The 72,089-nt window shown below is 39.6% G+C and overlaps 2 protein-coding genes across 2 annotated transcripts; both read left to right on the top strand.

Annotated features, from left to right (window-relative positions):
• The first annotated feature begins 34,952 nt into the window (after positions 1–34,952).
• On the top strand, positions 34,953–35,417 carry LOC127135737 (eukaryotic translation initiation factor 4 gamma-like). The gene has a single exon (XM_051062377.1). The coding sequence runs from the start codon at positions 34,953–34,955 to the stop codon at positions 35,415–35,417; it is 465 nt and encodes a 154-aa protein (XP_050918334.1).
• Positions 35,418–46,175: 10,758 nt separating this feature from the next.
• LOC127138370 (uncharacterized) lies at positions 46,176–47,302 on the top strand. The gene has a single exon (XM_051064804.1). The coding sequence runs from the start codon at positions 46,429–46,431 to the stop codon at positions 47,011–47,013; it is 585 nt and encodes a 194-aa protein (XP_050920761.1). The 5' UTR covers positions 46,176–46,428; the 3' UTR covers positions 47,014–47,302.
• The last annotated feature ends 24,787 nt before the right edge of the window (positions 47,303–72,089 follow it).

The raw sequence follows: 72,089 nt of genomic DNA, 5'->3' as shown, positions 1-72,089 counted from the left end.
TTCTTTAATTTTCAAAATCTTCTCTCTTTTTTCAAAACCTTCTTGTTTTCTAACTTGAACCACTTTCTCAATAAACCTTGACTTTTGTCAAGTGATTTTAAAAACCTTTTTCCTAACAAATGTCAATCCACCTTAAGCATACTTAGACCAATTTTTAAAAGACTAAAAAGACCTAACTTGTTCAAGCCATTTTATTCCCTTTGTGCATTTTTTCTTTTTTTTTAAACTTTTTCTCAAGGCATTAGACATGAATCATTTCCATAGTTGAGTTATAATTCTCATATCTCTATAGTATTGATGATAATTCTTTTCCATTTATAGGAGCTAGTGGCATACTTGTTGATGTTATCCAAGTTGGAGTCCTTCTCATGATGATGCAAAGTTCTCATACTTGTGGGTGACTAGCTGAGTATTCTCCTCAAAATGACAAAATGTCTTCTCTCATAAAAATGAATCAAAACAAACTCCTTTTTTCATTTTTACCATGAACTATGAGGTTTTGATCCTCCATTGCACTTTGTTGGTACGTAGGCATGAGACTTCAAAAGTCTTGGCAAACACTAAATCATAATAAAAATGCTTCTTTTCCCATCCCTCCAATATTTCAACAAGCAACACCTTTTTCAAGCTAAAATGCACGCATTTTCAAAGAGGTTACCATGGAGTACCATGGATGTTTAGGGTGTTAATACCTTCCCTTTGCATAACTAACGCCCAGACCCCTTGTTCTCTTTTTATTAGTTTTGTTTTAAAACTTCTTTGGGTTTTTTCGTACCTTTTCCCTTTTCCTCTGGAAACAATAAAAGCATGGTGGAGACTCTTGATTTGCAAGTTAAGTTAATCAATAGCTTAATCTCAATTTTTTTACTGCTACAGTATCTATTGACACAATTAGTACTAGAAGCTTCTGAGATTATTTCCTCCTCTAGTTTTGAAATTTTTCTTTTCAAAGCAGAGTTGTTACTTTCTAAAGAAAATACTTTTTCATTTAGAGAGGAAATATCTTTCTCAAACTCACTCCAAGTTTCAAAGGCAATTACTTGGACTTGTTTAAGGTCCTTGTATTTACTCTTAAGACTTTGGTACTTTTCCATCATTTCAGAGATACATGATTCAATATCAGAACGAGATAGGTGTCGCAACCTGAAAAATGGAATGCGAAAAAAAACAACCGGCGAAGAAAGACAGGAGAGTCGCCACCGTGCGTTATTTATCCCAAAGGAGGGAAAGGAAACGCTCGAAGTAAACCTGGAAAAAGGAAAGGACAAGACAGGGTCTCGCAACCAAATCTTGGGTTCGGGAGTCGATTATGCGAAGGGAAGGTATTAGCACCCCTACGCATCTGTAGTACTCTACGGGATCCACTTTTGTAGTTCTTGTCTAAAGGGTGTGGGTTTATCTAATGTGTTATTTACTAAAAAAAAAGGGGTCAAAAGAAAATGACTCGCACGGATGTCGCATCCACTGCATACGTATCTCATCTGAATATGAGAATCAGAGTCTTCGTAGCTCGGCTACCTAGGGGTTAAGGGTAATTGTGCTCGCTAAGACATTGCGTCTTATGCCTACGTATCTCATCTGGAATGAGAATCAGAGCAAGCCGTAGTTCGGCTAACTACAGGGTTATGGATTGGGTTTTGGACGAACGACGTTACTACGCAATCTACCGGATGCTCGACCTTTGGAGACTTACTCGCCTGTAGTAGAAGGAGTTAACGTGTTCTTAGGAGAAGAAAAATCAATCAATTTGTTTACGTTTTGGGAACGCTCAGGCAAAAGGGAAATCCTAGACGAAGGAACCTGCATAAAGTAAACACACAAAACATTGCCTCCTATCGAGGTCTTCCAGCTAAGAAAGCGGTAAAAATACGGGAAAATGTAAAAGTACCACACGGATAAAGATCCGAAGTAACAGTAATTAACAGAACAAGGAAACCCTGAGATCCTCCCAAGCTAACACCATCAAAGAAAGTGAGTCAATACAGGTAATCGGAATGAAACCTTCAGGCGGTATCCCACAAATAAAGTGAAACACCAGGCAAACCATCTCTGCAAGAGTCATATGAGCCCTCACAAAACAAAACTCAACAAACAGGTTAGAGAAACAAAATAGGGTAACCAAGAGTTGCCCCCAAATCAAAATGTAACCACATGAATCATGCCATTAAAATTCACAAAAAGCAACCAAGGGTAGGAGGCCTAAACCTCTTGTCAAACACATGCATCAAAAGGGTATCAAATTCACCCATAATACCTCATACATTTAGAGCATTCAAATTAAAGCACAAAGGTAATGGGAATAAGGGCAAACCTGATTGGAGAGATCGGTTGAAATCAAATGGCACAGCTGGATTTGCAAACCAATGTTAGGGTTTGCTTGAGCTGAAAGTGTGTGAGTCAGAATGAACCTTTCAGAGTTGCCTGGAGGTTGCTGCAGATTAATTCTCACTCTCTCTGTCTAGGTTTCTCTCCAGGTTTTGTCTAGGGTTTTGTTCCAAGGAAACCTCAGAGTGTTTTGCTTCTCTTCCTTTTTCTGTCTGTTCTCCCTCTTTTATAACCTGATTTTCATGGCTTTGTGGGCTCAAATGAGAGAGGTCCAAGTCCATGATTTTTCTATTATATTTTATTTATTTATTTTTTTATTTAAATTTATTTTTTTGCATAACACGTGGGCTTCGCCTAGCGAGCATGACAGCTCATGAACAAACCTTTGCTCCTTCAAGATTAACGTTTTGCCTGACGAATAGACCCCTGTTGGAAGTAACTCAAGTCTTTCCCTTATGTTGACTGATCATCTAAATAGAACCCACAAAGTGTCCTGGATGATTTTCAAGCTTCTTGGAGCTAATCCCGATTGACATGATGAAATGCAATGTATCTAATGTTAAATGACCTAAAATGAATGCGTGAATAAGGAGGGCAAATTTTGGGGTGCTACAGCTGCCCCTATTCAGTCATCACCTAACCCAGGCAGGATGAAAGCGAACAGCTTACCAGACAAACAGGGTGAGCTGTGATTGAATACCAAAGACAGACCGAAAATTTGCGCTCCGAGAACACCGCAAAAATGCTGAAATACACCGCGCTGTTTATTTCTCTTCCGATCCTCTGGCTGAATCTGAATCAGTCTTCTGACTTAATCTGGAGTTTCGATCCTCTGGCTGAATCTATACTCAATTTAGTCCTCTGGTTGGATGTTAATTTTGATCCTCGGGCTGGGTACGGTTTCAATCTTCTGGATAGATATTCTTCGATCTTCTGGCTAGATCTCCTTTGTTTCGATTCTCTGGCTGAATCTATTTCCGGTCTTCGGGCTAGACTTGACTTCGATCTTCTGGCTAGATTTGAATTGTTTCGATTCTCTGGCTGAATCTATTTCGATCTTCTGGCTAGATCTGAATTGTTTCGATTCTCTGGCTGAATTTATTTCAATCTTCTCGCTAGATCTGAATTGTTTCGATTCTCTGGCTGAATCTATTTTCTTTGATTCTCTGGCTGAATCTATCTATTTTTCGGTCTTCGGGCTAGACCTGACATTGATCTTCTGGCTAGATCTGGATTGTTTTGATGATAAATTCCCATCATCAGGATCTCGCATCTGGGGCATGCGCTGGTTGACCCTCTTTCGAAATCTACAGTCTTCATTTTAGATATGCAGCTTCGAGAATATCCCACTTTCGGGCTTCGTACATATTCTTCAGGCTAGAACATGTTATAACGACTCTTCGATTAGACTTTGTTTTTTTAATGCGATCCGCGGGCTGGATCCTCTTTTAGGTTGATTTTCTGTTGAGCTGTCAATCTATTCCTCCAGCTGGCTTCCTGGGGAAATAATGCTCGTAGTCGACTCTCTGGCTGAATCTTCGAAATGACCCTCAGGCTGGATCTCTGGAAAACGATTCTCAAGATGAATCTTCGAAATGACCCTCATGCTGGGTCACACACACACTTGATCCTCTGGCCGAATCTCATGACTTTGGTTGTAAAGTAATTTTTCAGTCTGCTTTGAAGAACCTGTTTATCAGCTTATGTGTATGTTTGATATGCATGCAAATGCAAATGCAAATGTTATGCATGGTGCAAAAGAAAAAAGAAATTTGCTTGGGGAAGCAACTCTGACAGGGAGCGGATCGCTGTATCAATCCTTGAATGCTCTGTGGGGAACGATCCGTCTGCCGGGACCGGGGAGCCACCGAAAATAAATCGGCCTTTTTTGAAAAGTTGACCTTGTTTGGGAAGTATCAACTATGGAAACTTTGCTTGGCGAGGCTTTGCAAGGAGAGTCTGTGAGGAAAGCACTTCCTGGGGAAATGTCGTAGGAATCGACCTTTGCTGGGGATATGAACTTGCTAATCATCCTCAGGCTGGGGATTAAAACAAATTTGTTAAAAAAATAATCTGCTGGGGACGAGATGAACACTGGGAACACCACCCTCTTGTCTGTTGGATATGCGACTACTCCGTTGTTGCTGGGAAGATACAGTCTGGCACTGTCGACTCCGCTGGGGATATACAGTCTGGATACTGTCAACTCTACTAGGGAACCTGCTCTGCAGAGGAGAGGCTTTGTCAACCGCTTGGGGGTGAGGATTCATGACTTGGCATCCGGTTCCTGTGACCTGTAACCAAAAAATACACGTATGCCCCGAGGAATTACTCGGTTTGAATTCACCGTCCGGGATTAAGCACATTCAAAGCAATTTTGACTGTTTTCCTGCGCAAGTCATCTGCAAAAGCCACCATTACATTCAGATGCAATATGTTTCCTCAAGAATTCAGACATCTTTTGCAAACAAACTGATAAATGAAAAGTAAAGAGGCTTTTTAACTGAATTATTCGAATTTTGTTGGTTGAAAAATTTGTGCCAGGAATAGGCGAGTACATCAGGAAGCTGATCCCTGGAAAGAGGCGATCGTTATAAATTGAATAAGAGAAACTATCCTAATGGCAATGTGGAAACGGGGTCCACCCGAGTTTCGACTCTGCTATGGCTCGCATATCCTCAAGACGCTCTGCTCATCTTGCTTTCTGAAGTGGATGATTAGTCGATCTTTTACCTTCGAAGATTGTCGGATTGAATGAAACGGTGATATAACACGGATGAACTCAGATCGCAGTTATTTGCTTATTCCCTAACTTTTGCGTGGACCGCCCTTTTGGGTTTTCAATCCACCAGGATACCCTTTTTTGCCTAAGCCGCCCTTTCGGGTTTTCGACTCACCGGGTGTACATTTTTTTTGATTTTTACATCCCTAATTTTTGCCCGAACCTCTTCATTCTTTTTTTTGGTTCGTCGGGATGCCCCTTTTTTGCCTGGACTATTCTTTTTACTGTCCAACGGGTCTATTTTATGCGAAGCATTTTTTAACTGCGTCTGAGTTGACAGGGGACGGGAAGTCTTCGCCATCCATGGTTGTTAGCATCATAGCTCCGCCAGAGAAAACTTTTTTAACCACGTATGGACCCTCGTTGTTCGGTGTCCATTTGCCCCTGTGATCTGTGTTGGGAGGAAGAATTCTTTTGAGTACCAATTCACCGACTCGATACTCCCGAGGGCGCACTTTCTGATCAAACGCTCTCTTCGTTTGTCTCTGATATAGCTGTCCATGGCATATAGCTGCTAGTCTCTTTTCCTCAACTAGGCTTAGCTGATTGTATCGAGAACGGACCCATTCTGCTTCGTCCGGTTTCATTGTTGGTGCAGGGAAAAGTTATTCTGGCACAAAATGGCATACGAACCCCCTCCGGTGTGATCAACACTGCACCAACTCCGCGACCATTGACGTTGACCGCCCCATCGAACATCATAATCCATTTGGATTCAGGGTTAGGCCCCTTCTCCGGGAGTGGTTCCTCGCAATCTTTCGATTTGAGAAACATGATGTCCTCATCAGGAAAGTCGAACCTCATAGGTTGGTAATCATCAATCGGTTGCGCGACAAGATAGTCTGACAAGACACTTCCTTTGATGGCTTTTTGTGAAGTGTATTGGATGTCATACTCTGTCAGCATCATTTGCCACCTAGCAACCCTGCTGGCTTTTCAAAAATATACTTGACTTGATCCATCTTTGATATCAATAGAGTCGTGTGAGTCAACATATACTGTCTTAGTCGGCGAGCAACCCATGCCAAAGCGCGGCAAGTTTTCTCGAGCAGTGAGTATCTTTGTTCACAGTCGGTAACCGTTTTGCTAAGGTAGTATATTGCATGCTCTTTTCGACCTGACTCGTCATGCTGACCGAGCACACAACCCATTGACCTTTCTAACACAGTCAAGTACATGATCAACGGTCTTTTCCTCTCGGCCTGTAGACTGGCCCCGATCTTGATCTCCTTCTTGTCGTCTTCGGTACCAATGTTGATGGTCTCAACCACCTCCTGATAAGGTGTGATAGCTCGGTCCTCCTGTTTCAACAACCTGGCTAACTCCTCAGGCAATTCACAATCTTCCTCAACCCCTTCTTCGGCTTGATAGATAGGATTGTCGAAGTTATACTTGGCCATAGCTTTGTCGTTAGTAGTGAGATCCGGGTGATCAGTTTTACGAGGTGTTTTTTGGAAAGAAAAACGAAAAAGAAACATTTCCGTTTTTGTAAAAGTAAAAATAATTGAAAGAAAGAGAACACAAAATTGTTTGCAAAAGCTGTCCTTTATTGATGATGAAAATAATTGCGAAATGTAACTAAATGGATGGCCCTACAGATGAGTCATTACACCTTGGTCAAAGTGTAAGACTTTGTTATGCATGTGATAAAAGGAAAACAATAAAAATTAGTCCTTCAGTAGAGTAAACCGGACGACTTTTTCAGACGACCAATTGTCGAGCTTTTCTCCTGGGACACACGGGCGAATCCAGCTATCTAAGTCACAGTCACTGTCAGCCTTGTCTTCATCTGCAGCATTGACGGTGTGGGGAGAAACCAAACCCCCGCTGGAGAAAGTACCGGCTTCATTCTTCTGAGACCCCGGAGTATACCCCAATCCAAACTTGTCTTCTTTTATGATTGGCTCCATAAATTTTCCCCAGCCTTGGGCATTACCAGCCTTAATCACTTCAACAGCTTACTTGTATGAAGAGATAGAAGTCCCGACCTTCTCAGTCTTAGGTGAAAAAACAGCTTCGGGCGCGACCTCACTGATGTTTATGGCTTCGAATCCATGACATAGCATCTCATGCATCTCGCCATCCATCTCCACATACTTAAATGTAGACAGGTGGCTAACAAAAATATCCTCTTCACCACAGACGGTGACGATCTGACCTTCTAGTCCATATTTGAGCTTCTGGTGGATAGTAGAAGTAACAGCACCGCAGCATGAATCCAGGGTCGACCTAGCAGACAGCTATAGGCAGGCTGGATATCCATCACATAAAAGGTACTCTTGAATACCTGCAGTCCAATCTTAACTGGCAACTCAACTTTGCCACAAACAGCTCGCTTAGAGCCATCAAAAGCCCTTACAACTAAATTACTCGGCCTCAGGGTGGCGTCATCGCAATCCAACTTCGTTAAGGCTTTCTTTGGGAGAACATTCAGAGAAGAACCTGTATCAACCAAAACATGGGAAAGCACCGTCCCTTTGCATTCCATTGTGATATGCAAGGCTTTGTTGTGATTCCTTCCCTCAGATGTTAGGTCATAATCGGTGAAACCTAGCGCATGGCTAGTGTGTACATTCGAAACTACCAACTCCAGCTGGTCAACAGTTATCTCTGGGGGAACATAAGCCATATTCAGTACTCTCAACAAGGCTGCTCTGTGTGCCTCAGAGCACATCAATAGTGAGAGAATGGAGATCTTTGAGGATGTCTGATTTAGCTGGTCGACTACCTTGTAGTCACTTTTCTTGATAATCCTCATAAACTCATCCACTTCCTTCTCGAATGCGGTCTTAGGAGGAGCTTCCTCGGTAGTAACCTCTTCGGTGGATACCTGTTTTCCTTTAGCCTTGGCAGTTGCCTCAGCTTCAGCATTCGTGCGCAATGTTGATGGTGCAAATAGGCGTCCACTGCGAGTGAAGCCACCAATCCCTCCAACATTGTCTACACCGGAGCTACCAATGTCAATGTCTTCTTCGTTAACTTTCTGCCCCTGGCAGTAGATATCAGCCCCATAGTGCCATGGGATAGCACTATCTTTCTCATACGGAACAGTCCTGGTACCGTGATGGTGACCGGACTAACCAAAGTCGGTTGAGGGTTGTCAGAGTAAATTGGTGCTGGATTTTCTGGGAAATATATTGTTGTCGGAGCGGGTCTCTCGGGAACATATATTTCTTCAGGAGTGAAATGAAACGTTACTGTCGACACATCATTCTTCACTGGACGGGTCTGGTCGAACTGAAGACAACCTTCATCTATCAGTTGTTGAATACCCCTTCTCAAACTATCACATCCGTTCTCGGCGTCTTGACAATTTCCGCACTCTTCCCCACAGGCCGGGAAAATCTGTCCTTTCAAAAGTTGGTCTTTAACTACCGATAGCAAAGTCTTCACTTTAGCCACATCAGAAACCAAATTCAAAGTTTCCCCACTATTAACAACATTAATCCTCTGCCCGCCGTGAGCTGGCATCGGGTTTTGGATAACATTAGGCACCGGAGAAAAATTGATGGCCTGGGCATCTCTCAAATATTGTACCTTTAGCTGGAGAACCTTGCAATTATCTGTAGTATGCCCAGGTGCGTTGGAGTGAAAAGCACATATGGTGTTGACATCATAACCTCTAGGCAGATTGTTGGGATCGACCGGTGGGGCCAGAGTTCTCAACGTAACCAGATTCATGTCAATCAGCTTGGGAAGTAATACATAATAAGGCATTGGTATTGGCTCAATGACCCGGTCCGCCTGCCTTGGACGTTGTTGATAGGGTCTCTGCTGACACGGATTACCTCCTTGTTGTTGATTATTGTACCTGGGTTGCTGTTGCGGATGATACTGCGGTTGAGGAACAGGTGTTGGAATAGTGACTGCGGTCACTTGATCTTGATAATAATTAGGGCGTCCTCTGCCCTTGCCTCTGCCGGCATATACAACGCTCGTCTCACCTTCTCTTTTTTGCTGACCGTTACCAGCAAACGGTTTCTTGGGAACTGATGAGTTGGAAGCATTGTTGTCTTGAATTCGGCCCATCTTCAACAGACTCTCGATCCTTTCTCCAACAATCACTATTGTAAGACCCCAATTTTGACCCTAAGATCCCTCATGGCATCATAACATTGCATTTGCATAGCCTCAAGGATCATGAGCATCTTGGTTCCCTTTGTCTTTGGGTGGTGTAAGACCCTAATTTTGTCCCTAAGATCCCTCATGGCATCATAGCATTTCATTGCATAGCCTCAAGGATCTTTGAGCATCTTGGCTTCCTTTCCCCTTTGGGTAGGGATCTCTTTTGAGTGGTTTTGATCACCAGGCGTACTTGCATTGTATATCATTGCTTTTATCATTTCATTTACTAACCAAAAGTACAAAAATATGTCATTAATCTTTGTTACTTATAGCTTAAGCAAACACAGGTCAAACACTTCCTGAGCATCCTTTGTGCAAGAGATGATGGTCATCTGAGGACCAAGACAGTCAACTGAGGATTTTGAGGATGAGGAGATAATTGAAATACCTCATTCATGTTCAAACAAGGTTCATTTGACATTTCAAACATCCATATTGAAGATTTTGAGGTCAAGTCAAAAGTTTCCCAAAAATGGAAAGTGACCTATAATTTCAAGTTTCCAAAAATGGCAAGTTTTTGGACCACATTCAACTTAACTTTCCAACATCAAGGAAGCTTCAAATGAAATTTTGTTGAACATGAAAGTTGAAGATCTTTCTCTCCCATTTCCAAAAAGTCCAAGATCATGAGCATCTGATGAATGGTTGAAGAATTATGATCAAATGATTGCCAAGGGTGCATAGAAGTTCAACATGCCATAACTTTTGATCCAAAACTCCAAATTGGTCCACTCTTTTTGCAACATGCTCCTTATGACCAATATTTTCCAAATAAAACATTGCATTGCATGAAATTATCTCACATGATCATTTGTCCATGCATGAACATTTTTGAGGGAAAATCAAGAAGTTAAATTTTGTTGATCATACATGCAAAATACCAATTCCATGTTGATTATTGGCTGATTTTAAGTGATTTCAAGGCCCAGCATGGCACTGTTCACGTGTAGCATGTACATGCTAAGCTCACTTGCATTTTTTTCACTACACCTCCTATTTCACTAATCATGTTTAGCTTTGGCTTAATTTTTGTTTCAGCATCATTAACACACCATATAAAAGCAAAACCCTAATTTCATTTGAGGAGAACAGAATTCAGATCTCAAAATTTCCAAATTCCTTCCAAATTTTCTCTCTTCGAAAATCCAAATTTCTTGACACAAACCTTCAATCTCTTTGCATATTCGTGACCCCTGTGTAATTCTGAGCAAGAATCATCATCTGGATTGTTCGTTTGAGCTGGATTTCGAGCCACACAAAGCTTGAACATGAAGATGGATTTTGAAAATTGAGCTTCAATTTGGTGGATTTAAGTATCAATTCGTGCATAAAGCTTCAATACACAAGTTGAGGAGAATATCTGGAGCTGGAGGAAGCTTGAATCAAAGAAATCAACTTATTGCTCTCCAAAAAGGTACATTAGTAGCTTGCTAGCTTTGCTTTTGCATAAGCCTTGGATTGTGGTTGATACACCACTGAGGTAGTTTAGCCCCCTTCTCCATGTAGTCTGGAAGTCCTGCCACCTTTTTGGTAGGCATTTGGCTGAAGTCCTCCTTATGAGGCCATGTTTGTGATTGTTTACTTTTGTGCCAAAGACCTCTAAATGAGGCATTGTTACTTGATAAGTCCTCCTAAGTGAAGAGGCAATTGACAGATAAAAGGGATTTGCAATCAATCCCCTGTTATTCAGTGAGTCTTTCATTATGCTCGCACTACGTGCTGATGCTCTTGAATAAACACCCAAGATCTTTGTATAGAGTCAGTCAAGTGGAATAGGGTCCCTCATTCTGGATCCCCACACTTTCATTGTCTTAAGCTCACCCAGGCCAGGGTTAAGAGCATGAGGTTTAATCCTCATTTCCTATTCATCAGCTTCACCCTAACTCTCAATGTTAGTGGTTAAGAGCTCAAAAGCACCCATCCAGTTTTGGCTTGTTTGTCGAGGTTGATATGACCCCTTGACTAAAGCCTAACCAATTTGTCTGAGCCTCTTGTTTGTGTATAGAGTGTGATACTTGATTGCTTGTTTGCTCATTTGTGAATCATTCATATGTTTGCTTTTCATGCATATTTTGTTTCTTTTGTGGAGTCAGATGTAAGACCATTGATTGGCTATCTGTTTCCCATCTTGTTTCTTTTTGTGGAGTTAGATGTAAGACCATTGATTGGCTATCTGTTTCCAGCTTGTTTTTGGAGTTGGATGTAAGACCATTGATTGGCACTCCGTTTCCAGTTTTTATTGTTCTCTTATGAGACCCTGCTTATTTGCTTTTGCCATGTGCTTGACTATTCCAAAGGAACTTACTTGGATCATTTCTATGATCTTGAGAAAGAAACCCTGCTTGTGGCTTTGTCCATTAACCCTCACCTTTTGCATGCTTAACCTTGATCCATATTTTCATCCTTAACCCAAAACCAGAAAACTTTTGTGCAAACATTTGACTTGTTTTCAACATTAGAAACCTAGGCCTTATGCCTTTGATTTTCGAACTTCTTTTCATAATACTCATTTTGAATTGAACTTTAAATCAACTTTGACCATCTTTGTGAATACTCTAATTGGTTAATTCAACCCACTCAATTGCTTTTGTGGCCCTTGTCCACTTCTTAATCAAAATTTTCATGCATTAGCCATAGATCTGAATTATCTTAGTGGTTGATGTAAATCTCACCGCATCCTTAGTGATCGAATTGTAAGCCTTCCATGCTTATTATAGGGTTAACCCCTCACTAGCATGTCGAAGTTATTCTCACATGGTGGATTGTTGGTTCAGGTCGAGTTTTCTCCCTTTCATAATGAAAGACCTTAAGGCTTTTGTTTAAAATTAATTCATTCATCTGTTTTGAAATTTGTTAGCCGAACTACGAGGTTTTGATCCTATCTTTTTTAAGATGGTACGTAGGCAATGGGTTTCATCCATCCAAACACAAAAATATAAATAAACTTGTATATTCTTTTCTCATATCTTCAATCATGTTTGCACAAAATATATTTCATAAACAATAACCTTTGCAACAAGTTGTGAAAAGGGCTCCCTAGGAGTACCTAGGATGTTGTGGGTGCCTAACACCTTCCCATGACATAACCAACCCCCTTACCCAGATCTCTGACCCTCTTTTACTAGTTTTGTTTGTAAAACTTTATAGGTTTTTGTTCGCTTTCTAACCTTTCCTTTGGATAAATAGAAGTGCGGTGGCGACTCGACTTTGTATGATTTACCTTGGATCTAATTAATATTTCCAATGGTGACGAATACACCGCTACAGGTGGGACTCCTTGTGATTGGTTTGAGATCACCAAGCATGCTTGAATTATACATCATTGTTTCTCTTACTTTTGTTTACCAAAAAAAAAACGAAAAAAAATAATAATAAATAAATAAATAAATAAAATATAACAAAAAAAAAATTTGGACTTGGGCCTCTCTCATTTGAGCCCACAGGTCTACAAAAACCAGGTTATAAATTCAGAGTTTCAGTGAAACAAAAGGACATGCCATTCCTACTACCCTGGCAGGAAAAAGAAAGTGAGAGAAGAGCTAACAGAGTTCAGAGCAACCTCCAGAGGCTGAAGGGAACTCATCAACAAAGAACCAATTCCCTCTCATATAAACCCTCAGATTGCTCTGCAAACCTCACGGGTGCAACTCAATTTCAATCGATCCTCCCCAATCAGGTATGCCCTATTTCCACTACTTTATACTTTCAACCTGAAATTTTTTTATACCCTTTTAATGTATGTGTTTGACAAGAGGTTTAGGCCTCCTGCCCTTGGTTGCTTTTTGTGAGCTTTTTTGTGAATTTTAATGGCATGATTCATGTGGTTACATTTTGATTTGGGGGCAACTCTTGATTACCCTATCTTGTTTCTCTAACCTGTTTGTTGAGTTTTTTTGTGAGGGATCACATGACTCTTGCAGAGATGGCCTGGTGTTCCACTTTATTTGTGGGATACCCCCTGGAGGTTTATTCCGATTACCTGTGCTTAATGGCTTGAGATATTTGTTTGTGACTGCTTATTCCAAAGGATGGGAGCTACTTGGATCATCAATATGATCTCAAGAGGGGAACTCCCAATGTGGTTTTATTTTCTTTTCCCTTATCTCTTGTATGTTTAGGAATTTAACCCTTTTTTTCCCCATTCTAACCCAAGCCAAAACTTTTTGTGCAAACAATAACTTTTGTTTTCAACATTAGAAACCTAAGCCTTATGCTTTTGATTTTCAAACTTATTTTTCATAACACTTATTTTGAATTGAACCTTTTAATCCACTTTAACCCTATTTTTGTAAATACTTTTAATTGGTAAATATAACCCATTCAAATACTTTTTGTGGTTTCAATGGCCACCTTCTTAATCAAACCTTTTTTTACAACCATTAGCTATTAGGTTTGAGTTATCCTTGAGGTAGATATAATACTCACCTTTATCCTTAGTGATGGACAATGAGTCTTCCATGCTTATTATAGGGTTAACCCCTTACTAGCATGTTGAAGCTATCCTCACATGGTGGACTTGTGGTTTTAGGTCGAGTTTTCTCCCTTTGATAACAAAAGACCTTAAGGTTTTTGGACCAATCAATTCACCAACTTTTTTTGAATTTTTTTACCCCGAACTGCGAGGTTTTGATCCTAATCTTTTTTTAAGATGGTACGTAGGCAATGGGTTCATCCATTCAAACAAAAAATATAAATAAATTTGTATATTCTTTTCTCATCCCTTCAATCATGTTTGCACAAATAAATTTTCACAAAAAAAAGAAAAAAAACAACAACCTTACAACAAATGTGAAAAGGGCTCCCTAGGAGTACCTAGGATGCTTTGGGTGCCTAACACCTTCCCATTGCATAACCAACCCCCTTACCCAAATCTCTGACATTTTTACTAGTTTTTGATTCGATAAAACTTTTAGGTTTTTGTTCGCTTTCTAACCATTCCTTTGGATAATTAGAAGTGCGGTGGCGACTCGACTTGTATGATTTACCTTGGATTTAGTCAATATCTCTAATGGTAACGAATACCCCGCTACAAAAAAATGGCGACTTTGCTGGGGACAAATAATTTGCCTAGTGGGTTTTGCCTACTTTTTATATTTGTTGTATTGTATTGTATATTTTTTTGTGACATATTTTTGTGCAATTTGGGATTACTGTATTGTATGTAATGATTGAATTGTTTGAATATTAATTCCTTGTATGCTTGGTGATCTTCGTGAGATGAGTTCTATACCCGAACTCAAGTGCACTTAGGATAGGAGAATGGCATAGTCTTGTCGACTTGTGTGGAGTTATTCCTTAGCAAGTTGACTTGCAAGTCCATTCACTTGGTGGAGGTTATGTTGGGATCAATAATGTCACACAAGTAAGTTATGGTTAGACATTACTTTTCCAATATAGACCTTAGAAGCCAAGGACCTTAGTTTACCAAACCCATCTTGACCTAAGCTTAGGATGTAGTGCGAAAGTCGTTCAAGTGTAAGATTTGATACGATTGTTACGCAATTGCCAAACCCATCTTGATCAAGAAATTATTTTGTGCATCAAAATTTCATTTTTGAATGGAAATCTGCCTATAGGTTGACACATATGCTTTACAGGTCTACCTATTGTAAGATCCCAATTTTGACCCTAAGATCCCTCATGGCATCATAACATTGCATTTGCATTGCCTCAAGGATCTTTAGCATCTTGGTTCCCTTTGCCTTTGGGTGGGACTCCTTGTGATTGGTTTGAGATCACCAAGCATGCTTGAATTATACATTATTGTTTCTCTTACTTTTGTTTACTAACCAAAAGCACAAAAATGTGTCACTAACATCTTTTGTTTGAAGCTTGAGTATGATCCAAGACACTTTGTGGGTTCTATTTAGATGATCAGTCAACACAAGGGAATGGCTTGAGATACTTCCAACAGGTTCAAATGGGGTCTATTCGTCTGTCAAAACATTAATCTTGAAGGAGAAAAAGTTTGTTCATGAGCTGTCATGCTCGCTAAGCGAACCATTTCTTCGCTAGGCAAAGGTCTGAGTTGTCATGCTCGCTAGGCGAGCAAACCATTCGCTAGGCGAAGACCACACGTTTTGAAAACATAACAGAATTTTGGGCCTGAATTGCATTCATTTGTGCCCATAGGTCCACAAAAATCAGGTTATAAATTCAGAGTTTCAGTGAAACAAAATTTCATTCTATTCCTATTACCCTGGCAGGGAAAAAGATAGTGAGAGAAGAGCTAACAGAGTTCAGAGCAACCTCCAGAGACTGAAGGGAACTCATCGGCAAAGAACCAATTCCCTCTCATATAAACCCTAAGAGTGCTTTGCAAACCCAACCGTGCCATTCAATTTCATTCGATCTCTCCAGTCAGGTTTGCCTTATTCCCATTACTTTATGCTTTTAATTTGAATGCTCTGAATGTATGAGGTATTATGGGTGAATTTGATACCCTTTTGATGCATGTGTTTGACAAGAGGTTTAGGCCTCCTACCCTTGGTTGCTTTTTGTGAGCTTTTTGTGAATTTTAATGGCATGATTCATGTGGTTACATTTTGATTTTGGGGCAACTCTTGATTACCCTATCTTGTTTCTCTAACCTGTTTGTTGAGTTTTGTTTTGTGAGGGCTCATATGACTCTTGCAGAGATGGCTTGCCTGGTGTTCCACTTTATTTGTGGGATACCACCTGGAGGTTTATTCCGATTACCTGTACTGACTCGCTTTCTTTGATGGTGTTTAGCTTGGAAGAGTATTTGGGTTTCTTATTTATCTAATTGTTGTTACTTCGGATCTTTATCCATATGGTAGATCTCTCGATCCCTTTACTTTTCCCGCATGTTACCGATTCCTTAGGTTTCGTATAGCCTCTCGTGGCATGTCATTTAAGGTAGCGCGGTTCCTTCATCTAGGACTGCCTTTTTGCATAAGCATCCCTAAAACACCAACAACTCATTGATTTTTCTTCTCCTAAGAACACGTTATCTCCTTCTACTACAGGCGAGCAAGTCTCCAAAGGTCGAGCATCCGGTAGATTGCGTAGTAACGTCGTTCACCCCAAAACACAACCCTTACCCCGTAGTTAGTCGAACTACGTTTTGCTCTGATTCTCATTCCAGATGAGATACGTAGGCATAAGATGCGATGTCTTACTGAGCACACTCCTCTTTAACCCATAGGTAACCGAGCTACGAAGACTCTGATTCTCAGATTCAGATGAGATACGTATGCAGTGGATGCGACATCCGTGCGAGTCATTTTCTTTTGACCCTTCTTTTAGTAAGTAGTACATTAGATAAACATACACACTTTTCCCATCCCTTCAATCATGTTTGCACAAATAAATTTTCACAAAATGCCAACCTTTGCAACAAATGTGAAAAGGGCTCCCTAGGAGTACCTAGGATGCTTTGGGTGCCTAACACCTTCCCATTGCATAACCAACCCCCTTACCCAGATCTCTGACATTTTTACTAGTTTTTGATTCGATAAAACTTTTAGGTTTTTGTTCGCTTTCTAACCATTCCTTTGGATAAATAGAAGTGCGGTGGCGACTCGACTTGTATGATTTACCTTGGATTTAGTCAATATCTCTAATGGTAACGAATACCCCGCTACAGAAAAGTGGCGACTCTGCTGGGGACGTGTATTTGCCTAGTGGGTTTTGCCGACTTTTCATGCTTGTTATATTGTATTTGTTTTGTGACATATTTTTGTGCAATTTGGGATTACGGTATTGTATGTAATAATTGAATTGCTTGATATTAATTCCTTGTATGCTTGGTGATCTTTGTGAGATGAGTTCTATACCCGAACTCGAGTGCACTTAGGATAGGAGAATGGCATAGTCTTGTTGACTTGTATGGAGTTATTCCTTAGCAAGTTGACTTGCAAGTCCATTCACTTGGTGGAGGTTATGTTGGGATCAATAATGTCACACAAGTAAGTTGTGGTTAGACATTACTCTTTCCAATATAGACCTTAGAAGCCAAGGACCTTAGTTTACCAAGCCCATCTTGGCCTATTCTTAGGATGTAGTGCGAAAGTCGTTCAAGTGTAAGATTTGATATGATTGTTACGCGATACTACACTCATAAGAGTCTCTCTTGAGAATATTTTCGGAATACGAGTAGTCGTTTCTCCAATAATATCCTAAAGATGGGATGGTGACTACGGGAACCTCTTGTAGAACATGTTTGGTAGGTTTAAACCTTAGTACACTCCCTTTTGGGTGGTTCTTAACCTAAACTCCATGCTCGTGACTTGCAACAAACCCTTGATTCATGGTTGATCCGTTCAGGTATCCTTAATATCAATGGAACTTGGGTGTTGATAAGGTGTAAACCATAATCCACCAAAATGGATGGTTGATGTTAAGGATAACATGATCCATCCCATGACCTTTGTTTGGTGTGCTTTGCTTGATCCTTGAGTGTGATTGTTGCATTCATGCATTCATGCATTCATGCACCCATTTGCATTCATATCATCAAAATAATAAGAAAATTTTCAAGGAACTTAAGGGGGTTTATTTGCAAAAATTTCAGACATGGAAAGACAAAGAAGGAATACAAAGAAGTACAGTTTCAGACAACCAGACTTGAAAGAGTTAAGGAATTTGACATCTTATGTATTAGATCCCTTGGGTTTCAAGGCTCGTTTCGGGAAGCTTCTTCCTCTTCTGACTACTCAGGTGGATGAAGGATTGATGAGTGTATTGGTGCAGTTTTATGATCCCTTGTACCGTTGCTTCACGTTTCCAGATTTCCAGCTTTTGCCTACCCTTGAGGAGTATGCTTACCTTGTGGGTATACCTATTCTAGACCAGGTGTCGTTCAGTGGCTTGGAGAGTATTCCTACTTCACAAGAGATAGCAGACATGTTGCACATAGATGAATCTCTGGTTGGTGCTCATATGACTACCAAAGGTGGAATTCAAGGTCTCCCTTCTGAGTTCCTCATTGCTCAAGCTACTATGTATGGGAAGGCCATGAGTGAGGACGCCTTTGAAGCCATATTTGTACTTCTCATCTATGGATTGGTATTGTTCCCCAACATCGACAAGTTTGTGGATGTGAACGCTATTAGGATCTTCTCTACTCTTAATCCCGTTCCGACTCTGTTGGGCGATACCTATTTCTCTTTGCATATGAGGAATGCAAAGGGTGGTGGCGTTATTGTGTGTTGTTTGCCTCTGTTGTATAAGTGGTTTATTTCTCACTTACCGCAGACGGTCGCCTTCAAGGAGAATAAGGGATGTCTACGGTGGTCCACGAGACTCATGTCTCTCACTAATGATGATATCTCTTGGTATAACCATGTGTATGATGGTGTGCAGATTATTGACTCTTGTGGCAAATTCTCCAATGTACCTCTTCTTGGTACATATGGTGGGATTAACTACAACCCTGTTTTGGCACGTAGGCAGCTTGGGTTCCCCTTAAAGGATAAACCCAATAACATTCTGTTAGAGGGTGTATTCTTTCAGGAGGGTAAAGATCCCCAAGGCTTGAAAGCTAGGATGGTCCGCACTTGGCGCAAGATTCATAAGAAAGGAAGGAAAGAGTTGGGTCCTAAGAATTGTGTTGCTATGGAACCTTACACTGCTTGGGTAAGGAGGAGAGCTTCTGAGTATCTCATGTCTTACGAGTATCCGAGACCTACACCTATGATTATGGTTGGGCCTTCAACCCTCCCTATCAAGGAGTAGAGGAGTTGAGAGACGAAAACCGTTCACGTGCTTGGATCCGTGAACGTGAAGAGTTGCTTCAGCAGATTAAGGAGAAGGATGTGTTGATTGAGTTTCTTGAGCATCAGGTTATTGATGACCCTGAGGATGTATGGACTTCTCTACTTCCTCAGTCTTCTAAGTTCTTGAAGAGGAAGTATGATCGACTCGCTAAAGAGAAGGCCGATATGGAGGCAGCCTACGAGAGGGAGGTGAAGAGGCTTCGCGCATCTTATCTTCCTGTGTCCCGAGCTTTAGATGATTGTTTTTAGGGATCCATAGGATGATTATTTTCCTTTTCTCTTGTATATGATTGACGATGCTGCACTTCTTTTCCTTGATATTATTTGATGAGATATTTCCATATGTGATAAAATGCTTAATATTTCCAAAATTTGCAAATAAAACTCTAAAGTTCCTTTGAAATAAAAAACAAATCATATGCACAAGCATTGCATGCATCATATGCATAAACAGGTTTTGTTTCCGGTCCCTTGCCCTGTGGTCTAACTTTGTGTCCTTCATTTATTTTGAAGACAAGCTGACTCACCGGTACTACACTAGAGCCAACATTTCAAGACTGATGGATCACTTAGAGCAAGAGAACCGCGAGCTGAAAGAGGAAGTGGCCAGATTGACTGCCCTAATGGAGTCACTCATGGTTGCCCAGAGCCAGTCTTCTCCGACACCTTCAACTCCTCCCCAGAGGACAGTTATCTCCGAGATTGTCTCCTCAACTGTGCCCGCTGCCAGTGCGCACTTTGTTCCAACAGCCATGCCAACCGGGTTCTCGTGGGGGATGCCTCCCAATTTCATGCCTGAGGGTCCTGTTCTAGCCTTTGCTTCTATGTCGGCATCTAGCCCGGTCCTTGTTGTTCCTCCTCCTGTCGTGCATACTTTGCCCAGGGTAGACGACACCATCTATCATTCTGAGCCATTTGAGGGTCCAGAAGTTTATGAGAAGATGGATGCTATGAACGATCAGTTTCTTGAGCTTCGCAAGGAATTGAAAACTCTCAGAGGGAAGGATCTTTTCGACAAGTCTGCTGCCGAACTCTGCTTGGTTCCAAATGTGAAGATCCCTGTGAAATTCAAGGTCCTTGATTTTGAAAAGTACAAAGGAAATACTTGTCCTCTCAGCCACCTGGTCATGTATGCCAGGAAGATGTCGACTCAAACCGATAATGACCAACTACTCATCCACTACTTTCAGGACAATCTGTCCGGTGCCGCTTTGCGTTGGTACATAGGTTTAAACAGCGTGAACATCCGATCCTTCAATGATCTTGGCTAGGCCTTCGTCAAGGAGTACAAGTACAACGTGGATATGGCCCCCGATAGAGATCAATTGAGAGCCACGTCCCAAAAGGATAAAGAAACATTTAAGGAGTATGCCCAGAGGTGGCGAGAGGTGGCAGCATAGATCGTGCCTCCGCTAGAAGAGAAAGAGATGACTAAGATCTTTTTGAAGACTTTAAGTTCTTTTTATTATGAGCGGATGATTGCTAGCGCTCCTTCTGATTTCACCGAGATGATAAATATGGGGACGCGTCTAGAAGAAAGGGTCTGTGAAGGACGGTTAACTAGAGAAGAAGGCTCTTCTGCCAAACGTTATGGGGCGTTTGCAAAGCAGAAAGATGGAGAGGCACATGTTGTGACCTCCCATGAGAGACCAAGAAGACCCTCTTTGATGAGGAAGACCGAGCGTCCCGTCGATAACCAGCACCAGGTGGCTCATATAGCACCTGTTTTCAGAGACAATCAACAATATCAGCAACAACAACTCCGTCTGCAACAGCAGGCCTACCAGCCTCGAAACAGTAATCAGACCAATAAAAGTTACGAGAGGAAAAGGGTCACCTTCGATCCTATTCCTATGACGTACGCAGGGTTATATCCCTCTTTGATAGAGAGGAAGTTGATTACTCCGAGAGACCCACCGGCTATACCTGCTAACCCCCAATGGTGGTATAAGCCCGAGTTACATTGTGTTTACCATTCTAGTGCTCCCGGCCACGACGTGGAGAATTGTTACCCTTTGAAGACCAAGGTTCAGGACCTTATGAGGTGTGGAATTCTGTGTTTTGAGGACGTAGGTCCTAATGTGAAGAAGAACCCATTGCCCGAGCATGGGAAATCTGTTAACATGGTCCAGGGGTGCCCTGGAAAATACAAAGTCAAGTATGTCAGTCATATCCGACAATCTCTGGTCCAGATGCATCGTTTGCTATGTGACTACAGTCATTACGAGCATGACCATGATAGATGCCGAGTCTGCTCTATTAACTGATTGGGTTGTTGCCAGGTGCGTAAGGATGTTCAGGAAATACTGGACGAAGGAGTCATTGAGATCCTTCAAAACAGGAGTGTTGATGAAAATGAGCCTGAGGTCAATGTGATCTCCCCAGTGTTCCGGATACCCGAGCCTGTTATCATCAAGTACAATGGTAGCAAGCAGAAGGCTTCTCCCGCTCTGATCATTAAGCCTGCTGGTCCTATGCCTTACTCTTCTGAAAAAGCAGTTTCCTATCGCTACAACGCCGTAGCAGTAGAGAATGGGAAAGAGGTGTCCTTGCCCTCTTCTTCTGTTGTGAATATTGCCGATGTTAGCGGTTTGACCCGTAATGGCCGTGTGTTTTCAGCGCCGCTGAAGCCTCAAATTAATGCTGATTTTGTTGAACGCCCGATTGGGAACGCTGTGAATTCTCCGAATCCGGCATTTGCTGTTAAGCCCTCCTCCGTACTGAAAACTCCTACTTCTGTTGGCCCGAGTGGCAGTGTGAAAGAAGACTGTGACGAGATGCTGAGGCTCATCAAGAAAAAAGTGAGTACAATGTCGTAGACCAACTTCTACAAACGCCATCCAAAATATCTGTGTTATCCTTACTCTTAAATTCAGAACCACACCGAGAGGCTCTGCAGAAGGTGTTGGATGTGGCATATGTGGATCACGATGTCACTTTGGAGCAATTCGATAGCATTGTTGCAAATATTACTGCTTGTAACAACCTGAGCTTCTGTGACTCTGATCTCCCTGAGGAGGGAAGAGACCACAACTTGGCTTTACACATATCTATGAATTATAGAGATGACGCCATGTCCAATGTACTGGTGGACACTGGGTCATCATTGAACGTATTGCCAAAGTCCACTCTCTCAAAGCTATCATATCAAGGATCTCCCATGAGGCAGATTGGAGTAGTTGTGAAGGCTTTCGATGGGTCTCGCAAAACTGTGATTGGGGAAGTTGATCTCCTAATCAAGATCGGACCAAGTGATTTTCAGATTACCTTACAGGTTATGGACATTCACCCATCGTATAGTTGTCTCTTAGGCAGACCATGGATTCACGAAGCAGGCGCTGTGACATCCACCCTACACCAGAAATTGAAATTTGTGAAAAACAAGAAGCTGGTGGTGGTAGGGGGAGAAAGGGCTATCCTGGTTAGTCATTTGTCTTCCTTCTCTTATACAGATGCTGAGGTTGAAATTGGAACTCCTTTCCAAGATTTATCTATAGCTGAGCCTATTGAGAAGAGAACTCCTTCATTTGCTTCCTACAAAGATGCAAAGTTGGCCATTGAGCGTGGTGCAACCACTGGTTTAGGAAAAATGATTGAGTTAGAAGACAACGAATCCCGGGTTGGCATAGGTTTTTCTTCTGGTACTTTCAACAAGCAAGGTTTATTCAAGAGTGGAGGTTTTATCCACACTGGTCTAGATGAGGAGGCTGCTGCCGTCTTAGAAGAAGATACAAAGGATTCTGGCAATTTCATCATCCCTGGAGGGGTCTGCAACAATTGGGTCGCTGTGGATATTCCAACAGTTGTCCATAAGTCAACGTAATGATCACTTTGTTTAAAAACCCTTCTCCCATGCCAAAAGGAGGAGTGATGACATTGTTGGCGCATAAACACAATGATATTTTCATTCAATAAATTCATGTTAAATGTTTTGTTTTTCCATTTATTTTCCCTTTTCGCTTATTGCATAAAATTGGTGATCACATAAAACCCTAAAAAATAGAATAAAATCGATCTTTTTCATATGCATAATGATTTGCCTTGTTTGAATTCTAAAGCTTTTCATATCCAAAATCATTATGCAGGTTGATTTCTAGACCCATTGAACATAATGACCCAACACCATCTCCCAATTTTGAATTCCCTGTATTTGAGGCAGAGGAAGATGATGTTGAAGAGATTCCTGATGAGATCACCCGGCTACTTGAGCATGAAGAGAAGATCATTCAGCCGCATCTTGAGAATCTGGAAACAGTCAACTTGGGGTCTGAAGATTGTGTGCGAGAGGTAAAGATTTGGGCACTTCTGGAAGAATCTATTAAGAAGGGGTTGATTAAGTTGTTACGAGAATATGTTGACGTCTTTTCCTGGTCATATGAAGACATGCCTGGTCTAGATACTGATATTGTGCAACATTTCCTACCTTTAAAGCCTGAGTGCGTGCCTGTGAAGCAGAAACTCAGAAGAACTCATCCTGATATGGCAGTGAAGATCAAAGAGGAAGTTCAGAAGCAAATCAATGCGGGGTTTCTGGTGACTTCTATATATCCTCAATGGGTGGCCAATATTGTGCCCGTGCCTAAGAAAGATGGAAAAGTCCGGATGTGTGTGGACTATAGAGACTTGAATAAAGCTAGTCCGAAAGATGATTTCCCTCTACCACATATTGATATGTTGGTAGATAATACAACTAAATTCAAAGTCTTCTCGTTTATGGATGGATTTTCTAGATATAATCAGATTAAAATGGCACCCGAGGATATGGAGAAGAGAACATTCATCACACCTTGGGGAGCATTCTGTTATCGAGTGATGCCCTTCGGTTTGAAGAACGCCGGAGCCACGTATCAACGAGCTATGACCACCTTGTTTCATGATATGATGCACAAGGAGATTGAGGTATATGTCGACGATATGATCGCTAAATCAAGATCGGAGGCTGTACTCCCTGTAGAGGTGGAGATCCCGTCAATGAGGATCTTGATGGAAGCCAAGTTGACTGATGCTGAATGGGTTCAGAGTCGTTATGACCAACTAAACTTGATTGAAGAGAAGAGATTGACTGCCATGCGCCACGGTCAGTTATATCAGCAGAGGATGAAGAAATCTTTTGATAAGAAGGTCAAGCCTCGTATGTTCCGAGAAGGTGACCTTGTGCTCAAGAAAGTTTTGTCTTTCGCGCCCGATTCCAGGGGCAAGTGGACTCCGAACTATGAGGGTCCGTATGTTGTTAAGAGAGCCTTTTCAGGCGGTGCTTTGATACTTACAACTATGGATGGGGAGGATTTCACTCGTCCTGTGAATTCAGATGCAGTCAAGAAATACTTCGCCTAAAAAAAATAATAAAAAAAAACAAAAAAAAATTGAATAGCTCGCTAAGTTGAAAACCCGAAAGGGCGGCTTAGGCAAAAATGAGCGTCTCGGTGGATTGAAAACCCGAAAGGGTGGTCCAGGCAAAAGTTAAAGACACAAAAAATATATAATAATGATATATGTATCCCGCTAGATTGAGTACCTCATCCTGGGAAAATCTAGGCAAAAATTAGGGATTTGGCAAGTAACTGCATCCTGACAAGACCTTGTTCTACAACTGTCGTCCGTCAGAGATCCTTGCTCATTATCAACCAAAGCTTCAAATACATCGGATTCAGAACTGGTGGAGAAACGGTCATTATGTTCAATGTAGCCCTTTTCCAATACATATCACCAATTTCAAATTTGTAAAGATCTATGGAGTCTTGCCATTCGCAGACTACCATTCTATCAAATAAATTTTAGCCTTTCATCCAATTATTGGCACTCTTATCTGTTTCTATTCAACAAATGTTTTGCATGTTTTGATTAAGAAAATATCATTGTTTTAAACGATCAAATTTTTTATAATTTGTTTTTAAACAAAGTGAACATTCACAATGACGAAAGGATACTTAGGAGATCCTCAGTGCTCTCCCAAGGGTGGTACGATCCCCAACAGGGTAAGATTTTTGTCTGTATTCCTGGCATGACTGTATCTCCTCCCTCCGGAACCTCTTGTGGTTTATCCTACCAAGTGGATTGCTTGTTGAGAGTCACCTCTCTTCCCTTCAGCAGAGTAGCAATCTTTCTTCCTCAGCAGCTTGGATCTCTTTGGGCAAGAGCGATATTTGGTGGTTGATCCCGATAAATCCTTTATCTCCTCGGATAGATTCCCCAGTAGAGTTGTTGGTGTGGTGGACCTTGTCTGTGATAACTCTCGTCCCCAGCTAGAATGATTGATGATTCATCCCCTGCAGAGTTCTTTGCTTCCTGGTATCTCCGATCCCCAGCAGATTGGATACTCTCCAGTGAACTTGGCTTTCTCTCTTGAGATGTAGTACCGGGTGGTTGATTCCTGGACCTGGTTGTGTTAAATATGTCTTTCTGTCAGCATACATCATACATAAACCACGCATATTCATGCATAATTATAACATTCAGGTATTCATGTTGCACTCTTTGCCATATATCGTTGTTTGTTGTCTCCTGTTATTTGGTGATATACTTCCCCAAGCAGACGTGTGTGTCTGATCTCTCCATATAGAGTTAGCTCCATAAGCAGAAAGCGTCTATCCTTTCTTCCATATTCCCCACCGGGTCATATCCTCGTGGATGTCAATTGTTTTTGTTCCTTCCCAACACATATACTGGGATGGTTTTCCCCATTAAGTTATATCCTCATCGGGACAAGTCTTGATTTGGTATGCCTATCTAGTTTGATCCTAGATCGGTCTCTTGAGACTCTTTTCCTGTTTCCCCGTGGTAAATGAATAATCGCTCAATAATTAGTAATTATTATCCCGGCGGAGTCTGTGGTTCTCTACCCTCATACCGGTAGTTGTAAGTCATATTTCTGTGGTCTACTACCCAGTAACCGGTAGTTGTAAACCCCATTTTGTCCCCGTGCAGAGTTAAACCTTAATTGTTGTTCATCCTAACCGATGACGGGTACTCTCTTTTGTGGTTCTCTACCCTCATACCGGTAGATGTAATTCCCTCCTTGTTGGCTATCTTTATACAAAATTCGATATTGATATTCCTTAATTTTTTAGTATACCACCCAGTAACCAGTGATATATCTCTTGGATAATTGCTCTAATTACGCAATTTATCCCCAGCGGGTCATCTCTCGTCTATCTTGTTGTTGTTGTTAGTAACGATTGTTCCTCCCCTGAATTGGTCATCATTATATACTAGTTTCGGTATCCTGATGCCTTTTCTTTTCGGTCGATTTATCCTTTATTAACCCAGTAACCGGTTGTGGATAATCGTCCATGCGAGTATATTATCTACGTTTTGATGGTAATAGATAGTATATCTCATGCACTCTTTGGTCGAAGCCTTTTGTTCTTCCCCAGTTGAGTAAGATTCGTACCCCCTTTACGGAGTCGAATATCCATCCTATAATCGAGTTTGCTTTTTGCCCTCTTTTTGGATGATGAGTGTTTTGGGAATATTCCCCAATTCACGCCTTGATTGGTCATCATTATATACCTAGTTTCGATATCCCGATGCCTTTTCTTTTCGGTCAATTTATCCTTTATTAACAAAGTAACCGGTTGTGGATAATCGTCCATGCGAGTATATTATCTACGTTCTAACGGTAATAGATAGTATATCTCATGCACTCTTTGGTCGAAGCTTTTGTTCTTCACCAGTCGAGTAAGATTCGTACCCCCTTTACAGAGTCGAATATCCATCCTATCATCGAGTTTGCTTTTATCCCTCTTTTGGATGATGAGTGTTTTGGGAATATTCCCCAATTCACGCCTTGGTTGGTCACCTATTATATGCCCAGTAACCGGTATCCCTGGTGTTCCCTCCTCTCTGCTCCCTATTATGACTTTTTGTCCTCTGTGGAGTCAGATTTTCCTGAGTTGAGATATACCTTTTTAGGTCTTCCTCAGATGATTCGGTTGATTGATATCTCTCACCCTTATACCGGTCTTAGATATTCATCCTTCCCGAGCATGTTGTATCTCACCCTCATACCGGCGATCAAATCACATGTCTCCTTGAGCTTATTACCCAATAATCGGTAATACCTCGTCCCACTGCTTCCCCAGGAGTGTCCTTTTAGACATCCCCAGTGAAGTCCCTTAGTGGATTGTTTTCATCCGGATTTTTATCTGAAGTATCCGTTGTGGATAGTTTTTGCTGTATTGGCATATTCCCCAATACATGCACCTTTGAGTCAGCTCGGGTCTTTCCATTGGATATTTTCCCTTTGGAATTCTGTTCCCCAAGTGTTGAGTCGTGACCTGCTCACGCATTTTATTCCCTCTCCTATCCCCATAAGAGTCCCCAGAGTCTCTGTCCCATTGAGTGTATTTCTCATATGGATTGTCAGTTTCTCCTGATGTCTTTTCTTCTTTGTGGACACATATCCTCACAGAGTTCGTACTATTTGCATACATACATCTGCATCATGAGGTCTCTTAGGGACCAAAATTTGTCTCTTTGTTATTATTTAAGCCCATTCTACCTCGTCGAGACGAAGATTTTAACCTTCACTTCTCCGGCTAGAATGACCTTAAATAGGGGCATCTGTAAGACCCCAATTTTGACCGTAAGATCCCTCATGGCATCATAACATTGCATTTGCATAGCCTCAAGGATCATGAGCATCTTGGTTCCCTTTGCCTTTGGGTGGGACTCCTTGTGATTGGTTTGAGATCACCAAGCATGCTTGAATTATACATCATTGTTTCTCTTACTTTTGTTTACTAAAAAAACAAAAACAAAAACAAAAAAAACAAAAAAAAACAAAAACAAAAACAAAAATAAATAAATAAATAAATAAATAAAATATAACAAAAAAATATTTTGGACTTGGGCCTCTCTCATTTGAGCCCACAGGTCCACAAAAACCAGGTTATAAATTCAGAGTTTCAGTGAAACAAAAGGACATGTTATTCCTATTACCCTGGCAGGAAAAAGAAAGTGAGAGAAGAGCTAACAGAGTTCAGAGCAACCTCCAGAGGCTGAAGGGAACTCATCAGCAAAGAACCAATTCCCTCTCATATAAACCCTCAGATTGCTCTGCAAACCTCACGGGTGCAACTCAATTTCAATCGATCCTCCCCAATCAGGTATGCCCTATTTCCACTACTTTATACTTTCAACCTGAAATTTTTTGATACCCTTTTAATGTATGTGTTTGACAAGAGGTTTAGGCCTCCTGCCCTTGGTTGCTTTTTGTGAGCTTTTTTGTGAATTTTAATGGCATGATTCATGTGGTTACATTTTGATTTGGGGGCAACTCTTGATTACCCTATCTTGTTTCTCTAACCTGTTTGTTGAGTTTTTTTGTGAGGGCTCACATGACTCTTGCAGAGATGGCCTGGTGTTCCACTTTATTTGTGGGATACCCCCTGGAGGTTTATTCTGATTACCTGTGCTTAATGGCTTGAGATATTTGTTTGTGACTGCTTATTCCAAAGCATGGGAGCTACTTGGATCATCAATATGATCTCAAGAGGGGAACTCCCAATGTGGTTTTATTTTCTTTTCCCTTATCTCTTGTATGTTTAGGAATTTAACCCTTTTTTTCCCCATTCTAACCCAAGCCAAAACTTTTTGTGCAAACAATAACTTTTGTTTTCAACATTAGAAACCTAAGCCTTATGCTTTTGATTTTCAAACTTATTTTTCATATCACTTATTTTGAATTGAACCTTTTAATCCACTTTAACCCTATTTTTGTAAATACTTTTAATTGGTAAATATAACCCATTCAAATACTTTTTGTGGTTTCAATGGCCACCTTCTTAATCAAACCCTTTTTTTATAACCATTAGCTATTAGGTTTGAGTTATCCTTGAGGTAGATATAATACTCACCTTTATCCTTAGTGATGGACAATGAGTCTTCCATGCTTATTATAGGGTTAACCCCTCACTAGCATGTTGAAGCTATCCTCACATGGTGGACTTGTGGTTTTAGGTCGAGTTTTCTCCCTTTGATAACAAAAGACCTTAAGGTTTTTGGACCAATCAATTCACCAACTTTTTTTGAATTTTTTTACCCCGAACTGCGAGGTTTTGATCCTAATCTTTTTTTAAGATGGTACGTAGGCAATGGGTTCATCCATTCAAACACAAAATGTAAATAAATTTGTATATTCTTTTCTCATCCCTTCAATCATGTTTGCACAAATAAATTTTCACAAAAAAAAGAAAAAAAACAACAACCTTACAACAAATGTGAAAAGGGCTCCCTAGGAGTACCTAGGATGCTTTGGGTGCCTAACACCTTCCCATTGCATAACCAACCCCCTTACCCAAATCTCTGACATTTTTACTAGTTTTTGATTCGATAAAACTTTTAGGTTTTTGTTCGCTTTCTAACCATTCCTTTGGATAAATAGAAGTGCGGTGGCGAATCGACTTGTATGATTTACCTTGGATTTAGTCAATATCTCTAATGGTAATGAATACCCCGCTACAACTACCTCTGCAAAGCTGATTGACGGGCAAGCAGCTAATCTCTCGATATAATTGCCTTGAAGAGTGTTCATGAACATGTCCGCCATCTCCCTTTCAGACATAGGGGGTTGGACGGATACAACAATCTGTCTCCAACGCTGAGCATATTCTCCAAAGGTTTCCTTGGCAGTCTGAGACATTCCTTGCAACAAGGTCCGATTTGGAGCCATGTCCAAGTTGTATTGATATTGCTTGACAAAAGCCTCTACCAAGTCTTTCCAGCTCTTGATGGTAGTACGAGACAAATGAGAATACCATTCACGAGAAGCTCCAGTTAAACTGTCTTCAAAATAGTACATCCACAGTTTTTCATCTTCAGTGTGAGCTCCCAACCTTCCTAGATAAGATTGGAGATGAGTGCGTGGGCAAGAAGCCCCGTTGTATTTCTCAAAAGTAGGGGGTTTGAACTTGTGAGGGATCCTTACTCCCTGAACCAGACCAAGATTGGTGACATCAAAACCTAAGGAATTTTGAGACTCCAAAGATTTGAGCTTCTCAGCAAGCTCATCCATACGGCGAGTGGTCTCGAGGGCCTCGTCGTGCAAAGAAAATTGATCATACTGACAATCTTCAGTAACGGGGCGCCCGTTAATCCGAATCCCTTGATTCACATTGTACCTTCCGCCAATACCATTCCCAACATTTCCCGTGTTGCCAACATTACCCGGGTTTCCATCAACATTTGCGTTACCCGCGTTTCCAGTGTTCACAGGGTTATCAGCGTTCCCAGGGTTACCAGGGTTCCCCTCAGCACTTGGTATTTCCACCTCTGGATCGGGCCTCGGTTGCTCAACCAATTCCTTCAGCTTCGCCTGGCCTTCTGCCATACCAGTCATCAATGTCATGAACTGATCCATCCTTTCACGCATGTCAGCCAGTTCTTTCTGTATCTGGTCCATTGCTAGTCGTGGACGGTTTTCCTTTGTCGGGTACCTGTGAACTCGCTTGGGACCAATAACTGATTGCAACAGGGAACAAACATTAGACACTGCGGTGACACCTGCAAAACAAACAAGGGTTAGTATGTATGGTATGCGATGCACTGCTTATTCGATTTTAAGGCCCCCCCTTAAAAAGGGAATACCCTGCAAATGAATAAGCATGAGATGTTGGATGCAAATATGCAGATGATGTTATGCAATGCAATGGCATGTCAATCAGAATTGCTGGATCCGCTTGAACATTTATCAGGTTGCACTGCCTGGAGAGAAATTAAGAGGATCAAGCAAAGCACACCAAACTAAGGTCATGGGATGGATCATGTTATCCTTAATATCAACCATCCATTTTTGGTGGATTATGGTTTACACCTTATCAACACCTAAGTTTCATTGATATTAAGGATACCTAAACGGATCAACCATGAATCAAGGGTTTGTTGCAAGTCACGAGCATGGAGTTTAGGTTAAGAACCACCCAAAGGGAGTGTACTAAGGTTTAAACCTGCCAAACATGTTCTACAAAAGGTTCCCATAGTCATAATCCCATCTTTCGGATATTATCGGAGGAACGACTACTCGTATTCCAAAAATATTCTCAAGAGAGACTCTTATGAGTGTAGTATCGCGTAACAATCGTATCAAATCTTACACTTGAACGACTTTCGCACTACGTCCTACGAATAGGCCAAGATGGGTTTGGTAAACTAAGGTCCTTGGCTTCTAAGGTCTATATTGGAAAAAGTAATGTCTAACCACAACTTACTTGTGTGACATTATTGATCTTAACATGACCTCCACCAAGTGAATGGGCTTGCAAGTCAACTTGCTAAGGAATAACTCCACACAAGTCAACAAGACTATGCCATTCTCCTATCCTAAGTGCACTCGAGTTCGGGTATAGAACTCATCTCACAAACAGAACCAGCAGATACGGCAGTCATATGTACACAATGCAATAAAGCAGGTAAATCCTGAAAGATAAATAACTGTACAAAAGAATAAACACCCAATAAACAAACAACCTACAAAAGCTAGGAGGGACTCGCTTAGGGAAACCGGGTCCCCAGCAGAGTCGCCAGCTGTCGCAACCTGAAAAATGGAATGCGAAAAAAAAAAAACCGGCGAAGAAAGACAGGAGAGTCGCCACTGTGCGTTATTTATCCCAAAGGAGGGAAAGGAAACGCTCGAAGTAAACCTGGAAAAAGGAAAGGACAAGACAGGGTCTCGCAACCATATCTTGGGTTCGGGAGTCGATTATGCGAAGGGAAGGTATTAGCACCCCTACGCATCCGTAGTACTCTACGGGATCCACTTTTGTAGTTCTTGTCTAAAGGGTGTGGGTTTATCTAATGTGTTATTTACTATAAAAAAAGGGGTCAAAAGAAAATGACTCGCACGGATGTCGCATCTACTACATACGTATCTCATCTGAATATGAGAATCAGAGTCTTCGTAGCTCGGCTACCTAGGGGTTAAGGGTAATTGTACTCGCTAAGACATCGCGTCTTATGCCTACGTATCTCATCTGAAATGAGAATCAGAGCAAGCCGTAGTTCGGCTAACTACAGGGTTATGGATTGGGTTTTGGACGAACGACCTTACTACGCAATCTACCGGATGCTCGACCCTTGGAGACTTACTCGCCTGTAGTAGAAGGAGTTAACGTGTTCTTAGGAGAAGAAAAATCAATGAATTTGTTTGCGTTTTGGGAACGCTCAGGCAAAAGGGAAATCCTAGACGAAGGAACCTGCATAAAGTAAACACACAAAACATTGCCTACTATCGAGGTCTTCCAGCTAAGAAAGCGGTAAAAATACGGGAAAATGTAAAAGTACCACACGGATAAAGATCCGAAGTAACAGTAATTAACGGAACAAGGAAACCCTGAGATCCTCCCAAGCTAACATCATCAAAGAAAGTGAGTCAGTACAGGTAATCGAAATGAAACCTCCAGGCGGTATCCCACAAATAAAGTGGAACACCAGGCAAACCATCTTTGCAAGAGTCATATGAGCCCTCACAAAACAAAACTCAACAAACAGGTTAGAGAAACAAAATAGGGTAACCAAGAGTTGCCCCCAAATCAAAATGTAACGACATGAATCATGCCATTAAAATTCACAAAAAGCTCACAAAAAGCAACCAAGGGTAGGAGGCCTAAACCTCTTGTCAAACACATGCATCAAAAGGGTATCAAATTCACCCATAATACCTCATACATTTAGAGCATTCAAATTAAAGCACAAAGGTAATGGGAATAAGGGCAAACCTGATTGGAGAGATCAGTTGAAATCAAATGGCACAGCTGGATTTGCAAATCAATGTTAGGGTTTGCTTGAGATAAAAGTGTGTGAGTCAGAATGAACCTTTCAGAGTTGCCTGGAGGTCGCTGCAGATTAATTCTCACTCTCTCTGTCTAGGTTTCTCTCCAGGTTTTGTCCAGGGTTTTGTTCCAAGGAAACCTCAGAGTGTTTTGCTTCTCTTCCTTTTTCGGTCTGTTCTCCCTCTTTTATAACCTGATTTTCATGGCTTTGTGGGCTCAAATGAGAGAGGTCCAAGTCCAAGATTTTTCTATTATATTTTATTTATTTTTTATTTATTTTAATTTTTTTTTTTTCGTTTTTTTTTTTTTTTTTTGCATAACACGTGGGCTTCGCCTAGCGAGCATGACATCTCATGAACAAACCTTTGCTCCTTCAAGATTAACGTTTTGACTGACGAATAGACCCCTGTTGGAAGTAACTCAAGTCTTTCTCTTGTGTTGACTGATCATCTAAATAGAACCCACAAAGTGTCCTGGATGATTTTCAAGCTTCTTGGAGCTAATCCCGATTGACATGATGAAATGCAATGTATCTAATGTTAAATGACCTAAAATGAATGCGTGAATAAGGAGGGAAAATTTTAGGGTGTTACAATAGGTTAGAAAATACCTCTTCAAAATTGGAGTCGAATTCTGATTCTGATAACACCTTATTTTTGCATTTTATTGTCTCACATGTTCTGGGTGTGAAGATGATCATCACTGAAAAATCTATTGCCAAGCTTCTGAACATGGAGAAAACTGGGGGCAGAAGAATCTACAACATAAACCCTATGGCAAGATATATGTCCCAGGAGATTGTTCCCACTATCTTACAACAAAGCTCTGAAGGAAGATCCTCCAAGAACAAGGAACTTCATCAGAATCTGAGAGTCTGGTTGAAGATCATTTTGGGTAACATCTACCACCGTCCAGCTTCAAACTCTTCAGACTACATCAACACCGACCAGAAGTGCATCTTATATTGCCTTCATAAAAGGCTGAAATTGAACCTCCCTGCGTTACTTTTCAAGTACCTAAGGGATTCAGTAAGAGACACAAGGAATCACATGAAACCCAGAAACTACATCCCTCTAGGAAGACTCTTCTCTGATGTTCTAATTGAAAGCGGGTTAGTGGACCATTTGATATCCCACAATCTGATGGAAGATGTGACTATAGACGTTGGCAAACCTCTAAATGCCAGGAATCTTAAAAGCATGGGGGTCATTGAAAAGGGTCTTAGCAAGACCAACTCTGGATACATCTTGGGAAGCTCTGAAGGATCAAAGAAAGATTCCAAATCTTCTTTATCTGTTCTCCAAGATAGATCCTCTCGAGGTCATTGCCTACCACCTCCAGGATCTGGAAGCTCAAGGAGTGGACATCTCAGAGTTCTTAGTGGATTGGCTACCAGAACATCCACCTAACTTCATGAAGAGGATGCGAGAGCCTTTTGAAAGGAAGTCGGAGAAGAAGACTCTGAAGCTGGGAGAAGCGTCAGAAACCAAACCGCTTGTGCCTCTGGTCTCCCCTGCTTCAAGTAAGTCAGTTCCCTTTGACACTCCTTTAAACTCTAATTTAAAGCAACTATCTTCCTCTCTACCTCAATCATCTTCTACCTACACAAACTATGAACCCACAACATCCTTTTCAAATCCCTCTGAACCTCACAACTCTAACCCACCCTCACCTCCCCTCCAACCATTTAATCTCACCACCACAACACTCCCTGTCTCTAAGGATTTACTCCTAAATGAACCCATCTCACCTCCCTCTTCAACTCCCTCCTCTCCACCTTACTATGACATATCCTCTGACTCTGACCAGCTAGAAACCACTGATCCTCCATCTCTAACACTAGCTCAACTCCAAGTCAGCGCACTATCTGATCAAACCCCATTTGAGCCAGAAAACACAATGCCTTCCCCATCTGAACATCCAACAAAACCACAATCTGAACCTTAAACAGTATCACCATCTAAACTTCCCACTGAACCTACGTCTGAATCCCCTGCTACACAAACCTCTGACCCTCCCACTAAAACAACCCCCACCTCACCAGAACCCATCAATCCAGCTTCTGACCCTGAACCAACCTTCCCCGCCCTGGAAGAGTCAGTTGATTTATTTTCTGAGTCTTCAGCTGTGAAGCTTAGATCACTGTCTGAAAATTCCAAACTAAGTGATAATCCCTCTGAAGTGAGGAATCACTGGAATGGATTTATCAGATGGATGACATCTGAGGTATTCAAGCTGAAAAGCCTCTCTGAACAAGTCAAAAATGGCTACATTAGAGAAGCTAAAGAGAGGCTAGAGGCTCGTATGGCCAGAGAAGCTGAAGAGAAAGCTAAAGAAAAGGCAAGACTGGAAGCTAAAGAGAAATCAAGAAAAGAAGTAGAAGAAAAGGCCACCGCTAGGGCTGCTGCTGCTGAAGCTGAAGCCAAAGCTAAGGCTGACGCTGAAGAAGCATCACACATTGATGCGGAAGAATCTTCCACGACAAAGGAAGTGGCTCTGACTCAGGGTGAGTCATCTAACTCTGATATTTCTCCACTGGTGCTGAAGACTCTGGAGGAACTCCAGAAAGAACAACAAATTGTAAGAGCCAGATTGGATCAACAGGACTTTGTCAACTCCAACATTCAGAGTCTCCTGACTCAGCTGCTCCAGAGGATGTCGCCTCCTCCAAACCCTTAGGAACCTTAGGATTTTTGCTATGTTTTTCTTTTGTGTTCTTCTAAGTGTTTCTAGCTTCTATACCTGCTTACATTATCCAATGAAGTTTTATCTTGCAAATTGTTCTTGATTATGTCTTTTTGAGTCTGACAAAAAGGGGGAGAAATAATTTAACATCCTTCTGATGAAATTAATATATAAGCCTCATAATGCACCTCTTACATTCCAAAAATATTATGTAGTCTAATTTCTTGCAGGAAGGATCTGAGTAAAACATCTAAGAAACAAGCTAAGCAACATAAGAAGATCTGGTAAGAACCTCTAAACCCTATCAAGTATCAGATTTAGGGGGAGACTTCCTATCTCGGGGGGAGTCACAATACATCTGACTTTGTAACTACCTTCCCTTTATTATTATGAAGTATCATTGTTTCATCAACAGTCTGAAGTTTTGTCATCATCAAAAAGGGTGGAGATTGTTAGAACAAGATTTTGGTTATGCAATTTATCCTTAAGTTTTGATGATAACAAATGATGAAACATTTTGGTACCCTAATATAATTCTCTAAGTGTGCAGGGCTCTAACGTTAAATGCATATGATGAAACAAACTCTAAGCGTTAAGAAAGTCCATAACAGCTAAACTGAAAGTTAAAGGTGTTCTCTTTGACAACTCAAGACTCTGACTTTCTGAATCTGAAAATCCCTCATCTGAAGTCTCTAGGATCACTACATCTGAGGAACGTAAAGTCAAAGATTAATCAAGAGCTTCTAATGGAAACATCAGGCAACTATCTGAAGAATACAAGATCTTAGTGAAGTATCTGAATTCTGCGCACTCTGACTCTCACCAATCAAATCAGATCAAGACTTAACAACGAAGTATTCCAAAATGGTATAAATCTATATATGGAGAAAATTAAGTATTCTCCTAAACTACTATGGAAAGGACAATAAACTTAATGACAATTAAGTCCCATCATTGGCAAGATATCAACATAAATGCCTTATCCAACGGTATCATCTCCAAGCACTATAAAAAGGTCCAACCATCATCATACCATCACAAAATTATTCAACAAGAATTCTGTTCATCAAATTTCAACTATTCACCAATTCTTGCTCCACATATTCACACGAGTTGTTACTCTTAGTGTGAGATTTAATTGTTCTTACTGTGTTCATTTTGCTTACCTAGAAGCATTAAACACCTTGTTGTATTTCTATAATAGTTATTGTAAAATTCCTCAAGTGACTTGTGAAGTATGTAGACTTGAGAGGGCTAAGAGATCTTTGTACTCTTAGATGTTGTTGTAATATTTCAAGATCAGTGGATTAAGTCCTTTTTGAAGGAGAAATCACCTTGGTAGGGTGGACTAAAGTAGCTTTGAATTTCAAGCCAACCAGGATAACTTTTGTGTTGTTTATCTTTAAATTGTGTGTGTAGAAACTCCAAAAGTTTGTATTGTCTGTGAAAACAATTCAAACCCCCCTTTCTTGTTTTTCTCTACCTTCAAGTTTGGCTTGAGATCTTCAGTATCTTTAGAATCTTCGGAATCTTTAGTCAGAACCTTGATAACCTCAATTGTCTGGCTTGAGATCTTCATAATCTTCAGCTACGTAACATAACTTCAGAAGCTTGCCATGCTTCAGAAGTTGGGTGATCAGAGCCACGTCCAAAAGCAAGAACTGAGAGAACATTGCAACAACAACATAGTGTCTCCTCAGAAGCTTCTCAAGAGTAAACCATCACAGAAGTAGAAAGATCATTGCAACAACAATATTGAACATCTTTTAGAACTTATAATAATCGGTGCAGAAGCGGATTTGGAACATATTATTCAGAAACTGATGACGTTGCACGTCATATATTCAGAATCATAACTGGCTGTTAAAGCTACGCATAAACAAACCATTAGGGTACCAAAATTGTTCTCACACAAATACAACATTGTTTTCATCAAAACTCAAGGTATAGATGCAAAACCAAATCTTGTTCTAACAATCTCGTCTTCATCCAAAAATACAACAACTTTCTTCTTCTTCTTCTGAGGCCTTGAAGATCCTTCTCCTCTGGATTCCTTCTTCCTCTTCCCGTGAACATCCAGATAGGTCTCAGGTAGATTGAAGGGATCCACCATTGGGCCAATTCCATCCTTCTGACAGCTTGCCAGATAGTACAGAAGAACCTTTGAAGGATCAATCTGAGTGAAGATATGAAAGTTGTCAACATGAGTTCTCATTCCATATATATCATCCTTAGAAGGAATAAAATCTGGAATTACAATTCTAGAAATGAGACCCATGCTCTTGATATTCTTCCCCCAGAATACCTTTCCAGCATCCTTCACAAGTTCATTGGTCAATCCACTAACCAGAAGGTCGTCTACCAGACCATTCTCAATGAGAATGTAAGAAATCAGCCTTCCATTGGGGATGAACTTGCTTTTATTCTTCTTAGAAGATCCACTAGTTCTGGATTCTCGGATAGAATCCCTCGTGAATTTAAACAGGATGGAGGGAAGTTCAAGCTTGAGACCCTTCTCCAGAAAGAACAACATAAACTTCCGATGAGTGTTAATGTAGTCAGAACTGTTGGTGCTAGGCCTGTGATGAATGTAACCAAGAATTATTTAGAACCAAACTCTTAGTTGTCTTGTCAAATCCTTAGCACTGGGACCTTTGTCATCCTTAAGGTTGGTTCTATATTTTAAGATAACTGGAGTGATAACAACTTCTCTCCTAGCCTTAATCTTGGCACTGTGAATTTTTTTGCCTTTTCCATCATGAGAGATTAAATCAGCAATAGATTTCTCAAATTATGACATTTTTCATGTTCATGACGTAGGAAGTAATTGTTTCCTTTTCAGTAGTGGCATGCACCCAGAACTGCTTTACCAAAACTGGATACATAAGCCAGTTAGTCTCTCAAAGAAGGTTTCCAACCTTGTAGTTACAGGGTTTCAAAGAAATCGAAACCATTTTCTTTTAAATTCTTGAAGTCAACAATGATTTTGAAGAGCACCGTTAACTCGTTGACAGGAGTGTGTAGAGTTAATTCTGGTATTCCTTCCATGATGGGATTGTTTTCATTAGCCATTGGTCGACTGGGAGAGAGTTGTTGTTGAATCGGTTGTTGTTGAGAATTCATTAAAGAAGATAAAGGAGATGAAGAACAGTTGTAGAGAGAGTTGTTTTAGGTTTGAAAGAAGAAAGTGTGGGAGTATTGTGCGCGTAGTGTGAAAAGTGTGAGTGAATTGAGTTTTTATAAAAAAAATTGCAATGATGACAATGTGGAAATACGCAGTCATAGGGGGAAGCGTAAGAGTTTATAACCCAATTCCAAGAATTATGAAACCCAATGTGTCACGTTTTTATTACGCATGCTCAGAAAGTGGGACAACTGTCACCACTTAGAATCACACAAACTCAAACGATATGACAACTATTAAATGCAACAACTGTTCAGAATCTAGAAGAGAAATCAATAAGATTGCTTCTGATCATAAACTTTTTGATTCATGAAAACTTCCTTACTTCAGAAAGCTCATGTTTCAGAGTCAACAAAACATTCTCAGAATCTAATATAGATTTCTAAAGACTTAAACATTATGAAATACATCTTTTCATTCTGGACATAAATCCATAAATAAGTTTTTCAGAATGAATACAAATTTATCTTCAGCAAGGGGTTTTGTAAAGATATCAACCCATTGATGGTCTGTATCAACAAATTTTAGATAAAAAAATACCCTTCTGAACATAGTCACGTAAAAGGTGATGTTTAATTTCAATATGTTTAGCTCTAGAATGCAAGATAGGATTCTTAGATAAGCAAATAGAAGAAGTATTATCATGAAGAATAGGAATGTTACTCTCATATATCTGATAACCTTCTAGCCAACTCTTCATCTAGAGTATTTGAGTGCTTCACCCAGAAGCTGCAATATATTCAGCTTCTGCTATTAAAAGCGCAATTGTTGATTGTCTCTTGCTGGACCATGAGATCAAATTGTCTTCTAGAAATTGATAACTTCCAGAAGTACTTTTTCTTTCTATTATGTCTCCAGCATAGTCAGCATCATAATAGCTTACTAATTTGTATTCGCTTAATTTTCTATAAAATAAACCAAGATTAGTAGTACCTTTCAGATACCTAAAGATTCTCTTAATAACAGTTAGGTGAGTTTCCCTAGGATCTGATTGGAAGTGAGCACATAAGCAGACACTAAATAAAATATCAGGTCTAGAAGCGGTTAGATAAAGGAGAGAACATATCATACTTATGAATAACTTATAATTAACCTTATTACTTACCTCTTCTTTCTCTAGAACACGTGTAGGATGCATTGGAGTCTTTGCTTGCTTACATTCTGATAAGTTAATCTTCTTCAGAAGTTCCTTAGTATATTTGCTTTGAGGAATGTATGTTCCTTATAAACGTTGATCAATATGGATTCCCAGAAAGAACTTGAGTTCTCCCATCATACTTATTTCAAATTTTGCTTGCATTGACTTAACAAAATCCTTGCACAACGAAGCATTAGCAGAACCAAAAATAATATCATCAACATAAATTTGCACAACCAGAATATCATTCTTAAAGGTTTTGTAAAAGAGAGTTGTGTCCACTTTTCCTCTAGTAAGATTATTTTCCAAAAGGAAGTTACTTAGTCTCTCATACCAAGCTCTGAGAGTTTGTTTCAGACCATATAACGAATTTTTCAATTTAAAAAAAAGTCAGGATTTTAAGAGCTTTCCAAACCAGGAGGTTGGTGCACATATACTTCTTCAGAGATATATCAATTTAAGAATGAACTCTTAACATCCATCTGATAAAGAATGATGTTATGATTGACTGCAAATGAAATTAAAAGACGAATATGCTCTAACTTGGCAACTGGAGCAAAGGTTTATGTATAGTCTATACCTTCTTGCTGACTATAACCTTGTGCTACCATTCGAGCATTGTTTCTGAAAACCTCGCCCTTCTCATTGAGCTTGTTTCTAAAGACCCCTCTGGTTCCAATGACATGGAAACCTTTTGGTTTCTGAACAAGATCTCAAACGTCGTTTATGGTGAATTGATTCAGTTCTTCTTGCGTAGCCAGAATCCATTCATTATCCTGAAGAGCTTCATCAATAGATGTAGGTTCTATCAGAGATACCAAACCTAGAAGAGCCTCTTCAGAAGGTTTCAATGAAGATCTTATTCTGATTGGAGCATTTTATCTCCCAGAATCAGTTCTTCAGAATGAGAGGTTCTTGATCTACTCTTCTTTTGATGAGTCAGATCAATGATAGCTTCTGGTTGAGTCGTTTCTTCAAACTCTTTAGCTTTTCCTTCTAATTCTTTTTCTCAAGAATTAGTATCCTTGGATTCTGAAAGATTTATCTTCAGATCTACAAATGTTTCAACTAGCTTTGACTTTTTAGGGTCAATCTTATCATTGAATCTCACATGAATTGATTCCTCAACAATTTGTGTTTCCGTGTTAAAGATTTTGTATCCTTTAGAGCGTTCAGAACATCCTAACAATAAACACTTATGTGCTTTAGAATCAAACTTGTCAAGATTCTCTTTAGTGTTCAATATAAAACATTCACATCCAAAAGGGTGAAAGTAAGAAATTTTGGGCTTTCTGTTCTTCCATAATTCATAAGGAGTCTTACCTAGAATAGGTCTGATAGAAATCCTGTTATGAATATAACAAGTTGTGCTAACTGCTTCTGCCCAGAAATGCTTAACCATGCCAGATTCTTGGATCATGGTGCGAGCCATTTCTTGCAAAGTCCTATTTTTCCTTTCTACAACTCCATTTTGCTGTGGAGTTCTAGGACTGAAGAAATCATGGGAAATACCATTTGAATCAAAAAAGATTTTCAAAATGTTTATTTTCAAATTCGCCACCATGATCACTTCTGACTTTGACTATTTTGCAGTTCATTTCTGTTTGCACTAGTGAGCAGAAAATAGAGAACACAAAATGTGACTCATTCTTATGTTTCAAGAACTTTACCTATGTCCAATGACTATAGTCATCAAAGATAACTAATCCATACTTCTTTCCATTAATAGAGGCAGATTTTACTGGTCCAAACAAATAAATATGCAGAAGTTCTAACGGTCTAGAGGTAGAAACAACAACTTTCGCTTTGAAAGATGTTTTAGAAAACTTTCCTTTCTGACATGTTTCACAAAGAGCATCTAAAGTGAACTTCAGGTTGGGTAGACCTCTGACTAATCCAAGCTTATTTAGCTGAGAAATCCTTCTCATGCTAACATGGCCCATACTTCTATGTCATACCCATTTCTCCTTATTAACAGACATTAGACATTTTACATTTTGATATTCAAGATCAAAAAGTTTAATTTTATAAATTTTGTTCTTTCTCTTTCCATTAAAAATGATTGTACCATCTTTCTGACTAACAACCTTACAGGACTTTTGATTGAAAATGATATCATAACCATTGTCATTAAGTTAACTAATAGACAAAAGGTTATGCACCAGACCATTAATTAAAAGAACATTAGTAATAGAAGGAAGTTTACTGTTACCAATAGTTTCAGAGCCAATGACCTTTCCTTTCTGGTTTCCTCCGAAACCAACGAAGCCTTCAGGCTTAAGTTCCAAGTATTGGAACATATACCTTCTGCTTGTCATGTGTCGTGAGCGTCCACTGTCCAGGTACCATGACTGGTGTTTCAGCTGCGCTGCTAAGGATGTCTGCAACATAAATTATTTTATCCTTAGGTTCCCACTTTCTGGGTCCTCTCTTGTTAGTTTTCCCAAAGTTTCTTATGACTTTGGGTCTTTTAGCATAAGGATAATCATGGGGAATTTGTGCATGATACTTAGGTTTCATAACTGAGTTTTTATCCTTTGTATGTTTCTGTGTCTGTGCAAAAATATCAAGCTCAGTGCCAGCAGGTACAAAATGCACATAGAGAGGTTTTGGTTTTACCTTCTGACTTTCGTCAAGTTTTATAGTTTTTGTACAACCTAAACCTTTCTTGCCATTTCTACTAACTCCATAGATCAAAGAAGCCATTTTTCTTCTATCTATGCTTTTAGCTAGAAAGTACTGGAATGCTCTATCGTATCTAATGATGCAATCATTACCAGAAGCTTCTAAGATTATTTCCTCCTCTAGTTTTGAAATTTTGCTTTTCAAAGCAAGGTTGTTACTTTCTAAAGAAAATAGTTTTTTCATTTAGAGGAAATATCTTTCTCAAGCTCACTCTGAGTTTCAGAGGCAATTACTTGGACTTGTTTAAGGTCCTTGTATTTACTCTAAAGACTCTGGTACTTTTCCATCATTTCAGAGAGATATGATTCAATATCAGAACAAGATAAGTTAGAAAATACCTCTTCAGAATTGGAGTCGGATTCTGATTCTGATAACACCTTATTTTTTGGTTCTTTAGAACCTTCAGGATCACCTGTAGTTGCCATCAATGCAACGTTGGCTTTTTCTTCGTCAGAATCTTCTTCTTCGGATTTTGAGTCATCCCATGTAGCCATCAGTCCCTTCTTGCCTTTAGAAAAATTCTTCATAGGCCTTCTGTCCTTTTTCAGCTTAGGACAATCATTTTTTAGTGGCCTGGCTCCTTGCACTCAAAGCAGATAACTTCTTTTCCAGAACCTTGCTTCTTTTGTCCAAAGGAAGAATCAAAATGACCAGTAGATAACTCCTTGTCACATTCATAGATGATTTCAGTCGAAAACTATGAACCTGATCAAGAAGAAAATGAAGTGATCGAGGTATTTGCCAAGTTTAAATCTATGGTCGAAATACAATGTGGTCGAAAGCTCAAGATTCTGAGGATTGATGGTGGTGGAGAATACGCGTCGAAAGACTTTGACATGTTATATGAGAAAGAAGGAATTGTGCATGTGGTGGTGCCACTCTACATTCCACAATAGAATGGAACTATATAAAGGAAGAATATAACCCTCATGAATATGGTGAGAAGCATGTTAAAAGGTAAGCATTTACCCAAAGAATCATGGGGAGAAGCTGTGTCGACAGTAACATATATTTTGAATAGATGTCCAACGAAGAAGCTAGGTGGAATCATGCCAAAAGAATTTTGGTTTGGTGTCAAGCCTAGATTGAGTCATCTGAAAGTATTTGGATCTATAGGATATAAACATGTGTCTGATCAGTTCAGAAGAAAACTTGATGGCAAGTTGAGTCAGATGATCCTAATAGAATATCATTCGACTAGAGGTTACAAGTTGTTCAATCCAGTGAACAAGCAAGTAGCGATTAGTAGGGACGTGATCATAGATGAGATTAAGGAATGAGATTGGACTGAAAATGTCAAGAAAGATTCAATGAGAATCTTATGTGATGAACCAGTAGGTGAAGTCGAACGAGAAGTTCGGCACGAAAAAGTCATAGGTCAAGCAAGCACAAGTAAATCTCAAAGGACAAGACGCATGCCTTCAAGGTTGCAGGAATGTGTAATTACATCAGATGATGTGGTCGATGATGAAGGTGAGCTGGTACACTATGGTAAATGCAACTGAAGCATTGAAGGATTTGAAGTGGGTGAAAGAAATGAATGGGGAACTGGAGTCCATCGACGTCAACAATACTTGGTCACTTGTCGAATTGCCTCAAGGAAAGAAGGCAATCAATATGAAGTGGGTATACAAGGTGAAGTTGGATCCAAGAGGAGAAGTAACTCGATACAAGGCAAGACTTGTGGTGTAAGGATTTCTTCAAAAAGAAGGAATCGACTTCGATGAAGTTTTTGCACATGTTGCTAGAATCAAAACAATCAGGTTGGTTATTGGTCTAACAAACATGAATAACTAGCACATAAGTCAGATGGATGTGAAATGTGCATTCCTAAATGACCCCTTATATGAAAAAGTCTATGTTGCACAACCAAATGGGTTTGTAAAGCAAGGCGAAGAAAACAAGGTATACAGGTTGTATAAAGCCCTGTATGGACTTAAGCAAGCTCCAAGAGCTTGGAATAAGAAGATATATAACTTTATAAGGGAGAAGGAATTTGTGAAGTGCACAACTGAGCATGAAGTATATGTAAGAAGAAGAAATAGTGAGTTTCTTATTATATGTCTTTATGTCGATGACTTGTTGATATCAGGAAGTTGCAAGAAGGAGATCAAATACTTCAAACATAACCTAAGTGAGGAGTTTGAAATGCCAGACTTGGTAAATCTCTCATACTTCCTTGGTATCGAATTCTACAAGAGTAGAGGATTAATGATGCACCAAAGAAGATATGCAGCGAAATACTTAAGAGATTTGAGATGCAAGATTGTAACCCAACTTTGACTCCAACTGAGCCCTGATTACAATTGTCGAAAGACATATATGAAGATAATGTCAATCCAACGCGATACAAAAGACTCATTAAATCACTTCGATACCTTTGTCACACAAGGCCTAATCTAGCATACATCGTAGATATGGTGATTAGATTCATGCAAAAGTCAAAGGTATCATACCTAGCAACAACAAAGAGAATACTGAAGTATCCGAAATGAACTCTCGACTATGGCATTTTATTTCGTGCAGATGATGAAGGAAAATAGTGCAGGTTAGTGGGATACACCGACTCAAGTTGGTGTAGTGATGCGGAGGATACAAAATCCATAGTTGGTTATGTGTTTAGGCTAGGTGGTGCCCCAGTTACTTGAAGTTAGAGAAAAGAACCCGTAATAGCAATGTTGTCGTGTGAACAAGAATACATAATTGTTTCTCTCTGTGCATATCAAGTAACATGGATGGTGAGTTTAGTCGAAGAGATTACAGGGAAGAATCATGGAGCAATTACCATGAAGATCGACAACATGTCTGCTATTGATCCGACGAAGAATCCGATAGCGCATGGACAAAGCAAGCACATCGAAATGAGGTTCCATTATCTTCAAGAGCAAGTGGTAGATGAGAAGCTAAACTTGGAACACTGCAGAACTAAGAATCATATTGTTTACATCATGACGAAAGGAGTGCAAATCGAAATATTCAAGAAGTGAAGAATAAGAGGAATTTGATCAATGTGATTGAATCTTATTCATCAAAATTACAACAAAATTCTCCATAAATTTTGGTGAATTTGCAATATCACAATCAAATAACATTAAAGAATACATACAAATTCTAGACAATTAACATAAACATGAAACTTACTTAATGAAAAAAAAAACTTTGGTTGCAAAACCTCATCAGTTTAAGATGTCTAGGTTGGCTTTTATCTCCCTCACACTAATATTAAGTGGTATATCATTACCTCTTCATAGTTAAGTAGTCACACGAAAGTAAAAATAAAATTAAGTAAAGCAAGCCATTTGCCAAATGTAGAAAATAAAATTACCCATGTGCTACTTATAGATAACAACAACAAGAAAATGGAAATTTAATAGAAAATAAGAAAACATCATTTAGAGATTAGCATTATTGCGTTCCCGTCTATTCTATCCATTATGGTCCATCAAATGAAATTGGCCCAAATGGCCCTACACGCCATTATGTCGATCAGGTGCTATCTAACAAATTTCACCAAATTTAAATTATGCAAAATTTATCATTACATTAAAAAACAAATCCAGTACATAAAAAAATGAGTTAATGCTATTTAAAAATTGTTTCAAAAATAAATATACAGTATTTAAAATAATATAAAAATGTGAGATCAAAGAATAATATAGTAAAGAATGGTTGCAATTTTTTGTATTATTACAGTTATTTGAAGAGTGTTTATTTATTGGGATAAGATAACTAACAACATAGAATATGAAGACAAAATGAAATGAAAACTAAACTCAAATTCAAATGAAATTAAAACTGAAAGAAAATGCTATAAATACACATCAAGCTACATACATACAGTTTATGCCAAACCCAAACCAGGTTCTATATTCTAAGGAGTAAGCAGAGGAAAACGCAATGGAATTGCACTTACTCATATTACTATTATTGTTATTGTTATAATCTTCTTGAATTTGTTTATTTCTTGCTTCACTTTGCTACAACCGTCGCTAAATATCATGGCGAAGGGTCGCAAATTCAGCGCGAATCGGAACGAGCGTTTGTTAGGAACAAACTATATCCAAAGCTCGTCTGTTAGTCATGAAGTAACCGATTTCAGGGAAGAAGACGTGTGGTCCGTGGTGGACGATCGTGATCGTGACCGTGATGTGGATTTCTCTCCCGGCGAGTGGGATTCACGCGCTTCTTCGTGGAGTCGGGAGAGAGAGAAGGAACACCGGAAGTTTGGTGGTTTGTCGCAGGCGTTTGAGGATTCCGGGAGTAATGTTGCGACGACGACTACGTCGAGGATCGTGCACCACCAATACCGTGCTTCGCTGGGACGTAACGTGGCCACGTCAGCGCCGGTGAACGTGCCTGACTGGAGTAAGATACTCCGGGTTGAGTCGGTGGAATCGTTGCATGATATGGATGATGGTTTTGATGAGGACAAATTGGAGATGGTTCCGCCGCACGAGTATTTGGCGCGTGGCCGGAAAATGGCGGCAAACTCGGTTTTCGAAGGCGTGGGTCGGACTTTAAAGGGGCGTGACTTGAGACGGGTTCGTGATGCTGTTTGGAACCAAACCGGGTTCGATGGTTGAGATGAACCGGTTTAATATAATTCTATTCAACCGGATTAATTCTTGTTTGTTTGCTATCAACTTGTGTCAGTAAAAAATTTGTTTCATTTGGTTTTGTTTCAACTCGATGGGTGGGTTTTTTTTGGACCGGGTTTATAAGAATCTAATGCCGTGGCCAGTGAGGTTAATTAAGCAAGTAAATGTTTGCAATTAGAAGTTGGAATTTGGATTAAGTTGGTCTGATGAGTATGAACAATGTAATCCAGTTTTTGGACATATCTATATTATATGATTTTTTGTTATAGAGATATATACTCAATCTGGAATAAATTCAAAGAAAAAGTAATTTATACTTTTTTTATAATAAAATATCAACAAATATCAATAATTTATCTCATTAAAAATTGAATGTTTGGATTTTTGAAGTATATTTTACTTTTGTATTTACAATAAATAAGTTTATTAGATGAAAGGTGATTTAAATAATTTGCGAATTGATTTGTTTTTGAATAAAATATTTAAATATTGAATTTTATTTAACCTTATTACTTAAAATTAAAATCTGCATGAATTTTTACAGTTTTCATGTAAATTTTAACGTTATGGATTAAAATCTAAATTTTTACATTAAAAAATTATTTTAAAAATAAAAAATCAACTTTCAAACACCACACTATTAAAAAAACTATTTAAATTTTGTTCTAAAAATCTTGTATTAGGTAGAAATCGACTATATTTTATATCAAAGACATAACATTAATCCAACAAGGTGTCAGTTTTGAAAAACAAAATTGTTAGAGTTTTCATATGCATTACTCTATAAATTTCAAACGAGATGATGTTGTTTAGAAATAGACGACAATGATAGTTTAGATATTAAATTTTAGTAAAAAGATCTTTTTTCTTATATTGAAAAAAATATATAATAAAGAAATTAATTACTCTATGAAATATTTTGAAATGAATGAAATTTAATAAATAATTAAACTGTCAAAATTTTAATTTTCTTAAAAGTGAAAATGTCCTCTAAAAGAATTAACTTTTACAAGATTAATTTTAAATTATATATTGAGGGATTAGAGTTCACTCAATTTGGATTAAATATTATACTGTACATGTATGGTATCATTGATTTAATTAGTGGTTTACGACTGCCAAATAATATTCGAATATGTATGGGAACCAAAGAACCAGTGAAGCATGAAATATAGTTTGACTCAAGGGGGGAAAAGGTGTCCTGACTTCAAAGGGAACTTCAGTTGGTTGGTGCTTATGCAAATAATGAGAATCACATATATTCCTATATTATTACTGCCTTTTTGAAACAATGACCTAATTTTTTCTTTTTATTATTATTAGGTTTGTGATTAATTAAACGGCAAATTAATTACTAAAAAAACTATAGAATAAATCGTGTATTTCTAATTATATGGGGGTGGGAATTAGGGGGTGGAAGTAGGCCAAATAAGACCTTTTTTATTTATAAGCATGAGCTTATCTATTAGTGTATTTAAAAGCCTATTTTATTGTAGGATTATTACACATAGACCATAATATAACATGAAGTAATTAGTTAAATATTTAACCAAAATTTACTGGTAAACTCTAAAATTATAAATGTCACATAAATTCTAAATTATTATTTAATTATTTAAATTTAGTTAATCACATATTCATTATAAATTTTGGTTGTGTTTATATATTCATGTTGTCTTTCCTATTGATACAACAAAGTTTTGGATAACAATATTGCTAAAGAAATTAGATTCACATCCAACACAAGAGCAAGTTATGAATGAAGTATGCAAAATCCATAGTCATTGCTATAAGAATTATAGTTATAATTGATAGTGAGTAATTCTATGAAGAGTATGTACAAATCAAGATCATGCCCTAAATTTTTATGTGGATACTTTTACTAAACAATTAGAATGATAATTCAACAATTAGCAGATAAAAAGGGACATGACTTCTACTTTCACCCAAATAATATGAGTTAGGGCTTAGCGGAGAAAATGAAGCTTAGAATGGCAATTCAACAACTCAAAAGTTACTTTAAACTAGAATCTCTTTACAAATTTTGAAGAAAAAAATAAAAAATAAAAATAAAAACAACAAAAATTCTAGACTAAAGACCAAGTTTAGGGAGTAGATTTGTTTGAGTAGATTGACATATTATCCACCATATATTTCTCCTTCTAAAACTCCACAATTAAACACTAATCCTACCTTCATCATTCTCAAATCCAACATTCATTTTGTTGAAGGGTAATTCAGTATTTTAGTATTTTCCCTACGTGACATTATTATTTGTGTATATATAGTATTGTAGCTGTCAACAGTTGTATCCACTGAGTGTTATAGTACAATGCATGTGCATCCATTTTGCTGTAACCCTTTTAGTAGAGTAGTGAAAGTTTGTTATTCTCTCTTCTTCCATCTTCATCTTTTTTCACCTTGTGCACTAACAATTGATATTAAGAGCTCCAGTTTATATCCACAGGGAAACGCGAGTGAACGGTGAGGCGTTGTGTGATTGATTTCGTTTCTTGAATTCGTGTTGAACTTTTGATCGGAATCGTAACAGAATCACATTTCTTGATTCTGCGGGATTGGGAAACACTAGTGTTTGGTGAGATCTGAGTTTTGCACAAGGTTGAAGATGAACGAAAACGGTAATCCGAGTACCAAGCTTCCATGTTCGATAACAAGAATTGGAATCGTTGGATGATTCAGATACATGTATTTTTTGGCGCTCAAGATGTTCTTGATCTTGTCAACGACGGTTACGTCCAGGTTTCACTTTCGGTAAATACAACGGATGCATAGAGAAATGCTCAACGTGATCTGAGGAAGAAGGATCAAAAGGCGTTTTTCTACATCCATCAGTGTGTAGATATGAACGTGTTTGAGAAAATCGTTGATCCGACGATGACGAAGGTTACATAGGACACACTGGTACAGTGCTACGGCGGTGATGCATCAGTGAAGAAGGTAAACCTTCAGTTTTTAAGTAAGCAATATGAGAATCACAACATGAAGAATAATGAGAAGGTACCTGACTACATCTCTAGAGTGATTTTGATCACAAATGAGATGAAGTCGTATGGAGAAACTCTCTCTAAAGAAAGTATCATTGAGAAGGTACTTTGATCTCTTACTCTCCAGTTTGATTACATCGTTGTAGCAATTGAATATTCTAAGGATCTGAGCGCCATGAGAATAGAAGAGCTGCAGAGCAGTGTAGAGGCGCAAGAGTTGCGTCTGACTGAAAGAACTTATGAGAGAGAGGTAGAGCAGGCTTTGAAAGCGTCTTTTGTCAAGAAGGACTAGAAGCAGTCTTGGTCAGAGGCCAAGAAAAGAAATGGTAGGTCCCAGGATTCAGAAGCCTTTAATTCTGATGAGAAGAAACATCATAAGGGAAAGGAAAAGCTTGACAAGAGAATGGTTCAATGATGCTATCGTAATAGGTTTGGACACTTTGCTAAGGACTGTTGGCCAAACAAGGAAAGGAAGTCAGAAGAAGCAAACATAGCCAGAGGAGATTCTGATGATGAATATGTACTATTGATGGCTTATGAATCTGATGATGATGAACCTATGCGATTAATAATTTCTGATTCTAAAGGACACTCTGAATATGAGTCAGAGTCAGAAGATGAATCTGAACCTGAAGTTGAAGATGAGTTAGAGTCTGAAGGTGACTCTAAAGATGAAGAAGACTCTGAAGGTGAGTCTGATTCTGAAGGTGAATTTGATTCTGATCTAGAATCTAGAGGTAATCCAACCTCTGGAGATGGAGTTTCTGGAGGTGGAGCTTATGAAGGAAGAGCTTCTGAAGGTGGTCCAACTTCTGAGGGTGGTCAAGCATTTGATATTGTTCCAGAATTAGAAGGAGATTCTGAACAAGTTCAGAGGCCACAAAGAATCAGAATCATCCCAATGAGGTTTGCAGAGTTTCACATGCTGCAAGATACTGAAATAAACGCGGAAGGAGAAGTCGTTAAGTGTGCCATATTAGTAGACTCTGAACCAGTCAGTGTTAAAGAAACGCTCAAGAAGAAAGTGTGGCTAAATGCCATGAAAGAAGAACTTGAGGCTATTGAAAGAAACAAGACTTGGGAGTTGACTAAGCTTCCAAGGGACAAGAAAGCCATCCACGTCATATGGGTTTTCAAGGAGAAACTAAAGCTAAATGGATCAATTGGAAAACACAAAGTAAGGTTAGTAGCAAGAGGTTTCCTACAGAAATATGGGTTAGATGGATCATCTTGCTCTTGTAGTGAGACATGAGATAATCAGTCTCGTGATTGCGATGACTGCTAATAGGAATTGGCCTCTGATGCATTTAGACATGAAATTTGTATTTGTGAATAGTCCATTGCAAGAAGAGGTATACGTGTCACAAACTCTTGGATTTGAGAAAAAGAATTAGGAAGGGATGGTGTACAAGTTGCATAAAGCCTTGTATGGACTGAAACAAGCTCCTCGAGCTTGAAATCTGAAGATTAATTCATTTTTCAAGCTCGAAGGATTCAAAAAGTGTGAGATGGAGTATGGCATTTATGTTCAACATACTTCTGAAGGAAATATGATTCAGGTGTGTCTCTATGTTGATGACATATTTGAAGGAGAATTGCCATCCAAGGCGCAACGGAATTTAAAAAATTTCTCCTTTAATGATCCTTACGAATGGGCATGATCAGTGATAGAATCGTTACCTCTTGTGGCGATTCAAACCTTTGGTGCAGATCTCTGATAATGATCAAAACCTTTGATACAGATCTACAAAGTGATCACGAACATTGAACGACGACAATGTCTCTACTCAGTCCACACGAACGGATTCCTTCAATCTCAGTGCTAGCTGGCACGAATGAAGGCTTTGAGTGAGAGAGAGAAACGAAATTCCAACTCTTCACTTGAGTTGAGTCTCTGTTGAGTGACAATGCTTCTACCTAAGGGGTTCTATTTATAGAACCACTTGTGTGGGCTTCAAGCTAAAAAGCCCACTTAAGTGTATTTTGGCCCATATCTCATAATATGCCAAAATCACTTAAGTATTTGGTACCTTACCATATTTCGTCTCCCACTTAAGTGCACCGTACCTTACGGTGTTCCTTAATTACTCTATTTCTCATCAATCCGTCCTTTGTGTGTGACCCTGTAGGTTTTTGCGACGTTGGCAATTATATTAAATCACGCATTTAACATAATAAACAGTGAGCGATATCTAGCAACACATCACGGCTACCCAAGTCACGAAAATGTCATGTGATCTGACAAAACCTCCTGTGATAATAATTATGTGTATAATTACCCCTTTGCCCTTATGTCTATATTGAACACAAGGTATAGACCGTGTCACCCTTGTCCAGTTCAATATTGGACCCATAGACATTTTTCCTGTTACGCAGGATGGGCAAATTCCATCTAGGACACTCATGTCCCTCAGCATGCTTTGTGGAGTACCCATCAACTGTCTTTATGGTTATCCAGTTACGGACAATGTTGGATCAGCAATAAAGCACTCGACTCTACATCTAGGATCCATAGTGGTTTCAGGTCGAAGAGTGGTATACACTATTATCACCATGAGAATAACTTATGACACTTTGCATAACTTTCTATATAGTATTCTCATAGAGGGTCAATCTGGTATAAATATTACTCCTAATATTCATACCTATGTTTAAGACTTGATAACTCTTTATCCATGATCCATGAGATGTGATCATCAGTCTACAAACATAATAGTCTTAATGCTTTAATGTTATCCCACTTCACACTAAAGCTCGACTACGGATACTTTAAGAATAGTGTCCTTATGTTTAATGTGTTCTCATGATTAAGTCACACTTAATACATTAAACGGACTATCTATTCCAGGGACTTTATTAATCAACCATAATAAAGAAAAATGCCTTTTATTATTAATAAATAATTCGATACAAGTACCAAAAGTATTGGCCTCTAGGGCTTACACCAACAATCTCCCACTAGCACTAGAGCCAATCAGGCATACCCCTTATGCCCATTGATCTAGTATGGCCATCATGCTTCTGCTGCGCAAGAGGCTTTGTTAGTGGGTCAGCAATATTGTCAAGTGTAGGTACTTTACATATTTTCACATCTCCTCTATCTATTATCTCTCGAATGAGATGATAACGCCTAAGTATGTGTTTGGATCGTTGGTGAGATCTAGGCTCCTTAGCTTGTGCGATAGCACCATTGTTATCACAATAGAGACCAATGGGATCCACAACGCTAGGGACTATGCCAAGTTCACTAATGAACTTCCTGATCCAAACAGCTTCCTTTGCTGCACTTGAGGCAGCAATATACTCGGCCTCGGTTGTAGAATCAACAACTGTATCTTGCTTTGAACTTTTCCAGCTCACAGCGCCACCGTTCAAGCAAAACACATAACCAGATTGCGATCTAAAGTCATCCTTATCTGTCTGGAAGCTAGCATCGGTGTAACCAATTACAGCCAATTCTTCCTGACCTCCATATATCAAGAATGAGTCCTTAGTCCTTCTCAAGTACTTAAGGATATTCTTGACAGCTACCCAATGGGCATCACCAGGATCAGATTGGTACCTACTCGTTGCACTTAAAGCATACGAGACATCTGGTCGAGTACATAACATGGCATACATGATAGATCCTATTGCAGATGCATATGGAATCTTATTCATGCGATCCCTTTCTACCTTAGTTGAAGGGGATTGTGTTTTTAATAGACACAGGCCATGTTGCATAGGTATGAATCCTTTCTTGGAATCATGCATATTAAAGCGTCTCAGCACTTTGTCTATGTATGTACTCTGACTTAGGCCAAGCAGTTTTCGTGATCTATCTCTATAGATTCTGATTCCTAATATATAGGCTGCTTCACCTAGGTCCTTCATAGAAAAACATTTCCCCAACCAAGTCTTTACTTGTTCAAGGGTAGGGACATCGTTTCCAATGAGTAATATGTCATCTACATATAATACCAGGAAAACAATCATGCTCCCACTAACCTTCTTGTAGACACAAGACTCATCTTCGTTCTTGATGAATCCATATTGTTTTACCGTTTCATCAAAACGAAGATTCCAACTTCTGGAAGCTTGCTTCAATCCATAGATTGATCTTTGTAGCTTACATATCTTTTGGGCTTCTTCTGGTATGTCAAATCCTTCAGGTTGTGTCATGTACACATCCTCAAGAAGATTTCCATTAAGGAAAGCAGTTTTGACATCCATCTGCCATATTTCATAATCATGATATGCAGCGATAGCAAGTAAAATCCGAACAGATTTAAGCATTGTAACTGGTGAAAAGGTTTCATCATAGTCAACACCATGAATTTGTTTATATCCTTTTACAATCAGTCTTGCTTTATAGGTATGTACCTTACCATCCATGTCAGTCTTCTTTTTGAAGACCCACTTACATCCTATAGGATTAACTCCTGCAGGAGGCTCTACCAAGGTCCAAAGTTGGTTTGTGTACATGGAATCCATTTCAAATTTCATGGCTTCTAGCCACTTCTCAGACTCGGGACCAGTTATGGCCTCTTGGTAGGTCACAGGCTCATCTTGATCCATGAGTAATACATCATCTTGATCTGTTATGAGATATCCATATCTCTCAGGTAGGTGACGTATCCTGCTTGACCTACGCTGGTCTTGTTCTACTTGAGCAGATTGCTCTTCCACAACCACTTGTGTTTCCTGCTCTAATTCCTCCATAGGTGTATCGATGCTTTGTGATTCTTGAATTTCTTCAAGCTCTACTTTCCTCCCACTGGTTCCTTTGGAAATAAAATCCTTTTCTAGGAAAACTCCAGTTCGAGCGACAAACACTTTGCCCTCAGAAGGATTATAGAAGTAATACCCTCTTGTTTCTTTAGGATACCCCACAAATAAGCATCTGTCAGATTTGGGCTCAAGCTTAGTTGAAATTTGTCGTTTCACATAAACTTCGCAACCCCAAATCTTCATGTAAGACATATGTGGTTTCTCACCACTCCATATCTCATATGGTGTCTTCTCAACCTTTTTGGATGGAACACGGTTAAGTGTGTAAGCTGCTGTCAACAACGCATGTCCCCAAAAGGAGTTTGGAAGATCGGCGTGACTCATCATGGATCGGACCATGTCCAACAGGGTTCGATTTCTTCTCTCAGATACACCATTCCATTGGGGTGTTCTAGGAGGAGTGAGTTGGGATATGATCCCACACTCTTTCAGATGGTCATCAAACTCTAGGCTTAAATACTCACCACCTCGATCTGATCGAAGAGTTTTAATATTGTTACCTAGTTGGTTTTGTACTTCATTCTTGAATTCCTTGAACTTTTCAAAGGACTCTGATTTGTGTTTCATTAAATACACATAACCATATCTACTGAAATCATCAGTGAATGTGATGAAGTACTGAAAACCTCCTCTGGCTGGTATGTTCAGTGGTCCACATACATCAGTATGTATGAGGGCCAAAAGATCATTAGCTCTTTCACCTTTTCCTGTGAATGGAGACTTTGTCATCTTTCCAATTAAACAAGATCTGCATGTGTCATATGATTCATAATCAAAAGAGTCCAACAGTCCATCTTTATGGAGTTTGGAAATGCGTTTCTCATTTATGTGGCCTAATCGACAATGCCAAAGGTAAGTTGGATATAACTCATTAGGTTTCATCCTTTTAGTATTAATGTTATAAACTGGCATTTCAAGATCAAGGACATATAATCCATTGTTCATTTGACCAGTAGCATAGAATATCATTCAAATAAATTGAACAATAATTGTTCTTTATTATGAATGAAAAACCGAACTTGTCCAAACAAGAAACGGAAATAATATTCCTGCTAATTGCTGGTACATAATAACAGTTCTCTAACTGAATTATTAAACCACTGGGTAGAGTCAATTCATAAGTTCCTACGGCTAAGGCAGCAACCTTTGCTCCATTACCAACTCGTAGGTCGACTTCACCTTTTGCCAAATCTCTACTTCTTTTTAGTCCATGCACATTTGTACAAATGTGAGAACCGCATCCAGTATCTAATACCCATGATGCAGAAGTAGATAAATTTATTTCAATAACAAAAATACCTGAAGCTGGAGTCTCTACTCCATTCTTCTTATCTTCCAGGTACTTTGGGCAGTTCCTCTTCCAGTGTGCGGTCTTACCGCAATGGAAGCAGGTGCCTTCTTTTTCTATGCTTCCACTAGGCTTCAAAGCAGCAATAATGGGTTTGGGTTTGGCAACTTCCTTGCCTTTCCCTTTATCATGTTTGAGGACAATCCTCATGTTTTGGTACCAATCTAGAAAATTTGTCCCAGACAATTTTTCCTTCTCAAGGTTTGAACGCAATATGTTGTTAGAGGTGTTTGTTGTCATGGTTATCTACATAGGATTAATGAAAATATAAATATCATTGACATATTTAATTAGGCCTTTAATTAAACATGCTCCCACTATTTTATTCAAAATAAATGACCCTCATCATTTGATTCGGAAAATCCCATTGGAAGATTTTCTAGTGGGTCGAGATCCATATTTCACTTTGTTCTAAGTCCGCGTAGGCGGATTACACAAAACTAGGTTATTTAGGTAGGAACTCCTTCCAATTGTATCTCATACAACTCTCGAAAATTTCAGTTGGATGAATAACTCCTTATTCCAATCCATCATATGGATCATTCCCAACTCTTGCTTCTAAATATATATATATAATCTTATTATAATTTGTTTAGTTAAGTTTGACCCATTGTCTTAACAGTTGGATATTACAATTATCCCATCGCACCTTACTAATATAGAACATGCACCTCGCGTAGGCGAAACCTACATTATTCGATACTAGTCTTGATGAGTGTTAAAACTTGGAAAGCATAAACTTAATATTTAATTTGAGGGAATTGCAATTTTTCTGATCTCACCGGCTTGTTTATCATATAAACCGTCTCTCACATACTTCAACATACATTCACATGCATCAACATACATATAAATAAAATGAAACAGTTATGGCCCCTAACGCAATTGTTCTCCCAAGGCAATGAGAGAACTTAAGCTAACCTACAACGATCTAAGCTTCTCCAAGCAAGATCTTCAAGGTTGTCCTCCTTTGGCACTGACTTCTTTGCTTTCTTCATATCATTACATTACAAAAGAAACTCGTTTTACATATGAGGGAGTGAGATGAGAAAAGAAGTTACATTTGGGAGATTAAGAGAGAGGCACGACACGCAGGTCGTATTTTAAAACCCAAAACAAAATAAGGAAGACTAAGGCCATAACCGATCACCACAAGACAATAATAAACACTTTATTATTATAATTAATTCCTTTAATTAATTAAAACCAAATTAAATCTCGACGACCGATCACTACATTTTAATGAACAATTCATTTAAAATCAATGTCGCTTTTCGCATCAACACTTGATACTTTTAAAGCATTGAGTTAGCCGAACGGGTGAATTTTGTCTTGCGTTAACCGGTTAACCATATGCGTTAACCGGTTAACACTGTTTGAAATCTGTTCAAAAATTCTTTTCTGCCTTGCGTTAACCGGTTAATGTTAGATACCCAAAAGTGCTTATTTGAGCTATCAAATATGGGCATCTTTCACTCCATTTCCTTGCTAAAGTGTGCGAAACCACCTTTGTTTTAGATGAATTGCAATACAATGATAAACGATCTTGGTACCTTTGATTTGTGTGTTATTGTGCAGGAATTAGGCATGAAATAATAGAAAATGAAGCCACAAGAAAGTTGGCAAAGGGACCAAAGAAAGGATGCATTCATCAGCTTGCTCGCTAGGCGAGGGCTGTGGCGAAGAGCTCGCTAGGCGAGCACCCAGCGAGAACCCAGCGAAGAGCTCCAGTATTTTACAGTAGCAAACATCAACACACTCGCTAGGCGAGCAGCCAGCGAAGGGTGTAGCGAACACGTCCAGACTTGGTCAAAAGCGCAGCCAGCACTCACTCGCTAGGCGAGCCATTAGCGAGCTCCCAGCGAGCAATTCCAGTAGCAAAACCTCCTAAGCTCGCTGGAGCGAAGGGTGAAGCGTGGGCTTCGCCTAGCGAAGGTTTTGTTCGCCTAGCAAACATGCCAATCTGACAAAGGTTATTTCTTTGGACGCAGGTGCCTCATTTTGGGGCTCGCTAGGCGAGCCATTCTGCTCGCCTAGCGAGCATGACAGCTCAGTAGCAGCACTATAAGTAACAAGGGCTACTTTTTGGAGCCATACTTTACACCTCCATACTTTTGTACTTTTTAGATATTTTTCCAGCATTGCTCTAGAGATCTTTTGTGACCTAGAAATCATTTCTCTTCATCTCTTAACAATCTTTCACAAAAAGAAGGTGGATTCCCATCCAATCTCGATTATTCGACTCGGATGTTGATCAACCTTCTTCCGAAACTTGTTGACCAAGCTACCATGAAAATGAGTAGCTAAGTTCTTCATTTTGTCAAGGTTAGATGTAGATGATCATTAGCTTTGTGTGTAAATGGGATGATCTTCATTTGTAAACTCTTTAATGGTGAATATATGGTGAAAACTTTGTTCTTATTGAAAACTCTTTGTGTTGGTTTATGATCGAGAGATGTTTACCAACTCTTTACCTAGGTTTTCATCCAATCTTGTTTGTTAGCTAGAGATAGTAATGAATGATTTTGTTCACCATAAGGTTGAACCAAAAAGTTGTCATTTTGATAGACTGTGTTAGAGATAAACAATGGATCAAAATGGGAAAACTCACAATGTGTGTTAGAGATAAACACATTGGGAGGACTTTGTGAAATAGTTTATCATCTAAAGGAGTTTATAAGTTTTGTTGATCGAACATATACATGCAAAGTGATCGTCGAACCCTAACTTTGACAATATTTCTCAAATATTAAAACCAAATCTTTTACCGCATTTTATTACACTTTTATGCAAGATACCGTGACTAAACCCAAAAACCCCCTTGTTACTACGAGTTAAGAATTGAAACAACTGTCGAAAGGCAGCGATATCTCACAATCCCTGTGGAGACGATAACAAAAACCAGACACTAAAAATACAACCAACAGTTAACCAAATGCGTTAACCGGTTAACACTGTTTGAAAATGTCTTGGAAAACTGTTTTCCGCCTTGCGTTAACCGGTTAACCAAAAGCGTTAACCGGTTAACACTGTTTGAAAAACTCAAAATTTTTATTTCGCATTGCGTTAACCGGTTAACCAAAAGCGTTAACCGGTTAACACTGTTTGAAAAACTCAAAAATTTTATTTCGTATTGCGTTAACCGATTAACCATATGCGTTAACCGGTTAACACTGTTCCAAAAAGTGTTTAGAAAGCACAACTCTTGTGCAGTCATAACCCCAATCGCATAACTCTCTGACAACACAACCCTTGTGCGGTCACTAACCCTGATGCACCAATTTCAGACTGTCAAACACATCTCGATTGTTAATTCAGTATGATTGATCAACACGTCATTGCTTCACCATACTAATGTCGGATCAAGAAGCAAATGACCATTGATCGCTCAAAGGAAAACAATCATTGAGTGTTTGAATGAAGGAAACGAGAACACTATATCATATATAATGTATTTTGCATCAAGATTACATATATCATATATATGACTTGATCGATCTCAATTTAATCTTTGATTCATTCTGTTTTTAATCATATTATTACAGAACAAAAACAGTTATCAGATTCATGGTTTCGTAAGTGGCTCTGATACCACTGAAGGAGAATTGTCATCCAAGGCTGTTCGCTGTGAAATTTGGCGAACAACCTCTGGTTTACCAAAACGTGTAGAATTGGGTCACTTGCAGGATCAACCACACAAATCCTAGGACATGTGCAAATCTAGATGGTCTCGAAGATATCTAAAATCACTTTCATATCTTTCATTTCTGTTCTCTAAGTGTTTTACGTCGAAATATGTTGATTAAGATGTTAAGTAGATGTAAATTTAACAAGGTAAAGTAAATGGCAGAAATTAACTGATGAAATGTAAAGTGTCGAAAGGTATAAAGTGCAGAAAGATAAATGACTGGAAAGCATAAAAGAGATTTGTAAAGACTTAAACTTTATAAAATAAACTTTGAAGGAATTGGTGTTTGTTTACACATACATTTTCCAAATATGACTCTTTTCTCTCACACGGGTACTTTGAGTGTTTTCAGGAATTTTGTATATAGTAATTCTTCACACACTTTTCTAGATAATAACTACCCTATATATACACAAATAACACAACTGTCATTAACGACTAAATCCTAAAACTATGACACATGGCTCTCCTCCTTTCGCCAGATGCTTCCACGCGTCTTCTGCCAAACGTCACAACCTTTTAAATTCAAATTTACTTTTAAGTCGAAGTGACGTCTTCCTTCAGGCTTTTGTCGAATTATCAACATACTGCAATGTCTTCCGTGTCTTGTCGAAAGTGCTTTTCCTAGGTGCAAACATCTTTGTCGAAATGACGAAACCTCCTTCTGGTCGAAGTGTCGAACCATACTAATCAAATCGTTTTAACCCATGTCATCATTTGTCGAAAACATCATTTCTTACACCAAATCTCATGGCGTCGAAAACGCACGTATACAAAGGCGCAGCGGAATTAAAAAAATTTCTCCTTTAATGATCCTTACGAATGGGCATGACCAGTGATAGAATCGTTACCTCTTATGGCGATTCAAACCTTTGGTGCAGATCTCTGATAATGATCAAAAACTTTGATACAGATCTACGGAGTGATCACGAACGTTGAACGATGACAACGTCTCTACTCAGTCCACACGAACGGATTCCTTCAATCTCAGTACTAGCTGGCACGAATGAAAGCTTTGAGTGAGAGAGAGAAACGAAATTCCAACTCTTCACTTGAGTTGAGTCTCTGTTGAGTGACAATGCTTCTACCCAAGGGGTTCTATTTATAGAACCACTTGTGTGGGCTTCAAGCTAAAAAGTCCACTTAAGTGTATTTTGGCCCATATCTCATAATATGCCAAAATCACTTAAGTATTTGGTACCTTACCATATTTCGTCTCCCACTTAAGTGCATCGTACCTTACGATGTTTCTTAGTTACTCTATTTCTCATCAATCCGTCCTTTGTGTGTGACCCTATAGGTTTTCGCGACGTTGGCAATTATATTAAATCACGCATTTAACATAATAAACAGTGAGCGGTATCTAGCAACACATCACTGCTATCCAAGTCACGAAAATGTCATGTGATCTGACAAAACCTCCTGTGATAATAATTATGTGTATAATTACCCCTTGCCCTTATGTCTATATTGAACACAAGGTATAGACCGTGTCACCCTTGTCTAGTTCAATATTTGGCCCATAGACATTTTTCCTGTTACGCAGGATGGGCAAATTCCACCTAGGACACTCATGTCCCTCAGCATGCTTTGTGGAGTACCCATCAACTGTCTTTATGGTTATCCAGTTACGGACAACGTTGGATCAGCAATAAAGCACTCGACTCTACATCTAGGATCCATAGTGGTTTCAGGTCGAAGAGTGGTATACACTATTATCACCATGAGAATAACTTATAACACTTTGCATAACTTTCTATATAGTATTCTCATAATGGGTCAATCCGGTATAAATATTACTCCTAATATTCATACCTATGTTTAAGACTTGATAACTCTTTATCCATGATCCATGAGATGTGATCATCAGTCTACAAACATAATAGTCTTAATGCTTTAATGTTATCCCACTTCACACTAAAGCTCGACTACGGATACTTTAAGAATAGTGTCCTTATGTTTAATGTGTTCTCATGATTAAGTCACACCTAATACATTAAACGAACTATCTATTTCAGGGACTTTATTAATCAACCATAATAAAGAAAAATGCCTTTTATTATTAATAAATAATTCGATACAAGTACCAAAAGTATTGGCCTCTAGGGCTTACACCAACAATATTGCTAACAGGGAGTTGTGAACATGAGATAACTAAGTTGAAGAAGGTGTTGATGAATGAGTTTGAGATAACTAATATAGGAAAGATGACATATTTCATAGGGATGAAGTTTATTTACTCTGAGAATGGTATCATTTTGCATCAGCTGAATTATGAACTTGAGCTTCTGAAGAGATTCAAGTTGCTGAATTGTAAGGCTGTTGTCACACATTCAGAAACAAATCACAAATTGGATTCTGATTCTGAAGGTGATGATGTAAATGCCACATATTTCAAGAAGTTGGTTGGATCTCTGAGGTATTTGTGTAATACCAGACCTGACATTTGCTATAAAGTTGGAATGGTTAGTAGGTTCATGAGTAAACTAAAGTAGTCTCATTACCAAGTTGTTGTCAGGATTTTGAGGCATATTAAGGGGACTATGAAGTATGGAGTTTTGTTCCCTTATGGAGAAAAGACTAATCCATAGATGATGTGTTACTCAGATTCTGATTGGTATGGAGAAAGAGTTGAAAGAAGAAGTACTTCTGGATATTTGTTTAAGTATATGGGATGTCCTATTTCTTGGTGTTCCAAGAAGCAACCATTTGTTGCTTTGTCAACCTGTGAAGCAGAATATATTGCATGTGTTGTGGCTGCATGTCAAGCTGTTTGACTTTTGAATTTACTGCAGGATCTGAAGATCAAGGTAAACAAGCATCTGAAGCTAATGATTGATAACATGTATGTAATTAATCTTGACAAGAATCCAATGTTGCATGAGAGAAGAAAGCATATTGAGACTAAGCATCATTTTCTGAGAAGTCGGGTTCAGAATGGAGTGCTAGAAGTTATGCATTGTAGCACCCATAAGCAATTGTCAGATGTTCTAACGAAAGCGGTTAAGATTGATCAATTTCTCCACTTAAGAGATGAAATTGGTGTTATTAGTTTTGATTAGTTAAATCCTGAATTGAGGGATGGTGTTGAAGGGTAGTTCAACATTTTAGTATTTTTCCTATGTGGCATTATTATTTGTGTATATATAGTACTTTAGCTGTCAATAGTTGTATCTACTGAGTATTGAACTACAGTGTGTGCAACCATTTTGCTGTAACCGTTTTAGCAGAGTAGTGGAAGTTTGTTATTCTCTCTTCTCTCTCTTCTTCCATCTTTATCTTTTTTTACCTTGTGCACCAACACCTTTCATATAAAAAAGATGCTCCAATAAATTAACAAAGATGCAGTAAGCCAAACACCATTAAACATAAAAAAGGTTCAAATCTTCAAGGTTATCTCCTCACGTTGTTCAGCCGTCACCTTCAAAATAAGAAAATACATTAAAAAATTATAATAAAATTAAAAATTATACTTGTAAGAAGAATTATACAAATACAATGTGAAAAGAATAAGGTTTAACCTTTGAATTTTGTTTCAAGTTATACTTGTGGCGAAGCCAATCCCCATCACAAATAAGTGCTTCTATAGACCTGATGATCTTAGTCGAACCATATGTGAAGCAGCGGCTGAATTAAAACGCAAATTGACAGAGAAGTTTAAAAAACTGTCATTGCCTTCCAATCTTTCACCAGAGGCGCGCTATGACCTTGCTTTCAATTGTCATCCACCAAAGTTTCCTCCCTTGCCAACTGCTGACTTTGGGGTGGCGTTTGGTTTTCCACTTCCAGACTGGTTCCTTTGTGGGGATTTTATGAAAATTCTTCGTCAAAAGTATCAAAAACCTGCTGAGCGTGTGGTTCCGACTAAGTATCATCTGGGCGAATATCCAGGACACCTTCATATTGGAATAGAACACGTTCGCGTGGAAGATACCATTCTTGAAGGTGTTCACAGAAAAAATATGATTTTTCTTTCTGTTGTTCTAACTGTCTTATCATGTATCTCTTATATTTGTTTCTGAATTTTATTTCTTTCCTTAGCCGTGAAGATCCCTGCTAAGAAAGCTGTTGTCGAAGCGTCGCCCAGTACTGCTAAAAAGCCTTCGACAAAGGTGCAAAACTTTTTCTCTTCTTATTATTTTCCTCCCATTATTTGGAACTAACTGGCTTTGGCCTGTATGACTAGGTAAGTCGAAAACCCCCAACAATCCAAAAGAAAAAGAATGAAGAGGAGAAAGAAGAGGATAGAGTCCCTAATGAAGAGTCTGGTGATGAATCTCCAGAGTTAATCCCTCCCCCTCAGAAGAAAAAGAAACTCATGAAGGTCTCTTCCCAAAGGTCCATTGCTAACCCAACCAGGAAGGATCCTGCCAGTGCTTCTCCTGCCAAGCCTCAGTCGAAAGATATGGGGAGTGGGAAGTCCAGTTTTAATACTGAAATTCCTGAGGTAATTTTTATTTCGACAGCGTATGTTTTACCTTTCCTACATCTTTCCTTCTAAATCTTAGAATTTATTTTCAGGAACAGGTGGTTGTCGAAAAAAACGCCTGAGAAAATTCTGGAGGAAATAGCCCCAGAGGCAGATGTCTCCACAAGTGACCATGATATGCAAACCGTAGGAGAGTTCGACACCACTGTGGGTGAAGCCTCTGAAGATGAATCTCCTCCTCATCCAGGATTACATGCTGCACCTCAGGGTGATGATATTGAAATGGAGGTTGTGGTCGAGGATACTCCTAAAGATGAAGCTGTCAGAGATGGGGACAATCAGTCGAAACGAACAGAGGTCGAACATACTTCGACGCGAAACACTCCACCTGTTCCTGACCGGGTCCAAGGGAGTAGCAAATCAACTGGTTCGACCAGTTTCTCTCGCGAGGAGCTTGAAAATCTCAAAGTGCAAAGACCTTTGGAGTATCTGAAAGCCATGCTTAGCACCCGTTTCAATTTCCAGGATTCTTCTCAGAGTAGTTCGACCGCTTCTGGGGCAACTTCTGAAGCACCATCGCTTGGCAGCCTCCTGACCAAGATCAAAAAGAAAATCCTTGATGTCGATTTGTTTAAAGTCTTGGAAGAGAATTCCCTTGCTCAAATTAGTCTTAAGAAACTCTTGAAGCAAGTGAATGTTTTGGAAACTTCTGCTGAGATTGGAAGTTTTGTGATGGAGTTGATGACTCTTATTGATTTGGCCACTGCGGATCTCCATCGTCAAAGGGATCTTACCGCTCAAATCTCCTCCAAGTCTGAAACTCAAACCGCTGAATGGGATGCCGTTTCGACTTCGACTGACAAAGTTTCAAAATTGCAAAAGCTTTCTGAAACGTACGTCGAAGAAGTTGCTGCTTGCAATGACAATATTCAAAAATGGAAAACACAGATAGCAGCACTTCAAGAAAAAATCTCTCAAGAGGAGAAACGTAAGGCATCCATTCAGCAACCCGAACAGAGCGAGATTGACGAAGAATTGAGGGTGGGTATTCGACATGCAGAGAAAGCCCATCAACTTAGTCAAGAGATTGAGACTCTCTCTACTCACAAAAGTCTTTGTGATCATCGACTCCAACTCCAGAGGCAGAAGTTTGCCACTTTGAAGGATACTTTTGCCAATTTAAATTTTTAGTCGAATTTATTTTAGCAACTCTCAGCCCTGTGAGGCTTTCTTTGTAATAACTTTTGAATGCCATTTTTATTTGGCCCATCTTATCACAATTATGTTTTGCACTTATTCTGTTACTATTTTTATTTCCTACAATGTAGGCTTATATTTTTTCAAATACTTGCCATTTATTCTTAGGATTCTCTTATCCTTCTCTATTTCTTCTATTTCATATGCGCCGTTTGAGAATGTTCTCAAAACCTGGAAAGGTCCTTCCCATTTAGGAGACCATTTTCCCATTAATTTATCTTTTCGATCCATAGGAAGGATTACTTTCCACACAAGATCACCTATTAAGAAGGTCTTGGATCTTACTTTCTTGTTGTAAAATCTTTCGACTCTCCTCTTTTGTCTTCTTATTAGGTCTAGCGCGCGCAACCTTTCTTCGTCTAAGTCAACTAGTTCGTCCATCATCATGCTCCAATATGTATCTGATGGGATTTCATGATGCCTTTGCACTCTAACTGACTGCAGATATATTTCGACTGGCAAAACTGCATCATGTCCGTAAGTCAACTTGAATGGGGTCGAATTCGTTGCCTCTTTGGGGGACGTTCGACAAGCCCACAAGGCTTGATCCAAAGTTTTATGCCAATTTCTAGGCTTTTTTCCCACATGCTTCTTAATCAAGTTTATCACTACCTTGTTGGCTGCTTCAACCTGCCCATTTGCTTGAGCGTAGTAAGGTGTCGAAGTAAGGAGCTTAAAACCTGTTTCTTGTGCAAACTTCTGCATGTTTTTACCAGTGAACACAGATCCTTGATCTGTTGTTATTGTCTCAGGTATCCCAAATCTGTAAATTATGTATTTTTGGATGAAGTCTATGACTGCTTCTTGATCCACATTCACCAATGGTATGGCTTCGGTCCATTTTGTGAAATAATCTATCCCAACCAAAATGTACCTTTGCCCTTTTGAGGAAGCTGGTCGAATCTCCCCGATCAAGTCCAACGCCCATCCTCTGAATGGCCAAGGTTTTATAATTGAGTGCAACTCACTCGCAGGGACATGAGGTATGCCTGCATGTACTTGACATTCCTGACAACCTTTTGCGAATTCGACACAATCTTTCAGCATTGTTGGCCAATACATCCCTTGTCGAAATAAAAGCCACTTCATTTTGTGACCTGCTTGGTGCGCGCCACACGCTCCACTGTGTACATTTGACAAGGCTATGTAGGCTTCATCCTCACTCAGGCATTTCAACAAAACTCCTTCTGCAGTCTTTTTGAACAATTCATTTCCCAAAAGTACGTAACTCAAAGCTCTGTATTTTACCTTTCTTTCTGCTTTCTGATTTGGGTCTTGTAGATAATCTTTGACAGGCTTTCTCCAGTCTGTTATTCCTGAATCATCTATGTTGAATATCTCGAAGTTTTCTTCGTCACCGTATCCTAATCTTATTGACTCTAGATCTGATGGGGATAACCTAGTGGATACGACTCTTCTTCTGACTTCGATGGCTTCTTCTAACTTTTCCTTCGACACTTTGTATCCGGACGCTAGTTGAGCAAGATCATTCGCTTCTTGATTCTCCAACCTGGGGATGTGTCTGAAGACGACATTGTCGAACGCCTTGAGAAGTCTATTGGCTATTACGAAGTACATGATCAAATTTTCTTTCACGCACTTATACTCTTTTGTCAACTGTTTTATTACCAGTTCGGAGTCACCCATTATTTCGACTCTTGTTGCCCCCAATTTCAACAAGATTTCAAGTCCGGCGATCAAAGCTTCGTATTCTGCTTCATTGTTTGAACACAGACTTTCAACTTTGTACTTGAATTTTGTTGGAATTTTTTCAGGAGAAATAATCAACATCCCAACGCCCGTTCCGTTTTTATGACTGGAACCGTCGAAGTACAATTTCCAAGGTTCCAGTTCGACGTATTCTACGTCTTCGTTTATAGAGTGGTCTGCTATGAAATCAGCGACCACTTGTCCTTTCACTGCTTTTAAAGGCAGATATTTCAAGGAGTATTCTGTTAGAGCTAAAGCCCACTTTCCAATTCGACTATGTAAAATAGATTTAGATAACATATACTTTATTACGTCGAAATGGGAAGAAATATATACATCGACAGGTTTTATATAATGCTTTAGTTTAATACAAGAGAAATATACACACACGCATAACTTTTCTATAATGCTATATCTAGTTTCGGCATCGTTCAGGACTCTACTGAGATAATAAATGGCCCTTTCGACGCCATTCTCATCTTCTTGACACAACATACTTCCTAATGTTTTGTCTGATGCCGAAATGTACAATCTCATATTTCTTTTTCTGCAAGGAGACATCAGGATTGGGGGATTAGCCAGGTACTCCTTGATTTTGTCGAAAGCCGCTTGCTGTTCTTGCCCCCATGCGCAGTCTTCTTTCTTTAGTCGAAGTAGAGGAGAGAAAGCTTGTGTCTTCCCACTGAGGTTGGAGATGAATCTTCTGAGAAAGTTGATTTTCCCTAGCAGAGACTGCAACCCCTTTTTGGTTGATGGCGCTTTCGCTTCCATTATGGCCTTGGCTTTATTCTCGTTTATTTCGATCCCCTTCTTATGGACCACAAAGCCTAAGAAATCCCCCGCCTGCACACCAAAGGCACATTTAAGTGGGTTCATTTTCAAACCAAACTTCCTCATCCTTTCAAAGGATTGTCGAAGATGATCTATATGATTTTTTCCCGAAACAGACTTAATCACGATGTCGTCAATATACACTTGCATGAAAGTTTCGATGAAATCATGAAAGATGGAATTCATGGCACGTTGGTAAGTCGCTCCAGCGTTCTTCAGACCAAAAGGCATTACTACCCATTCATACGTTCCTATGGCTCCAGGACAACGGAAAGCCGTTTTAGGAACGTCTTCTTCAGCGATAAAAATTTGGTTATAGCCAGAGTATCCGTCTAGCATACTTAAGTACTCATGGCCGGCTGCAGAATCTATGAGCATTTCTGCCACTGGCATAGGATATTCATCCTTTGGGGTAGCCGAGTTTAAGTCTCGAAAATCAATACATACCCTAAGTTTGCCATTTTTCTTAATTACTGGAACGATATTTGCAATCCATTCGACATACCTGGTTGTGCGGATGAACTTGCATCTTAGAAGTCTTTCGACCTCTTCTTTTATCTTCGACAGGATTTCTGGTGCGAAGCGTCTCGGAGTCTGCTTTACTGGCTTCTTCCCTTCCATTATTGGCAACTGCATTTCGACCAGATTTCTATCGAGACCAGGCATTTCGTCATAATCCCATGCAAAGCAATCTTTGAATTCTTTCAGCAACTGGACTATTTCGACCTTGAACTGGGGGTCCATTTTTGCACTTATGTACGTTGGTCTCTGTTCTGCCCCCACTCCTAAGTTTATTTCTTCTAGAGGATCCTGCGCCACCATCTTCTCGTTTGTTGACACTGGATCTTTTTCGAACCCCAGAGGTTCGTCGTCGTAGATGGCGTCAAGCTTTTGATGTTGCCATCCGCCCATTTGGTTGGTGACATGATCTTCCGCAACGTCTTCTTGAGGACATTGTTTGTTGGAGTTCTCTTGGTTGGCTTCGACAGCCATATTTTTTACTTCAGCCTCAAGGGCCTCTTTTAGTTTGTTTTCGGCTATGTAAGCCGTAATCTTTTCGATCGCTGATTGTTCACTCGTCATCGTCAAATTCACTACCCCATCCCGTCGGCGCTATATGAGTGGTTCCCCACATGTAAGTTTCGCCAATCACTTCTTTATCCCACTGGAATCCATGCGTTGGATGCAGGTACATGGAGCAATAGGCATTGTCTGTCGTCTTCAAGTCGAATTCTGCCGGGCTGCAGGGAGGTATATGAGCCAGGTTTTTGTCGAAGCTCTGGCTGGTGACAGTGTTTACTTCGGTCATGAAGTAGCTTTGGTCAGCCTCGATGTTTTCGACGATTCCATCTGGCCTCCATATGGCTATCCGTTGGTGCATTGAAGAGGGTACCGCTCCTACGCCGTGAATCCATTCCCTACCCAGCAGCAGGTTGTAGTTGGCCTTCGAAGCGATGACTATGAACATCGTAGGTCTTGTTATGGTTCCTACAGTTAAGTTCACTTGGATGACTCCCATAGTTGTTCCTATCTTCCCTTCATAATTCGACAGCACCATGTTGTGGGGCTTCGCGTCCGAATCGTCTTTTCCAATCTTCTTCAGCATGTAGTGGGGCATCAAATTCACTGCCGCTCCCCCGTCCACCAGTATCTTATTCACGCCGACATTTTCCACCTTTCCTTTTATAAACAGAGGTTTCAAATGCGCTTTCATGGAGTCGTCTGGTCTTTCGAAAAAAGCGTTCTGCTCTTCGACGCATCCGTTGTTCATCACATAGTAGCAGACGGGCTTGTGTGCCATTGTTTCTTCCTCCATTTCGTCTCCTTCATCCTCAATTTCCATGACCCTATCGTAGTCTCTAGGGAGAACAGAGACAACGTTGCAAATCACGTTGAAGGATGCCTCTGAGTCAGAGTTAAAACTGTCGGTTACTTCATCATCTTCCTGCATCTTCCCTTTCGACGCCACTGATTCGACAACTCTGCTAGGATTGATCTGGAGGGGAGTCTCTTTCCTGCTCCTTGTCTGACGATTGTTGCTAGATTCCGCTTCGTTTGGACCATTCATGTTCCTTTTCGCCATCTCCGTTTCTGCCCTCTTTTGCCTTTGGAACCTCCTCCATTGGGACCTGGACATGGGATTTTTGCCTTTGTAATTCTCTGATGGGTATGGTCGTGGCTTGTGTTTTTCCATTTCCTTCTTGCCCTCCATCGACGCACCTCTCTGAACCTCGAACTTTCCCCATTTCTTCTGCCCCTGGGCGTCCCTAATGGGTTGAACCCATTTGTCGTCTGTGGCCTTGTCAGATGGTTTATAGGTGTTCTGGCGTCTCTCTCCGTGCCTCCATTGGTGGGGATTACTTCTCCTTGGGTCGTATCTTACTGTTCCCCAACTTTCTTTCCTTTTGGTCTTATCCACCGCTTCCAGGTTGGTTGCTGCCTTCCTGTCGAAGACTGCGCTGCAGCGTGGGCACAACATTACTTCGGTTTTCATCCTTTGGCATCTCTTGATGAATTCCATTAAGTTTTCCTCCTCTCTAGGGTACGCCAACCTTTGGTATTCTTTCTGACGGCGATTTTCGCCCTCTTCGACCTGGTCCTTCTGAGATATTTCTACCATATTGACCCCAACATTTCGTTCGTCGGCGATGCTCAATTCGTTCATCTTCCTGATGAGCCTCTCTTCTTCGCCTTCGACGTCTTTTGGTGTCTGGTCGAACTTTTTCTCTGGGCAGCAGCACCAAGATATGGTCCTGGGACCATGTTTGCAACAGCATTTGTTCCAATTCTTTCTGGGGTCTTCCATTGTCCTACGCAGAATCCCACTGATCACGGGCTTCGAAGGACCGTCAGCGGCTTCCGCTTTGATTTTTGTGACTTCTTTACTGAAAGGCCCCATAGTGTTGACACAGTTGGCGATATCACCATCCTTCGTTTCGTCAGAACCAAGGCCTTCAGCAGCCTTGTTTTCGATCGTAAGGTCTTCAGTAACCTTTTCCTTCATATTAGGGGAATGCTCAATTGCGTCGACTATTTCCTCATTGTCTTCTGAAGAAGCCTCCCCCCAACCACTTGGTTGGATTGTGTTGATGTTGATCTGAGAACTTGCCGGCGCGTTGTACTTCACAAGATAATCATATTTTCCACTTGGCTGTCCCAAGCGGTCCCAATTCCCCTCTTGTCGAAACTTCACATTCTCGACAGCATTGTCACCATCCTTCTTGTCGAAACCTTCAGTAGTTTCTATTTCTCTCTGGCTTGCAAGATCATCAGCAATCTCGACCATGTTGACATTTGCGTCGAAGCTTTCAGGGGCTTCCACCATTTCCAAATTGCCATCAGGAGCAACTTTGGCCTCCACCATGTTTACGACGGATGGTTCAGCGTAGTGGGCTTCGACTGCTTGCATAGGATTCGAGTCGATCTTCATTTGTTGTTTTGGTTTGTCACCAAACTTGAGCCTTCCATCGCGGATTGCATTTTGCACGAGATCCCTGAAAAGGAAACAACGAGACGTCTTATGGCCCAGAAAATTATGGTATTTACAAAAACCTCTCTTTTTCTGTTGTTCCACAGGCGGTTCTTTAGCGCCTGGTGGTTTTATTAATTGACCATCTTTAACCAACAGATCGAAGATTTCGTCACATTTAGTAATGTCGAACGTATAAGTCCTTTTGGGGAACTTATCGTTCGCTTCGACTGGGTTTCCGTTCGACGGCGTTAGTACTTTACACGAATAAGGTGGGCCTTGTTTTAGTTCGGCTAGGTCGATTTCTTGTTCGTCGAAGCTACTTGGTCCGTCTTCGTCGAACTCATCATCTTGGCGAACCCCTACGTAGGCTACCCTCTCTTTTTTATTCTTATTTGCCCTGAATTTTTCGTCCCTTAATCTTTCGACCTGTCTCACTCTATCCGCTAATTGTGCCATATCCCTCAGATACTGGGTATCTAGTTTCTTCCTTATGGAATAATCTAGTCCCCCTGCGGCCATTTCGACCAACTCATGTTCTGGCACTGGGGTGA

The sequence above is a fragment of the Lathyrus oleraceus genome, chromosome 4 (genome assembly GCF_024323335.1).
Source record: "Lathyrus oleraceus cultivar Zhongwan6 chromosome 4, CAAS_Psat_ZW6_1.0, whole genome shotgun sequence".
NCBI lineage: Eukaryota > Viridiplantae > Streptophyta > Magnoliopsida > Fabales > Fabaceae > Lathyrus > Lathyrus oleraceus.
This window is presented reverse-complemented; position numbering and strand designations above follow the sequence as displayed.

Bases quoted from the DNA above. Each gene is read 5' to 3' on its own strand.
- LOC127135737 (XM_051062377.1), top strand. From the start codon at position 34,953: ATGACATCTGAGGTATTCAAGCTGAAAAGCCTCTCTGAACAAGTCAAA.
- LOC127138370 (XM_051064804.1), top strand. From the start codon at position 46,429: ATGGCGAAGGGTCGCAAATTCAGCGCGAATCGGAACGAGCGTTTGTTA.